Source organism: Eretmochelys imbricata, chromosome 6, assembly GCF_965152235.1.
Source record: "Eretmochelys imbricata isolate rEreImb1 chromosome 6, rEreImb1.hap1, whole genome shotgun sequence".
NCBI classification, from domain to species: Eukaryota; Metazoa; Chordata; order Testudines; family Cheloniidae; genus Eretmochelys; species Eretmochelys imbricata.
This window is the reverse complement of record NC_135577.1, coordinates 130,559,885-130,631,973: the sequence shown is the minus strand read 5'-3', so window position 1 is coordinate 130,631,973 and position 72,089 is coordinate 130,559,885.

Here is a 72,089-nt window from a genome sequence, read left to right as displayed (position 1 = left end):
GAAGCCGGGGGGCGAGGGAGGGGGGAAGGGCGGAGAAGCAGAGCAGGGCGGCGCATTCAGGGGTGGAGACGGAGCAGAGTTGAGATGAGCTAGGGCCGGGTGTGGGGCGGGGAGCTGCTGGTGGGGGCTCTGCACCCACCAAATTCTCCTCGTGGGTGCTCCAGCCCCAGAGCACCCCTGGAGTCGGCGCCTAAGGTGCCACTTTTGATGTGATCAGTGGGGGGAGCGGCCGCTCCCCCTGCTCCTCCCCATCTACGCTACCCCGCCCCTAGGAGCCAGAGGGACCTGCCGGATGCTTCCTGGGAGCCCACCCAGGTAAACAACTCTGGGACTCCCCATCTCGCCCCGGCAGGTCCCTCTGGCTCTTAGGGGGTGGGGTGGGCACCCATTATGGTGGCCCATGAGACCCTCCTGCCCGGTTCTGGGGCAGTCAGGGGACAGGGGAGGGGGATAGATGGGGCAGGGGTCCTGGAGGGGGCATCAAGGAACGTGGGGGGTTGGATGGGGCAGGAGTTCCAGGGGGCGGGGGTGGGCCACGACCCCCTCGTGGGGTGAGGAGGGAACCCATTGTTAAGATTTTGGCAGCTCATCACTGCCAAGAGCCCTTATTCTAATGAAATCAACTCTGTGCAATTAAATCTCCTCAAAGAGCAGCGCCATAACTGGATGGTGCTGAAATAGCAAAATCTTGAAAGCTGTCTGCCCTGCCTGTCCCCCTTCTGCAGAACAGGGTGCAGCCTCAGCCTCATGTGGAAGATGTCCCTGCCTCTTGGGTTCGTTTCTCTTTTTGGTAGCCTGAAAGCAACTGATGAAACTCTTGCTTGTTGTCTTCCATTTGGTTCATGCAGTCATTGCTGCACAAGATCAGTGATTTCCAGAAGGCACTTTTTCTTTGTCCGAGGTCACATACAGGTCTCTGGTCTGGCTAAGCTGCACTCTGGACTACTTTATGACAGCCTTGCCTTTCCCCAGGCTTGGGCTCGGTCTGGGTTACCACGTGCAGCCTGTGCCCCCGAGGAGGCTGGGGATCAGCTGGGCACTAAGGATGTCCTGGCCCTGAAATTGGCACGTGTGTTATGGTGAGATGTAGGTCACCCTGCCTGTGTCTGTTTCCTGCCTGTGTTTAGAATGAGGTTTCTGGGGCAGATATGTGGCTGGAAATTCGAGATTCCCTCTCCTCCTTGAATATTCTGTCATATTCTCCCAAAATTGCTTTTCATTGAAAAGTCTTGCCAGTAATGTCATATCCATGGAAAGTGAACAAACAAGGGTTATGGACTTGAGCTGGAGACAGCCAGAAATGGATAGGGTCAAATGGGCATTAGTTTGTATCTGCCATAGACCACCAGGGAACAGGATCCCTGCAGGGGTGCTGAAACAATTTGTATAGTGGGGGTGCTGAGAGCCATTGAACCGAACTGTAAACCCTGTATATCAGTGGTCTCAACCAGGTGTCCAGAGCCTCTTGGGGGGCTGTGAGCAGGGTTCAGGGGGGCCACCAAGCTGCGCCAGCATTAGACTCACAGGGGCCCAGTGCAGAAAGATGGGGCTGAAACCCAGGGCCCTGAGCCCTGCCACCCGGGCTGAAGCCAAGCCTGAGCAATTTAGCTTCGTGGGATCCCCTGTGGCGTGAGGCCCTGGGCAATTGCCCTGCTTGCTACCCCCTAACCCTGGCCCTGGCTTTTATACGCAGAAAAACAGTTGTCGCACAAGTGGGCCATGGAGTTTCTATAGCATGTTGTGGGGGCCTCAGAAAGAAAAAAGATTGAGAACCCCTGATGTATATGATGGAAACCACTTCAGCATCCCTAGGTCCAGCACCTATGGGTGACTGGCTCCATATGCACTTATCTATAATGTGTGGGGGAAAAACACCTGCATAATCATGGGAGACTTCAGTTTGGGTGTCATATGCTGGAGGGCTCCCGCTGTCAGTACTAAAACATCCTTGAAATTTGTAAACCTTAGAGATGGCAACTTCCTAACTCAAATAGTATTGCAGCCAGCACAGGGGAGTTCTGTATTATATCTCGTCTTGACAGATAAAATGGAACTGATCACAGAACTAAAAATTAATGGTAGCTTAGGTACAAGTGATCATGACTTGATCCCATTTATAATGTGCACGCGGAATAAAGTCAAGTCCAGTAATATGAATACTTGGTGCTTTAAAAGGGCCAATTTCACAAAGCTGAAAAAAATTCTGAGCCAGATTAGCTGGAAGGAAGCTTTTAATCAAAAAAGTATGAACGATAATTGGGAATCATCTAAGAACATGTTATGGATGCCCCAAAAGCCACAATCCCACAATTGAGGATGTAGCTTGTGCGGGTTTAAAAAAACAGTTTAAGAGGGAAGTGAAGGCAGCTGTAAAAGAATTTTAAAAAGACAAATTGAAGAAAGGGAATGTTGATAGTAATGAATATAAATCAGAGGATAGGATTTGTAGAACACTGAGAAGGGGAACAAACAGACACAAGGAGAAATCTATGGCCAGCAGAATTAAGGAGAATAAAAGGTTTAAGTATATTAGGAAGTGTTCAATAAATATTTCTCTTCAGTATTTGGGGAAAAATAGATGATCTAGTCCTATCATGTGATGACAATCTTCCCATTCCACTAGTATCCTTAGAGGATGTTAAACAGCAGCTACTAAAGTTAGACATTTTAAAATGAACAGGTCCAGTTAACTTGCATCCAAGTGTTTTAAAAGAGCTGGTTGAGGAGTTCCCTGGATGATTACTGTTGATTTTCACTAAGTCTTGGAACACTGGGGAAATTCCAGAAGACTGGAAGAAAGGTACTATTGTGCCAATAATTAAAAAGGGTAAACAGGATGACCTGGGTAATTAGAGGCCTGTCCGTCTGACATCGATCCCAGGCAAGATAATGGAATGACTTATAGAAGACTTGATTAATAAAGAATTCAATGAGGGTAATAGAATTCGTGCCAATCAGTATCGGTTTATGGAAACAAATCCTGTCTGATTAAACTTGATATCTTTTTTTTTGGTGCTAGAAGTCTAAATACTAAGATGTGTGAACTTGAGTACCTGGTATTACAGGAGTATATTGAAATAACAGGTGTCACAGAAACTTGGTGGAACAATGATAATCAATATTTAGTGTGTGCAGTCGTCTAGCCAAGTGATGGCATCTTCAGTGGAGTGATGCAGTTCTTCTAGGCCACCACGGAACCTAGTCAGCAGGCATTCACCAACAACGTGTGTCATCGTCTGTGTCGCACCGCAGCAGCTCAAAGAGCTGTCACAAAGGCCCCAGCGATACTGGTTGGCTGCACAGAGACCTTGCCCAGTCTGGAACCTGTTCCACAGGGACCACCGGCGACGGGGCAGGTCAAAACCAGGCGGGAAAACTGTGGGGTCACCGACGAGGGACTGGTTGGGGATTATAACAGAGATCCATTCCTCTCACCAGAGTGTTTCTGCCCTAACATCCTGGCATGGCGAATGAGATCATAATGGATGATGTGATGGCAAACTTGTAGCTGATGGTTTAAAAAGATCATTCTGTAGTGGCAGGCTTGAGTTAGCGCATACTTTCTCCAGTAATCTGCCAGTGGCAACCTCTCGTCTGATATGAGGAGGACAACAGCTAAAGTTAAGAAGCACAATAATCTTCTTGGCAAACTGGCAAGTTTGTCATGGGATGCTCGTGCTGCAACATCAGCTCTTGCCACCTCGTATTCGGTGGCAGAGTGTGTGCCCCAGTTTGGAGTCGATCATCACACACCAAACTGGTGGATACATAGTTTGGTGGATACACAGTTACGTGCCACCATGCATATCATCTTCGGCACCCTGCATCCAACTCCACTCCCGTGGCTTCCAGTTCTGAGCAATATCGCTCCTACTCCTATCAGATGATAATCAATGGGACACAGTGATACTAGGATACAAAATAAATAGGAATGACAGAGTAGGTCATGCTGATGGGAGAGTGGCACTGCATGTGAAAGAAGGTATACAGTCAGATATAGCAAACATTTTAAATGAATGAAACTGCATCATAGTATCATTATGGATGGAAATTCCATGCTTGAACTATAAGAAGGTAGCAGTAGGATACACTACTCATGACCTGACCAGGATGGTGACTGTGAAATGCTCAGGAAGAATAGACAGGCTACAAAAACAGAAAAATGCAATAATAATGGGGGATTTCAACTACCCCCATATTGACTGGGTACATGTCACCTCAGGATGGGATGCAAAGATAAAATGTCTAAACACCATTAATGACTGCTTCTTGGAGTATCTAGTCCTGGAACCCACAAGAAGAGAGGCAGTTCTTGATTTAGTCCTAAGTGGAACACAGGATCTGGTCAAAAAGGTGAATGTAGTTGAACCACGCAATAATAGCAACCATAATATAATTAAATATAACATCCTGGTAGGGAGGAAAATACCAAAGGAATCCACCACAGTGCCATTTAACTTCAAAAAGGGGAACTTCACAAAAAACGAGGATGCTAGCGCTGGTTACATGGAAATTCAAAGAAACGGTCATGAGTGAAATGCCTGCAAACTGCATGGAGACTGTTTAAAAACACCATAATAGAGACTCAAACTAAATGTAACCTCCAAATAATAATATAAAAAAAGAGAACCAAAAAATGCCACTGTGGCTAAACACCAGATTAAAAAAGAGGCAGTTAGAGGCAAAAAGGCATCCTTTAAAAATCAGAAGTAAAATCCTACTGAGGAAAGGAGTCTAAATTCTGGGAAGTCAAGTGTAAAAATATAATTAGGCAGGCCAAGAAAGAATCAGAAGAGCAACTAGCAAAAGACACAAAAACTAACAGCAATTTTTTTTAAGTATGCCAAAAGTAGGAAGCCTGCCAATCACTGATGCCACTCAATGATTGAGGTGCTAAAGGAGCATTCAAGAGCAGACAAGCTGTTGTGGAATAGATAAATGAATTCTTCACTGCAGAGGACATCAGGAAGATTTTCACATCTGAGTCATTGTTTTTAGTTGACAAATCGGAGAAACTGTCCCAGACTGAGGTGTCAGTAGAGGAGGTTTTGGAACAAATTGATAAATTAAACAGTAATAAGTCACCAGGACCAGATGATATTCACCCAAGAGTTCTGAAAGAACTCAGATATGAAATTGCAGAACTTCTAACTAAATCAGCCTCTGTACTAGATGACTGGAGGATAGTTAGTGTAATGTCGATTTTTGAAAAAAGGCTCCAGGAGTGATCCCAGTAATTACAGGCCAGTCAGCCTGACTTCAGTACCAAGCAAATTGATTGAAACTAAGAACAGAATTATCAGACACATAGATGAGCATGATATGTTGGGGAAGAGTCAACATGGTTTTTGTAAAGGGAAATCATGGCTCACCAATCTATCAGAATTCTTTGAGGAGGTCAACAAGCACGTGGACTAAGGTGATCAAGTCAATAGAGTGTACTTGGACTTTCAGAAAAGGTGTTTTTATAGTGGAGAGAGATACACAGTGGCATCCCCCAAAGTTCTGTACTGGGACCAGAGCTTTTCAACATATTCATAAATGATCTGGAAAAAGGGGTAAACAGTGAGCTGGCAAAGTTTCCAGATAATACAAAATTATGCAAGACAGTTAAGTCCAAAGCTGACTGCAAAGAGTTACAAAGGGATCTCACAAAACTGGAAGACTGGGCAGCAAAATGGCAGCTGAAATTCAGTGTTGATGAATAAAAAGTAATGCACAATGGAAAACATCATCCCAACTATATGTACAAAATGATGGGGTCTAAATTAGCTGTCACCACTCAAAGAGATCTTGGAGCCATGGTGGAGAGTTCTCTGAAAACATCTGCTTAATGTGCAGTGGCAATAAACAAAGCTAACATAATGTTCTGAACCGTTAGCATAGATAGGGATAGATAGTAAGACAGTAAATATCACAATGCCACTATACAAATCCATGGTACACCCACACCTTGAATACTGCATGTAGTTCTGGTTGCCCCATTTCAAAAAAAGATGTATTAGAACTGGAAAAGGTACAGAGAAGGGCAACAAAAATGATGAGGGGTATGGAACAGCTCAAGGAGAGAGTAAGAAGATTTGCACAGTTTTGCTTAGAAAAGACACTAGTGAGGAGGGATATGATTGAAGTCTATAAAATCATGACTAGTGTGGAGAAAGTGAATAAGGAAGTGTTATTTATCCCTTCACATAACACAAGAACCGGGGGTCACCTAATGAAATTAATAGGCAGCAGGTTTAAAAATAAAACAAAAGGAAATTCTTCACACAATGCACAGTCAACCTGTGGAGCTCGTAGCCAGGGGATGTTGTGAAGGCCAAAAGTATAATTGGGTTAAAAAAAGAATTAGATAAGTTCATGGAGGATAGGTCCATCAATGGCTATTTGCCAAGATGGTCACGGATGCAACTTCATGCTCTAGGTGTCCCTAAACCTCTGACTTCCAAAAGCTGGGACTGGATGACAGTGGATGGGTCACTTGATAATTGCCGTGTTCTGTTCATTCCCCCTGAGGCATCTGGCATTGGCCACTGTTGGAAGACAGGACACTGGGCTAGATGGACCATTGGTCTGACCCAGTATGGCCGTTCTTATGATGAAATTACAAGATTGGTTGATAAAGGTAATAGTATTGATGTATTAGACCCCTGTAAGGCATTTTAAATCTTGATTAAAAAACTAGACCGATATCAAATTAACATGGCGCACATTAAATGGATTAAAAGCTGGCTAACTGGTAGATCGCCAAATGTAATTGTAAATCAGGAATCATCATCCAATTGGTGTGTTTCTAGTGGGGTCTTGCAAGGATCAGTTCTTGGCCATATACTATTTAAAATTTGTATTAATTTCCTGGAAGAAAACATAAAATCATCACTGATAAAGTTTGTAGATGACACAAAAATTGGGTGAAATAATAAATAATGAAGAGGACAGGGCGTTGATTCAGAATGACCTGGATCGCTTGGTAAACTGGGTGCAAGCAAACAATATGTGTTTTAATATGGCTAAATGTAAAGGTATAAATCTAGGAACAGAGTAAGTAGGCCACAGTTGTAGGATGGTGGATTCTATCCTGGGAAACAGTGACACTGAAAGATGGGGAGGGGGGGGGTTGTGGTGGATAAGCAGCTGAGCATGAGCTCCCAATATGACACTCTGGCCAAAAGAGCTAATGTGATCCTGGGATAGATAAACAGAGGAATCTTGAATACGAGTTGAGAGGTTGTTTTACCTCTATATTGATACTGGTGTGACTGCTGCTGGAATTCTGTGCCCAGTTCTGGTGCCCACAATTCAAGAATGATGTTGATAAAGTGGAGAGGGTTCAGAGAAGAGCCACGAGAATGATTAAAGGATTAAAAAACATGCCTCAGAGTATAGATGGATTCAAGGAGCTCAATCTATTTAGTTTAAGAAAGAGAAGGTTAAGGGGTGACTTGGTTATAATCTATAACTATCAACACTGGGGACAAACATTTAATAATGGACTCTTTAGTCTAGCAGAGAAAGGTCTAACATGTTCCAATAGCTGGAAGTTGAAGCCAGACAAATTCAGACTAGAAATAAGGTGTACATTTCTAACAGTGACGGTAACTAACAATTGGAACAACTTACCAAGGTTGATGGTGGATTCTCCATCACTGACAATTAGAAAAACATCCAAGTTTTGATTTAAAAGAAGATCTGCTCAAGAATTAATTTGGGGATGTTCTCTGGCCTGTGTTACACAGGTAGCCAGACTAGATGGTCAAAATGCTCCCTTTTTGCTGTGGAATCTGTGAATCTGTGAAAGCAAATGAACTGCCTGTTCTCTGTAAAATAGAGAACGAGGCACTGTGTTCTGCTCGTCTATGGGGATTGTTTCGCTCCTAAGGAAAATGAGCACTAACCTGACTTAAAACCGGAGGTGCAAAATCTATATTGGCTGTTTACAGAACAGAGAATAAAAAAAAATCTGTCAAATTAGATATCGAAGACATCCAGGCTGTAGTACAAATAGTGCCTTTTAGCTAACTTTTCAGAAGCCGCAGAAGGCCTTGGATTGGAGAGTGGGTCTGATTTTGAGTTTTCCATTCTTAGCTTGTACCTTGACTAACCCCTCCGTGCTGATTACTTTTACTTGACCAAAGCCAACAGCCTCAAAAGTACCTTGCTTTCAGTTGCTCGTAGTAGATTTGTAAATAGAGTGTGCCTACATTTTTCTGTAGTGAGATAATTTAATTTTTTTTAGTTCTGATGCAAAGTTGCATTTGCAAAATTGTCAGAGTCTGGAGGGAGATGGGTAAAAAACATACTGTGGTTAAAACATTTGGCATGTTGAGAAAACAATGTATCTGATACCAAATTCCCAGATCTCCTGCTAATGATGTCTAAGTGGTAAGAGTTTATAACACCAGCTTTTGCCAGAGGGGATTAAGGTATATCTTTACTGCAAAAAGGGATTTTTTTACCTTGTGAGAGCTATCTGGATGTAAAAACACACCTTTTTCTCAGTGAAGACAAAAGTCTTTTTACCATGACCATGTCTCCTTTCATTATGAAAGCACAGCCCTGGACTCCACTGTCACAGGTAACAGTCCATGTTTCTGACCACAATTAGTTTAAAATAGGTTAATGATTAAATCATTTTATCATTCACTGCTGACCTATAGAGCTGACATTACAGGCTGTGGATAAACATTATTCAGCCATAATGGGCTTTTACAATTCAGTCAGCAACAATTTCAGGTTTATTATGCAAAAACAACATACATTTCTCTTCTTTAATTGGGTCAGTGTGTTTGTAAACTGATTACTTGATAGAACAAGGTTTTCCAGGGTAAACTTCAGCACCTTGCTCACTTTGTCAGACTAGTTTGTTTAGTTTTTGTCCAGTAGAAATTATGCAGATCCTCTTTGTACTCCCAGCCCTGGAAAAATCCCTGGAAAAATCATGGAGCAGGCCTTCAAGGAATCAATTCTGAAGCACTTAGAGGAGAGGAAAGTGATCAGGATCAGTCAGCATGGATTCACCAAGGGCAAGTCATGCCTGACTAATCTAATTGTCTTCTATGACGAGATAACTGGCTCTGTGGATGAGGGGAAAGCGGTGGATGTGTTGTTCCTTGACTTTAGGAAAGCTTTTGACACGGTCTCCCACAGTATTCTTGCCAGCAAGTTAAAGAAGTATGGGCTGGATGAAAGGACAATAAGGTGGATAGAAAGTTGGCTAGATTGTCTGGCTCAATGGGTAGTGATCAATGGCTCCATGTCTAGTTGACAGCCGGTATCACGTGGAGTGCCCCAAGGGTCGGTCCTGGGGCCGGTTTTGTTCAATATCTTCATAAATGATCTGGAGGATGGTGTGGATTGCACCCTCAGCAAGTTTGCAGATGACACTAAACTGGGAGGAGAGGTAGATACGCTGGAGGGTAGGGATAGGATACAGAGGGCCCTAGACAAATTATAAGATTGGACCAAAAGAAATCTGATGAGGTTCAACAAGGACAAGTACAGAGTCCTGCACTTAGGACGGAAGAATCCCATGCACCGCTACAGACTAGAGACCGAATGGCTCAGCAGCAGTTCTGCAGAAAAGGACCTACGGGTTACGGTGGACGAGAAGCTGGATATGAGTCAACAGTATGCCCTTGCTGACAAGAAGGCCAATGGCATTTTGGGATGTATATGTAGGGGCATTGACAGCAGATTGAGGGATGTGATTGTTCCCCTCTATTCAACATTGGTGAGGCCTCATCTGGAGTACTGTGTCCAGTTTTGGGCCCCACACTACAAGAAGGATGTGGAAAAATTGGAGAGAGTCCAGCGAAGGGCAACAAAAATGATTAGGGGACTGGAACACATGACTTCAGAGGAGAGGCTGAGGGAACTGGGATTGTTTAGTCTACGGAAGAGAAGAATGAGGGGGGATTTGATAGCTGCTTTCAACTACCTGAAAGGGGGTTCCAAAGAGGATGGATCTAGACTGTTCTCAGTGGTACCAGATGACAGAACAAGGAGTAATGGTCGCAAGTTGCAGTGGGGGAGGTTTAGGTTGGATATTAGGAAAAACTTTTTCACTAGGAGGGTGGTGAAACACTGGAATGCGTTACCTAGGGAGGTGGTGGAATCTCCTTCCTTAGATATTTTTAAGGTCAGGCTTGACAAAGCCCTGGCTAGGATGATTTAGTTGGGGATTGGTCCTGCTTTGAGCAGGGGGTTGGACTAGATGACCTCCTGAGTTCCCTTCCAACCCTGATATTCTATGATTCTGTGATAGCCGAGTACCCCTCATCATAATGAAAATACAGGGGTGAAATACGAAGTTGTCCATTTGATAGAACTTCATTTGTGATTATCATAGGCAAAATGAACACAGCCTTTGTTATATCCTGGAACAATTCTGAATGACACTGGGCTCATGATGATATAATGTGATTTACTATGAATTACAAAATTGGCTTGAAATATGCCCTGCATAACATATTCTGATGGTGTACGTAGCTAATCATGTTGTCTTTCTCTATAAATCTCTATATTTGTGGAAACCAAACTCTACCTTCCATTTGTGTGAGGTGGTAAAAGTGTGAGGAGGGCATTAAAGGGTATTTAGGGTTAAATTTTCAAATGTGGGCCAAGCACATTAATATGCGGTCTCTTCTTTAAGAAATACTGAGTATCTTCCACTCCCACTGGCTGCTATGATGAAGGTGCCTTGCTTCATTTGTTAGTATTACCACAGCTCCTAGCAGCCCCTGGCATGGTGCAGGACCCCATTCTACTAGGCGTTGTACAAACACAGAACAAAATATTCCTTAGGTCTCCAAGGTTGAATATTTTGGCCCTAATAGTCAATAAGGACTAGACCCAGTGAAAACACTGGGAGTCCTTTCATAGACTTCAATAGTAAGTGGCTCCAACCCTCTGCTTCCTGCAACCCATGCAGTTTGTGGATGTCCCTAAACCTCTCACTGCTAGAAGCTGGGACTGGATGACTGAGGATGGATCATTTGATATTTGTCCCATTCTGTTCATTCCCTCTGAAGCATCTGGCACTTGCCACTGTTGGAAGACAGGATACTGGTCTAGATGGACCATTGGTCTGACCAGTATGGCCGTTCTTATGTTCTAGGCAATGGCTGAAAATCCCAGGGAACCTAATTTTATGCAAAGGTTTTAAAGTAGGTATAATAATAGCTATGTTCTGAGCCGAACTACCAACTTCATGAACACTGTGCGACATTGTTTGCGTCTGTTGTAGAGCGTTAACTGGCTAGTATGACTCCACCTTTCTGCTACCTGCACCCTCTCCTTCCAAGTTTCTGTCTCTCAATTTGCACTCAGTTGTTTGTATTGACAAAAATTGCCAGGAAGCTGAAAACACGTCTTCCAAAGAATTTGAACAAAGTAATTGTCTGGTGGCAGGAAGTAGTAATCTCTCTCTGTGAGTCTTACTTTGCATGACTTTATCAGCTACCCCATAGTCTTCTCAAAGGCTTTGATTTTGAAATTCTTTTAATTTTATATTTGTTGTAAAACTCTCCAGGCGTTACACTGTTTGCTATTAAAATGCTCACTTTCTTTTTCTAAGCTGATTTCTCTACCTTTAACTCCCTAATCTCCCTCCTTCTCTAATGCCATTGTTTAGCTACATAGCCAACTCTTCACCTGGTGTGAGGGTGCTTTGGATTTGCTGATGTGGCTGTCCAGGTAAGGTTCTTGTCTGGCATGTGTTGTGCTGTCCAAAGGAAATCAAGCATGTCACCTCTCTGCCAAAGACTACTGTTAGGATATAGATATTCAGGCCTGTCTGTAAAGGCCTATACTTTAAGAATTTAGGTATATGTTTATCCTTAAGCTAGTTATAGAGGTCTAAAAGAGAGAATCTGTGTAAGGGGCTTCTCTCACTGTGACAGTCTGGGCCCTGTTCTTAGGCGAAGGCCTTTGGCTAAGCAGCAGAGGCACCCATAAGCTGGGAAGTGAACGGTCACCTCCTCACATTCCAAACTAGTCAATATGGGGCTATTAGGAAGGTGATCCGATCTATTCCCTCCAGAGAAAGGGAAGAGCCTAGAAGATGTAAAAGGAAATTTAGTTTGATAGTTTTCTGTCTGGTAAGAACTCACTTATCAATAGACACAGCTGGAAAACCCTTATGTCTTTATAGATGTCGCTGTGAAATCCTTACTTCTGTATTGTTTTGTCATTATAGTTCCCACTTTGTTATTACTTGCATGGTCTCTGTCTGGTTCTGTGATTGTTTCTGTCTGCTGTATAATTAATTTTGCTGGGTGTAAACTAATTAAGGTGGTGGGATATAATTGGTTGGCTAATCATGTTAGGATTGGTTAGTTAAATTTCAGTAGAATGGTTGGTTAAGGTATAGCTAAGAATATTACTATATAAATTAGGAGCAAACAGGAAGTAAGTTGCGATGCGAAAATACGGAAAAAGGAACTTGGATTTAAGCTTGCTGGAAGTTCACCCCAATAAACATCAAATTGTTTGCACCTTTGGACTTTGGGTATTGTTGGTCTCTGTTCATGCGAGACGGACCAGGGAAGTGGGAGAGTGAAGGAATAAGCTCTCTAACAACTACTTGAGAAGTTGTGGTGTCTAGTGGGTAGGACCCTGCTCTGGGACTTGGGAGACCTGGGTTCTCTTCCTGTTTCTGTCACTAACTTGCTCTGTCACCTTGGGTAAGTCACTTCATGCTCTGTGCCTCAGTTTCCCCTCCCAGACAGAGTGGTATGTGTATGTTTAGTACCATGGGTCCCCAATCTCAGCTGGAGCTTGCAGGAGCTACTGTAATACAGACAATAAAGCCCGAGTACAATATGCTCTGGTAACTGATGGAATAGGAATACCAGAGCCTCAGATGCGCATTGCCTTTCCCGCAAGGCAGTACATGGGGATGCTAGCTCATTCCTGCCTCCAGCAGGTGATATTTAATTTGTGGTGGGCTCTGGTTTTACTACTGTGCAGAATGCTTTATAGTGACTCAGAAGTAAGGCTGACTTACAACCACCTATATCTCTAACTCCTTGCTTGTAAGCACCCAGTGGAGTTTATTGGCCAGAGTAGAAAAAAATAACGTGTCTGTCTCAGAGTATGTCCACACAGCAATCAGAGGTGTGGCTGCAGCATGTGTAGACACGTCTCGGCTAGCGCCAATCCAGCTAGCTTGAACCACAATAGCAGTGAAGCCATGGCAGCATGGGCGAGCTGCTCAAGTACATACCCTCTGTCCTGGGGAGGGGAGTGAAGCCTGGGTTGCCACAGCTTCAGGGCTATTGTTATTGGAGTTGGAGTAAAGCTAACTCTGGTTTGTCTACATGTGCTGCACTCATGCCTCTGATTCAGTGTAGACCTATCCGAAATACGCGGAACGCAGCTCTCACCCTGCTGTCTAAGAGCATACACTGGAGACATTATTTCTGTCAAACGATCAAACTGGCATCTTACCCAGCAACAGGAGCTTCTCTGACTGTTTTCCACGAAGATGCTGACCTTGCGCACCAGCTTAGTCGTTTCCAGAAGCCTGTGTAAAGAAGTCTGGTGTTGTGTTCTGACAGCAACTAGGGTTGGTCTCATCTTGATCTCCAGAAGAAGTGAATTCCACAGCCGATGGCGTCTGCTGAGCAAATACTGCACTGGTCTGCACGAGTTTCACTTTTGTGCATGTTGACTGCAGCTGCCACTGTAAGGTGTGGAAAAGCTGCTCTTTGGGACAGCTAGCCCCTTGTCCAGGAAGCGTTCTAAAGGCAAGTGCAAGTCTAGAAATACTGTAGGGAAAGAGCTGAGGAGCAGCTCCAATGAGGTGACATCCCATCAGCCTGCCCCGCATACTAACCTTGAAGTGCCTTAGGGTGCCTCTATGTAACGGCAAAAGACCCCGTTTGTCATTGAACTTGGGACCCCTGGAGCTTAGTGCATGAGCCTCTGAAGCATGAGCTAAAAGCCAACTGGCTCTGAGCTAAGGCTGTAGAGCAGTCTCATTAATTCTCTCTAAGTGGTCTCTGTGCCACTAGATGGGACAGACCACCACACCCAGGAGGTGCGTGGGTTACATCTACACAGCCCAGGGGCAGCTAATCCCAGAGCCTCAGTTGACAGACTCAGGCTCAAGGGGGATGGAGCTAAGAAAGCCGTGTAGACATTTGGGCTGGTGTGTGGGCTCTGAAGCCTAGGGAGAGGGTAGGCCTCAGTACCAGAGTGCCAGCCTGCACCACAATGTCTACACAACTATATTTAATGTCATAGTGTGATCCCAAATCTGTGGACTGGGGCTCTGAGACTTGCTGCTTTCATAGAATCATAGAATCATAGAATATCAGGGTTGGAAGGGACCCCTGAAGGTCATCTAGTCCAACCCCCTGCTCGAAGCAGGACCAATTCCCAGTTAAATCATCCCAGCCAGGGCTTTGTCAAGCCTGACCTTAAAAACTTCCAAGGTAGGAGATTCCACCACCTCCCTAGGCAACGCATTCCAGTGTTTCACCACTCTCTTAGTGAAAAAGTTTTTCCTAATATCCAATCTAAACCTCCCCCACTGTAACTTGAGACCATTACTCCTCGTTCTGTCATCTGCTACCATTGAGAACAGTCTAGAGCCATCCTCTTTGGAACCCCCTTTCAGGTAGTTGAAAGCAGCTATCAAATCCCCCCTCATTCTTCTCTTCTGCAGGCTAAACAATCCCAGCTCCCTCAGCCTCTCCTCATAAGTCATGTGTTCTAGACCCCTAATCATTTTTGTTGCCCTTCGCTGGACTCTCTCCAATTTATCCACATCCTTCTTGTAGTGTGGGGCCCAAAACTGGACACAGTACTCCAGATGAGGCCTCACCAATGTCGAATAGAGGGGGACGATCACGTCCCTCGATCTGCTCGCTATGCCCCTACTTATACATCCCAAAATGCCATTGGCCTTCTTGGCAACAAGGGCACACTGCTGACTCATATCCAGCTTCTCGTCCACTGTCACCCCTAGGTCCTTTTCCGCAGAACTGCTGTCTAGCCATTCGGTCCCTAGTCTGTAGCGGTGCATTGGATTCTTCCGTCCTAAGTGCAGGACCCTGCACTTATCCTTATTGAACCTCATCAGATTTCTTTTGGCCCAATCCTCCAATTTGTCTAGGTCCTTCTGTATCCTATCCCTCCCCTCCAGCGTATCTACTACTCCTCCCAGTTTAGTATCGTCCGCAAATTTGCTGAGAGTGCAATCCACACCATCCTCCAGATCATTTATGAAGATATTGAACAAAACCGGCCCCAGGACCGACCCCTGGGGCACTCCACTTTGGGCTGCCGCTCGCTGTGTAGATGCACCCTAAGCTTTCCGCCTGGCCTTCCCTATGAGCTTTAGTTAGGGTACATTGGAACCATCTAGCCTGCTGGTAATTTGGAAAACAAAATTTTTGCAGGTAAGAAATTGCCAGAAACAGCTGATATCTAGCTCTTATTACAAAACTTCTTTTATTTTTCCAGACTGGATGTGTCAAAGCAACCTGTTGATGTATTAAACTATCATGTCACGCTAGGAACTGATAGATGAGAGGGTAAGCTGCATAAAGCCAGGCACATAAGACGAATGTGCCTAGCTGAAAAATGTGGGTACACTGTTCCAAACTAATGTTCCATTTAAACAATCCATTGTGATGTGTCTGAATTGTGTACCAGATGCTTATTTTAATCAATGAAAGGTCAATGTCCTCTATAAGAAATAAGTGAAGGACCACACTTTCTATCCACGATTCCTTATTCTAGTGGGGTTGCAGTGGATGGGAGTTACAGTGCAGCATTCTATGTCTCTGTTTATTCCTGCATGATGGATCCGTGTCTTCATAGCTTGCACCAGGGACTTCTGTTCTCATAAAATGCACATTGAAGATAGGTATGGACACTTTAAATTACTGGTAACACATTATATTAAGGGTACACTTGTGAACAGTGTATGAAAGGTTAACACATGATTAACAGATATTTTAGTAAGTGATTAGTTAATTCTTAGACTGTTTAATGTCCAGCAATCAATAATTACATATAACTATGCCTTATAATCGACAACATCTTTGAACGATGTGGTTATATTCATGTACAACACATGCAACTCATGCCTGTAACATGCTTATAGCATATATTAATTATGTATTACCCTATATGAACTATAATTATAGCCTTTATATAAAGTGTGGGCATTTAGTGTCTGTCAAATATTGGTCCAGGAAAGATTAACATGATAATTATGACAGAATCCTGCATCCATATAAGAGGATATGTCTATACTCTTGTCTTAGCCCATGCTCCTACAACGTTTTTGCCCAAACCCCTACTGTCCACACACACAAAACCCGCAAGCATTTGCTTCCTTGTGCTTTGCTTGCTTGCATGGCTAGGGGCGTGGGTTAAAACCTGAACCCACCTGCTTTGCAGTGAGGATGCAGACAAGATCATTCAAGTGCTGATAGTCCTCCAGGGCCTTCCCACAATTCTTCTTCACAAGTCTTCCCCCAAAATTCTTATGAGATGTCTCCAGTGAAAGTGTGGCTGGCTGCCACATCCCTTCAAAGACAGCCTACGAGGCTCTCCATCTACAGTTTACATCACTGTCTCATGAGGACCACACAGCTGTATGTTCTTTCTGCTCCCACCCAACTTTACCTGCAGCTTTCTACATGTTGCTCCTTGTCCTGCAGTCTAGTGTCCTACCTTCTCCTTCCCAAAGCCGCAGCAAAGGTCTCTTCCTCTTTCTCCCATAGGGGCATGAAACCAGCACACTCTCGTCTTCACCTAGGAACACAGGAATTGCCAGACTGCACCAGACCCATGGTCCACGTCTACCAGAATCGTTAAAGTAGCCAGGACCATATACTTCAAAGGAAGCTGTGCGCTACCTCATGTTACACAGACGTGGTGTAATCTGCCTTCTACTTTAGGTCTCCTCCTCCTTCCTCATAACAAGGAATTGACTTGAACTGTGAAGCACGGGCCTTAATATCTCTCCTGTTATTTGTGGGCATTAACTATTTTAACTCTCAATATTCTTGTTATCTGTGTCAATGTCTAATCCTTTTTTGACTTGTGGCCTACTGCCATATTTTCCAGCTACTGCATGGTCCTTCCATGCCCACGGCTCAGCACTAGCTCCCTTATTCCTGCCTCCCTAGCCAGAGACATCTCGCCTGCTTTCCTCTCTCCTCTAGCTCCTTTCTCTTCCCCCTCCAGGTGCCTGCCTCTAGGTTCAGCCCTTCAGAGAGCCCACCTGCCTTTCTGTAGCTACCTAGAAAAATCCTGCTCTTCTTAGACGGCTTGTCTCCCTCCGCAGCAGCCGGCTACCTATTCTGCAGGTTCCTTTATTTACCCAGTCAAATATTTGCAATGTGTTGACCCCTCCAGAAGCTGCAGCCAATGTCTCTTTTCCTGTCCTCCAGCAATGGCCTCCCCTTTTGCTCCCTCTTGCTCGCACTCGGCCCCTTTTAGTCCAAGAGCTCTATGCTATAAACCCAGTAAAACCATGTCCACAGCACTGTTCCTTAAAAGCGGAGATACATTGCTGTAGGGGCTGTCCTGCTCTGCTGGTCCTGACAGACTGTCCACATTAATGCCCATGCAAGCCCCCGTGAGGTTTTATGTGTTGGAAGGTGGGTGGGGAGTGTGGGGGAAAAGGAGACACCCTTCTGCTTTATATCTTTCTTCAGCTTCTCTATGGAGCCTTGAAAGGTTTCAAACCCCACAAACCTCCCCGCTCTGCTTAGTCTCAACCAGTTTAATTTATTTGATTAAAACCACATCGGTACCCGAGTCTGAAGCTACTTGTTTTCTTGTGGCAAAACCTTGTGATGATGATGATTGGCAGGTAGCTTATCAGACAGCAGCACAGACTTTCTTGCATTTCACCATCCTCCGCAGAGCTGTTACCTATCTAGCTAGGTACCTGTATGTCCCCGGTAACAGTAGTGTCTGCTTCCCGGTAGTTACGGTTTGAGCCTCACAACTCCCCAGGAGGTAAATAAGCATCATCCCCACTTTATAGGTAGGGAACAGAGACACCAAGAGATGAGGTGAGCAGCCCAAGATCACACAGAAGAGCCAGGAACTGAGCTCAGCTCACTTAGTCCCTACCTAGTGCCTTAGCGAAGAGGAGGGAACTGTTCTGATGCAGACAGAGAAATCCCACCAAGCTTGTGTCTGAAACTGAAGCCAAACCTTGGGGAGGGAAGATTTCTTTGTGGAAGGTTCTGCACTTTGGGGGGTTGATTGGAACCTAACCTGGGGAAGCTTTGAGGGCTGAGAGCTACAACCATTATTAGAGAGAAAATCTCCTGTGTCATGACCTTAATTACCATGTGCCATATAGTGATTATCTTAATGACTAGAGCATTAAAAAATGCTTGGAGCTGAAGGATGGAGTTGTAATGAGATGGCAGCAAACTCTGATACTTTCTGAACTCTGCCAGTGATCTGTCTTCTTAATAAATAAAAGAGAAGAAAAGTTCTGTCAACCATTCTGTGACCAATATGTTAATATTCCAGGCACAGGCAGGGCCTGGTGAGATGTGGTGGATCTGAGATCTGGTGAGAGCAAGCAATGCCAGGATGGATTATTGGGCGCAGTGTGTGTGTGTGTATGTATGTGGTGTTTTTTAGCAGCTCTGCACTGCTGGCTCAATCACATCTACGCTGCTGACAGCATGCAGCAGTGTGACCCATTTCTGCGTGGGCAGCGTAAAAGAGGATTGATTTCTCCATGCCAGCTTATTGCTTAAAGTCTGGGCTTTTCATCTCTCTGGCAATCAGGATAAATTGTCTCTGTAATAACACTGTAGCAAGCTATTCTTTATTGAGGGAGGATGGTAGTGAGTATGCCTTCTGTTTGCATTAATTCTGACACGATTTACTGGTGCTTGCTGATCCATAAATTCCAAAATGGCGGGACCATCAAAGGTCAACACAGCAATAATATTAATGCCTATGGAAAAGGTTGACAGACTTCCAGGAGCAGGGCTGCTGCAGCTGGGGTTAGGGGGAGCTGCAGCATGTGGAATGCTTTTCTCTTAGCTCATGGTTATAAATTAACTATGGTTCACTAGCCCATGAAGCAAGTGGTGGGCCCTCCCACCAAAATCTGTCAGTCAAACCTTAATTAACGGCACATGAGGCGGGCAAGAACGAAGGTGGAGCAATCTCTTTTATACACGTGGGAAGCTTTTCCAGAACACACAATGCTGCTACTGTTAGGGCTTTTTAGAACACAAGCATTGCAGCTGCCGAGAGAATTTCAGGCTGTAACTGCTAAGAGCTGGCCCGCGTGCAGAAAGGAAAGCAAAGGGGTTTGGTGTGGCAAAGTAAAGTGCATTGGAAGAATTATATCTGGAAGTTTGCAGTTCACTTCCAAGCCTTCAAAGAGCTTTACAAACCTGACTGAATGAACCCTCTTGGCTCCGTGTAAGCAGGTAATGACTATCTTCCTTTGTCTCCTGGGGAAATGGAGGCAGAGTGGGTAAGGCCAAGATTTTCAAAAAGGACAGGTGATTCTGAGTGCCACCATTTTGGGTGTCCACTTCAGGATGTCTTAAAGGGGCCTGAATTTCCGAAAGTGCTGACTAGTTCAAAGTGGCTGTACGCACACCACTGGATCACTCCTTTCTCATTATAACACAGATGTCCGCTAACCTTATGTAGCCTTCAGCTCCCAAACCCACAGAGCTTTACCAGGTTAGCTAAAACAACAGATCAGCAGCTGGAACTGAAGACTGATATTCCATATTCCATTAGAAATAACTGCCTGAACTGTGTCTGACTCTTGTAAGTGTTGCTAGTCCAACATTTTCATGAGCACCAAATCCACCTACAAGTATATTGCATTGCTCATTCAATTAGAATGGGACAGTATATTCACAGTCTGTACAAATTTGATGCTAATGATTAAAACATACAGGCAACCAAAGCATATTTTGGTTGTCTGAAATAGTTACAAACTGTGATACACTGATATAATTCTGTTGATGAATTTTGCCACCAAAATTCAAAGATGGAATCTTTTTTGTATTGTCTTTCCAAATGTACATCATGGCAACAAATGACTTTTGCTCACTTAGAATTGGAAACACTTTTATTTACATTTCCTAGCCAGAAAAGTCATATTGCTGTTGATTTAATGCCATAGTAAAACGGCAGAGTATGTCAAATCAGTACAGGGAGGCTGAAAATGGTATTAGGGTGAAAAATATATCCAGTTGCATGGAGTAGCACAGTAAAGATGCCTAATACTGAATGCTGATCCAGTGGTTGTCTCCTTGGTGTTCTCTGCTGGCTAGATCGTCGGACTCAGTGGGTAGTGATCAATACCTCGATGTGTAGTTGGCAGCCAGTATCAAGCGGAGTGCCCTAGGGGTTGGTCCTGGCGCCGGTTTTGTTCATCTTCATTAATGATCTGGATGATGGGATGAATTGCACTCTCAACAAGTTCACGGATTACACTAAGCTGGGGGGAGAGGTAGATACACTGGAGGGTAGGGATAGGGTCCAGAGTGACCTAGACAAATTGGAGGATTGGGCCAAAAGAAATCTGATGAAGTTCAGCAGAGTCAAGTGCAGAGTCCTGCATTTAGGATGGAAGAATCCCAGGCACCGCTACAGGCTGGGCACCGACTGGCTAAGTGGCAGTTCTGCAGAAAAGGACCTGGGGATGACAGTGGACGAGAAGCTGGATATGAGTCAACAGTGTGCCCTTATTCCCAAGAAGGCCAATGGCACACTGGGCTGCATTAGTTGGAGCATTGTCAGCAGATCAAGGGACGTGATCATTCCCCTCTATTCGGCTCTGGTGAGGCCACATCTGGAGTACTGCATCCAGTTTTGGGCCCCACACTACAAGAAGAATGTGGACAAATTGGAGAGAGTCCATTTGAGGTCAAAGAAAATAATTAGGGGTCTGGGGCACATGAGTTATGAGGAGAGGCTGAGGGAACTGGCCTTATTTAGACTGCAGAAGAGAAGAGTGAGGGGGGATTTGATAGCACCCTTCAACTACCTGAAGGGGGGTTCCAAAGAGGCTGGAGCTCGGCTGTTCTCAGTGGTGGCAGATGACAGAACAAGGAGTAATGGTCTCAAGTTGCAGTGGGGGAGATCTAGGTTGGTATCATAAATATAAAGTGAAGGGTAATCACCTTTCTGCATACAGAACTATAAAATCCTTCCTGGCCAGAGGCAAAACCCTTTCACCTGTAAAGGGTTAAGAAGCTAAGATAACCTCACTGGCACCTGACCAAAATGACCAATGAGGAGGTAAGTTACGTTCAAAGCTGGAGGGGGGCGGGAACAAAGGGTCTGTCTGTTTGTGTGATGCTTTTGCCGGGACCAGGTCAGAAATGCTCTTCAGAACTTCTGTTAAGTTAGTAAGTACTCTAGCTAGAAATGTGTTAGATTTCCTTTTGTTAAATGGCTGGTAAAATAGGTTGTGCTGAATGGGATGTATATTCCTGTTTTTGTGTCTTTTTGTAACTTAAGGTTTTGCCTAGAGGGATTCTCTGTGTTTTGAATCTGATTACCCCGTAAGGTATTTACCATCCTGATTTTACAGAGGTGATTCTTTTTCTTTTTCTTTAATTAAAATTCTTCTTTTAAGAACCTGATTGCTTTTTCATTGTTCTTAAGATCCAAGGGTTTGGGTCTGTGTTCACCTATGCAAATTGGTGAGGATTTTTATCAAGCCTTCCCCAGGAAAGGGGGTGTAGGGCTTGGGGGGATATTTTGGGGGGAAGATGTCTCCAAGTGGGCTCTTTCCCTGTTCTTTGTTTAACACGCTTGGTGGTAGCAGCATAGGGTTCAAGGACAAGGCAAAGTTTGTACCTTGGGGAAGTTTTTAACCTAAGCTGCTAAGAATAAGCTTAGGGGGTCTTTCATGCACGTCCCCACATCTGTACCCTGGAGTTCAGAGTGGGGAAGGAACCTTGACATTTGGATATTAGGAAAAACTTTTTCACTATGAGGCTGGTGAAGCACCGGAATGGGTTACCTAGGGAGGTGGTGGAATCTCCATCCTTAGAGGTTTTTAAGGCCTGGCTTGACAAAGCCATGGCTGGGATGATTTAGTTGGGGTTGGTCCTGCTTTGAGCAGGACTAGATGACCTCCTGAGGTCTCTTCCAACCCTAATCTTCTATGATTCATACAAAGGAGCTGGGTTACTCTTTAATTTGAGTATGCAGGGTGGGTTCAGTTCCCACGTCTGGGATTTTGTGCTTCAGTTAGAAGTGGCCAGGAACCATTGTGGGAAGGACGCCTTGCAGAAGTTTGGCAACACTTTTGGTTGATGTGGTGGAAGCACCTCAGATATGTAAAAGTAAGTTTGATCTCAGGAGCAGTATCTAGTGTTCCTTTCGGTAAAGGATGTAGCCTCTGAGTAGAATATAAACTCGGAGGTAGATAAAGTAGGGGATGTTCCAAAAAACCCCCAAAACAGACTGAAATGTAGCTAAAACAGTTTCCTTCCATTTGTTATAAACATGGACTCATGCCGTTTTTATAGCATTATATAAATACTTTCAAGTCAAGGCGCAGCAAATATTTACTAAGTTCTGATGACCTTCCTGTACTGTAATAAATAAATTACAGCATGAGCTCTGATAGAAGAAAGCGGAAAGAAGTAAGCATTTTGAGAGGGTCACTTAGTTGGGCACCTAAAGCTGATGATTGGTATCTAGAGGCTTTTAAAAATCACACTAGGCACCTATATGAATCTTTGAGAGCTGAAATACCATTGAAAACAGGCCCTTAGAACTTTACTATGTGGTCAGTAGCCGGTCATCTGTCCCAGAGACTTTCCTGCAAATGCATGGTCTAAAGCTCCGTTCCTTCTGAGTAAGTGTCAGAGCTTCTAGACCAGGTTCTCAAACTGTGGGTCACCACCCCATTTTAATGGGGTCGCCAAAGCTGGTGTTGGCCCTGGGCCCCAGCAAGTCTGAAGCCCAAGCCCCATTCCCCAGGGCTGAAGCCCATGCCCAAGCCCCACTGTCCAGGGCTAAGGTTACATGCCTCTTGCCCAGGGCAAAAGCCCTGGGGCTTCATATTTGGCCCCCTTCCTATGGCGGCAGGGCTCAGGCAGGCTTGGTCTTTTGGTCCCCCCTCCTGGGGTCATGTAGTAATTTTTGTTGTCGGAAGGGGTAACTGTGCAATGACGTTTGAGAACCGCTGTTCTTGATTGAAGCAGGCAGGAGATTGAGAGGTATGTATTAAGGACCTTAAAAAATATAAATCTAAACTAGTTTTCCTTTCTGTTCCACACTGAGCTCTCTCATCCCCTGATCCCATTTACTCACCACTGCAGTCCTATCTTTTTCTCCTTTAAATTCTGCTTTGCAAAATGTCTTATTTCCTATAACCAGTCCTTTGTATGATGGAATAAGCTACTTGTGTTTGATGTGTCCTCATTAAATACAGGGATGAAAGTAGGTTTATCTTTCAGTGATCCAGCCAGACTATTTCCCTTTCTGGCCCAGGAATAATAAACCTTAGGTATGTTAATATAGAGGAACTAGATGTCAATGAAAACCATTATTCACTTCATGCTGTTGGTAGGTCTGCTTTAAAAGAGAGTCAGTTCATTATTCAAAGCCACATTTTAACCAAGTGGATTTCAGTGAGGTTAAACTAGTCTGTCACAGAGAAATTTGGAAATGAAAATCGCAGGCTGCGTATGCACCAAGTACAAATGTCTTATCTACTGAAGCACTCAATGTCTATGCTGTAATTATAGTGAATCAAATATGGGCAGCTTTGCAAGATATGGGCCAAAAATTGCATTTAGTTTTATTCAAGAGTGGTTTACAGCATAAATTATGACTAGCAAGGACTGTGGCTTCCTATGAAAAAAGGCTCCAGCAGTCTTGTAAAACAGCTTTAATTCTTATTCTAGTTCTCAACTCAGTGTAAGCTACTGCAGTTGCATCTTATGTTAATTTTTTCCAAAACTGGACGGCCATCAAATAAATGATGCAGATTTTGGAATAATTTGTTCAGCTACTGTGACTTTTAGGTTTCCAGTTTTGTTCACTGAACAAATTCTTAATTATCTCAGGGCAATTGAAATGCTCTACAAATCTTTATGCCGTCAAAGTTATTTCTGTGAATAATGTACAAACTAATCTCCTGAGAGGCTATCTATATTTGAAAAATTTACTAATGGGTTGTCTTTTTCCCTTGCACATATGCTGACTTATAATTTACAGCAGCCTTTCAGTAGCGGTGCCTAATCCCTGAGCATCACAGCGAACAACATCACTCTGTGGAATGCAAGGCCTGGGCCCAGCAAATGTCTGGCTACGAAACTTCTGCTCCTTCATCTCCCTGTCCCCTTCCTCTCATTTCCCTCTCCATTGCTGTTATCTATGGATCTGTTAGCTGAGTATAAACCAGGTTTGCTCTGCCCATTAATACAACACTGTTCCCAAAATTAAACATTAAACATCCTACAGTATTTTCACTCCTGAATGGAGCCTCCAGAGAGGGTATTAGAAGATGATTTGTTAAGGGACCAAAACAACGGCTTGTTCCTGGGAGACTCTCAATATTTTTCCATGTTCTATTTTTTTCATTTGCCAGCAGCTGTCAAAATATTTTCATAAATATATTTCAACAAACCTAAGAGTGAAAAACAATCTAATTTCCCCTAATTAATGTAGCTCAGAAGGGCTATTATCCACTTAAACTCTTCCGACTAAGCCGTAAATGCTGCTGGAAGATAAATATTCTTATGAATATTTTTATTCTATGTTAGTGACTTTCAGCATTTTGCAAGGAGACTGAAAGAGTGGCTGCCGTTTCAAGCACTTGCCAGCCAGTGCCACACTGTGGTGTCTGAGATGGGACAGTAATTGAATGTAACTGTAAGCAGTGTCAGGATGAGCTCCACCCTGACATCTGGTGGTGAGGTGTGGCAAGTTGTGGAAAAGAACTTCAGGGGCCGATCTCATTTGCATAGGCACACCCACCCCCCTAGAATGAGGCCATAGCTGCCCAAATGGTCACTTTGGCTGCTGTGGGATCCCCAGTGTCTCTGTTATTGGGGCAGGAAGAATAAATTGTTATTACCCTGATTATGGGAACTCTGCTTGGAACTGTACTTGGCCTTTTGTTATGATGGAGGGACTCACCATCAACTAAGTAGCACTCGCTAGGCAAGGGTCATGGATTTTAAAACTCTGTGACTGGAGAGAGGCTGGGGACAAGTATTAATACTTGGTGGCATGGGCCCCTTGGTGAGTGCCTTACATGCTAATTGCACTTCCTCCTCTCTCCACTGTGGAATATCAGAGCTAATTTTGATTCCATTAGGAGTCTACTTACAGGCTGCTGAGCTCACTTCGGGCTAATGGTGCACCAGCACTGAGGCTCCCCTACTGCAAGCTGAATTCACCAAAGAGCTGAACTGACTAAGAGCTGAAATCACTGAGTGTTGTGTTAAGTAGTGGGGGAGCCTGAAGATATATTGTGGAGCAGTTTGTGGGACGGCTGGAGTGCCTTGTGGACAGGCTGGTGGAGCAGTTCGTAGGATGGTGGGAGCTGCTTGTGGGACACGGAGCAGTTTGTGGACCGGCTGGTGGAGCAGTTCGTGGGACGGCGGGAGCTGCTTGTGGGCCGCGGAGCGGAGCTGAGTGAAGGAATTCGTGGGGCGGCTGGCGGAGCGGAGCGGAGCGAAGCGAAGGCCTATGGAGCTGTGGGGCGGTCAGCTTCAGATCATGTAAGGTGCCTCTTACCCCCGTCCCATCTCCACCCAGGTTGGGAGGTAAAGCTCTGCAGATAAACTTTCGAACTCTGGGGCTGCCCTGACCAGGGACAGAGACTTTTGGGTCATTGGACTTTTGGGACTTTGGGTGATTTGGGGTTGCTGGACTCAAGAACCAAAGGGAAAGGGGCATGCCCCAATTTGCTTGGGGTGGGTTTTTTGCTCATGGGTTGTGTTAGGAACCTGTTGGTGGTGTTTCCCCAACATAATGCCACATTGTTTCTCTCTGTTATTAAAAGGCTTTTTGCTACACTCAGACTATGTGCTTGCGAGAGGGGAAGTATTGCCTCTTGGAGGCGCCCAGCGGGGGTGGTATATATTTATCCCAGGTCACTGGGTGGGGGCTCGAGCCGGTTTTGCATTGTGTTATTGGAATGGATCCCCTGGATATTGAACCCGGCCCTTGTTGCTGCCAACTCTGACGGGCAGAAGGGTTACATAACAATAAACATAATCTGCAATAAATTCTAAATCCTGCAATCCATCTCCATGTAACAAAAAATAGCCTACCAAAGAAATACCATGTCACCTACTACACGCATACCCTGCATGTTCTTCTTCTCCAAAGGCTTGGGAAAACACATGAGCTGTGTCGCAAGACACCAAAAGAAACAGATTCAGGGTAATTTGGATCAAAGGTTTCGCGGGAATTCCCTCTCCCTTTCAAATGAAGAGCCATAGCTGGTTGCCACTATGGTACTATGCCATACACAGTGAAGTGGTCTCTTAGTCAGGCAGATGCAATGTCATAATTGTCCCCTTTGTTTCCTTGTCTGTCACATTTGTCCAGCTGTGTCTCTTGTCTTGTACTTTGATCATAAACTCTGTGTGGGGCAGGGACCATCCTTGCTATGTTCATACAATGCCTAGCACAATGGAAACCTGGCAATAGAGATAATAACGTTAGAATGTTATTGGTCGTAGCCCACCCCTTTAGACTTCACTCTGCCAGCCAGGGCTGATCCCAGAGCACTGGGCCGGGGGGGGGGGGGGGCTTGCTCTTTGGAAGATACTCTCTTCACAGATATGCTGCTGTGTTGAGTTGTCCAGGTGGACTGCAGGGGTAGCAGATCCCATTGCACTAATCAAATCTGGAAGTGACACAGCATGGATGGTGTCGGAAGAGCCACATCAGGGAAGAACAATCACAGCCTGCTGGACCACGATGACGCAGACGTCTCCGCGCATGGTAAGGTTGTGCAGTCTCCATGAGAAACATTGAGACTAAAGGAAATTGTTGTCTGCAATGAGTTATCTTTGAAAACTCATGGCAATTGGGGGAGGTCCCGGATGACTGGAAAAAGGCAAATGTAGTGCCCATCTTTAAAAAAAGGGGAAAAGGAGGATCCGGGGAACTACAGGCCAGTGAGCCTCACCTCAGTCCCTTGAAAAATCATGGAGCAGGTCCTCAAGGAATCAATATTGAAGCACTTAGAGGAGAGGAAAGTGATCAGAACAGTCAGCATGGATTCACCAAGGGCAAGTCATGCCTGACTAACCTAATTGCCTTCTATGATGAGATAACTGGGGATTGGTCCTGCTTTGAGCAGGGGGTTGGACTAGATGACCTCCTGAGGTCCCTTCCAACCCTGATATTCTATGATTCTATGATAACTGGCTCTGTGGATGAGGGGAAAGCAGTGGACGTGTTATTCCTTGACTTTAGCAAAGTTTTTGACATGGTCTCCCACAGTATTCTTGCCAGCAAGTTAAAGAGGTATGGGCTGGATGAATGGACAATAAGGTGGATAGAAAGCTGCCTAGATTGTCTGGCTCAACAGGTAGTGATCAATGGCTCCATGTCTAGTTGGCAGCCGGTATCAAGCGAAGTGCCCCAAGGGTCAGTCCTGGGGCTGGTTTTGTTCAATACCTTAATTAATGATCTGGAGGATGGCGTGGATTGCACCTTCAGCAAGTTTTCAGATGATAGATGGTAGATATGCTGGAGGGTAAGGATAGGATACAGAGGGACCTAAACAAATTATAAGATTGGGCCAAAAGAAATCTGATGAGGTTCAACAAGGACAAGTGCAGAGTCCTGCACTTAGGACAGAAGAATCCCATGCACTGCTACAGATTAGGGACCGAGTGGCTAGGCAGCAGTTCTGCAGAAAAGGACCTAGAGGTTCCAGTGGATGAGAAGCTGGAGATGAGACAACAGTGTGCCCTTGTTGCCAAGAAGGCTAACAGCATTTTGGGCTGTATAAGTAGGAGCATTGCCAGCAGATTGAGGGATGTGATCATTCCCCTCTATTCAGCATTGGTGAGGCCTCATCTGGAGTACTGTGTCCAGTTTTTAGCCCCACACTACAAGAAGGATGTGGAAAAATTGGAAAGAGTCCAGCGGAGGGCAACAAAAATGATTAGGGGACTGGAACACATGACTTATGAGGAGAGGCTGAGGGAACTGGGATTGTTTAGTCTGCAGAAGAGAAGAGTGAGGGGGGATTTGATAGCTGCTTTCAACGACCTGAAAGGGGGGTTCCAAAGAGGATGGAGCTAGGCTGTTCTCAGTGGTAGCAGAACAAGGAATAATGGTCTCAAGTTGCAGTGGGGGAGGTTTAGGTTGGATATTAAGAAAAACTTTTTCATTAGGAGGGTGGTGAAACACTGGAATGCGTTACCTAGGGAGGTGGTGGAATCTCCTTCCTTTGAGGTTTTTAAGGACAGGCTTGACAAAGCCCTGGCTGGGATGATTTAGTTGGGGATTGGTCCTGCTTTGAACAGGGGGTTGGACTAGATGACCTCCTAAGGTCCCTTCCAACCCTGATATTCTATGATTCTAAGGACTGCCAGGTTGGGTCCTTTGTAACATCGGGAAATGTGGATCCCCTGCTTCCTCCACTCCATCCATTACTTAATTAATTTTAGTGAGCAAATACAATGGAAAAGGTCGGTAATGACAAGAAAACAGCCAACCAGCCACAAAATACGTCCACCTATAAAAACCACCGAAGGTACAAGTCTGTGAACTAGGAAGCACATTTCTGAGAGCGCACCAGTTTCTTTCTAAGGTTATGGCTGCACTGCACTCAGCGGGTGTTCCTGCAGCTCAAGTAGACTTACCCGGTGTAGCTTCAATCTATCTAGCTTGAGTCCCAGAGCAGTGAAACTGTGGATGGTACAAGCTGCTCTGAAGCAGGAGCTGCCATCGGTTCCCTGCTCTGGGACCCAAGCTAGTCCAGGGCTGTGTATGTGAGCAGCAATCCCAGCCCGGGATTGCTGTAGAGACACATCCCCTTAGTCTTGCTGCGATTCAAGAGCCTGTGCCTCTTCGAGTGGCAGAACGGGTTAGCTCTGCCTTGAAGTCGTTGGACTCGAATATAAACAGCAATGCTATTTAGCAGGGAAGTGAAGCGGTCTGGCAGCCCAGCCACTGATACAGCAAAGAAAGCCCAGCAGGAATGCCATTTAATGAAGCCTGCCAGATTACAGTGCTAAGCAGGTAATGAGTGTGATTTAAAGCTATAATATTCCCCCCTTCCTGTCACAATTTTTGTCAGGAGAAATGATTAATTTTGTGGCATTTTCTTTTCCATTACAGGCTCTGATGAGAATGGGAGCGTGTGAGCTGCCTATTACACTCGGTGAAAGGTGGCAGTTTGTCGTGATATTTTCTTCCCCCCTCCGCTACTTGACAGTGTTGTTGTTTGGCAGACACACACTAGCCTCTTCTTTTACACTCTCTAGCTTGTACTTGACTCTAATCTAATCTAGCCTGGATTCAGCACAATAGTGTCCGAGGGCCGAATGGCAGAGAGCAAGAACGTTGAATACCGAGAGGAAAGATAAATGCAGCAAGTTAACATAAATCATAATATCCATTGGTCGGCCTTTAAAAAAAAAAGAGTGTAGCAAGACAGGCTAATTTCACAGTCTAGATCTGTTCTAAAGGCTGGGTTTCAAATGGGACATAGTCCTGATGTAGATTCGTCCGTTGTGTTTTTTGCACTTCTTGGAATTGGATGATCACTGGTTTTTAATATGGATGCAAATGTACCAATGCCTGCAGAGAAGGCTCTTCCAGCAATGCCTCTAGCTTCACGGAACACCAATAACGTCAGGGCAAGCTGCTGTTTGCAAACAGGGTATGGGGCAATGCACCAAATCCTAGCATGCATTTGGAGTAACAGTGCTTGTGTTCTCACTAGACCAGCGGATTATTACAAATAGATGGGGGGTTCTACAGCAGCGGCATCCATATAAACGTGTATCACTGGTTTTTCAGAAGGAACCAGCAGTATTTTAAATAGAGTTTGTCAAAATGTGTTGAGATTTTGATAACTTTTTTGAAGAAGTTTTTGACATTTCTTGTGGCAACCTATTGTTCTGTTCCTGACCAGTTTATAGAATCTCTGGAAAAAATTGAACCAATCATACTTTTGATTAAATTAGATAGAAACACTAGGCAGTTTACCTCTAACCTAACTCTCACCTTGCTAATTTTGCCTTAGGGAAAAAAGAGACCACAAAGCAATATTTTGAGGTGTAATGGGCACTACACTAAAGTGTGTTGATAGCCGATTGTCTGTGGATCAGAAACATGCAGAGAAATTGGTCATTCACACTGAAGATTTGGTGTACTCTTGTGATTGCTGTGTGCTTTCCTCCCTTTCTTAGTGCATTTTGTCATTTACATGTCTTACTTTATTGTTTTCATGTCCATCATTATCAAGAAAGATGGGCATTAAATTCTTTATCAAGATGCGATTTCACAAGTATGCTCATCTGCCATTAAAGGCAAACATTTGTTTGCTCTGGATTCTTCATCTAGTTCTTGGGAATTCCAGGATCAAGCAAACTACTGCTTTATCCTTTCTGCTCTGTGCCTCATTTGTTTGTGTTGTAGGGAGTTGAGCACCCAAAGCAGATCAAATGAGGTTAACAGGTATTATCTGCATGCGTCAAACCGCACGACCACAAACCCCAAGCAGGGGTAAATGTCTGTTAACTCAGGGTGCACATCACAGCGTACCCTTGGCTGCACTTTGGAGTCAGCACTGGAGCAGCTACACCAATTGCCGAGCACTGACTGCTGAGCTGGAGTTGTTCCAGGCCTGTGTTTAGAAAAATCGACACAGTCTTCAGATTCTGGAACCTTCCAGTTCAGGAAACTTATGGCTCTTGATGGTCCCAGCCCTGGATACTTTATACTCTACATATGCAAATGAATGGATGCTCAGCTGGTGAATGCAATTGGCTGCCGAACAACACTCTTTCAGCTTCTCTCTCGGGTCATGCTTTTACTTTTACCCTCAAGTTGTATAGAAAATTCTTGTTATGCAGCTAATTATTAAAAAGAATATGAAACTGTAATAATTGTAAACTGGCTGCATTGTGACTTCAATAAGATTGCACGACCTATATGTTCACTACATCAAAGCAATCCAGTCCTGCAGCTCCATAAAAGGATAGGGTGGAAAATGCATCTTTTACCGGGTTCCTTGGCTTTGATGGTAACTCAGTTGCAAAACTATTCTGAGCCACTGACTAACTTAGTTCTCTTGTCTTCATTGTCTCGTTATTTCGCACTGGCCTTTAGGATAGTAATGATTTATTACTGCTGTGTCGTCTCTTCCCCACCCCTTGTACCAAACTAGTTCAGAAAGCAGGGATGGCAATATTTTTGAATGGCTTCCTTTGTTTATTTCTGGAATGGGACCTGTTAATTTTAATGTTTTATCAGGGGGAGGTGAGGGAGAATAAAACCTCATTGTGTGGTGGAAATGTTCTGACCCTTTAGCACTTCATGTGGCACTGGGATTGAGAACGAACGTTCATCACCAAAAATGGAGTGTGCTGACACTTCCCCCCCCCATGACACCATGAAGCCAGGCCAGCATATTTTCCACGCAGCAAATAGGACCACTTGCAACGTAGACCTTTTGGGAGGGACAGGGAAGACGTACACTTCCCTCCACCCCTTCCCACAGCTTTGTTTTAAAAAATCTTTGTGTCAAAAGTGTAACCCTCATGCTGGGCCATGCCTCTCCTTAACATGACGTCCTTTACAGCCATGCTCAGTAAAGTAGGTGCCGTTACATTCAATATGAGCTACATGTCTGCAGACCCAGAAGGGGCTCGGTAAAATTCTTTCTCTTGCTTAGCCTCTTAGCTCTAAAGAACATTTCTCTGAGCATGTGCAGATCTGGATTCTCTCCTGCGTTGCGCTTTGCTGTCATTTCCGAAGGCTGTCATTCTGGCGTGGTAGTGAGTTCACACTCATTCTGCACAGGTGCACGGAACAACACAACGAGCAATCTGGAGAATCAAAAGTCCTCAGTGGTGTTGTTTAAAGAAAAAGCAAAGTATCTTCATCTGAGCCCTATTCTGAAGAGCTCACAATCACATAGCTCGCACATCGATGCCTATTTTGTAGAAATTGGAGCACCTATGAGCATTGGGTAAATAACTGGTAGAGCTCTTACCTTTCCTAATTAAAGCAATTGGTGAAATGAAAGTAGAGAGGAGTGTTAGCCCTTACTCAGAATTCTCTCATAGTGATTAAGGCAGATCAATGGGGCTCAGCATCATGTTAGCTGAGGGCTATCCACTGAAGAAAAAGTTACTTTTATCCCACATTTACCTCACTTTGTCGCTGTGGATTTGGGAAGCAATTAGCAAAGTGCACATGCAGAAAGAATCAGCAAACACACAGTGTCTATTACCTACCTGGTGGACTTGCCAATGAATCAATGAGCAAAGTTACTTGGGTCTTAACAACCAAATAAAAGTAACACTCAACTCCTGCTGATCAATCAGTGCTTTTCTAAAACACCCCTCACTATGGGATCGCCATCACTTATGGCACATAAGGAGGAGTAAACAAGTGACTTCTAGCTTTGATATGGTGATGGGACTATGTCACAACTTAGCCTTTAGTTTTAGTTACATTATTTTGATTTATGAATTCTTGAAAAAGGCAGGGACCAGTGAAAATCAAACATAGCCATCTCACTGAATTACCTTATTCTTAAGCAGTATTTGCAATTGCTGGAAAAGTGGCTTGTGCATATTGCTAGCAATGTGCCAACCTCAAAAAATTTGAGACAACACCCAAAAGGTCCAGGGTGACATCCTGACTCCACTGACATGAGTAGGAGTTTTGCCATTGATTTGATGGAGCCAGGATTCCACCCTGGGTGTTTATCTGAACCTCATGACGTGAGCCTGCAAAATCAAGCAGGAAATCAGCAGGAACAGACTTTCTGGTAAAGTTGCTGGTGCTTCTACTAAGACATGGAAGTCTGTGTGAAAGGGGAGGAAGACTATGCACAGAATAATGACTGTCACTCGTACCACTGGAAATCAGTTTCCATATGTAGGGTTCAGGAGACATGCCAGGGCAAATTGGTGTCTACGTTCCCTCCTCCTGTTGGCCAAGGTGGCACAACAATATTCTGAGGATCACAGGGGTAGCTGTGTTAGTCTGGATCCACAACAATATTCTGTTGCTCATTCCGCTTTCTTCGTAGCGGCGTGCCAAGCTTGCCGGTCATGGGTTGTATCCTCACAGGTCATTAAGCGCAGCTCAGCAGATTGTATGTACTGCTTAATGCAATCCTTGTAGAGGAGTTTGGGATGGCCGACATTCCTACTGCCTTTTCAAGTTCACTGTACAGAATTCTCTAAGGCAATCAATTGTTACCCATACATATAATATAGCCAACCTATGCCATTTGCCTCCGCGCTAGCATGGCTGCCAGCCTTAGGAATTTATTGTTGGTGATTTTGTCAGACCATTTGATTCCCATTATGCTGCATAGGCGGCATTTTTTCAGACAGTTAAGTTTTTAAAAGGGGCAGGTCTCTAACGAGTATAGAAGATGAGGGGAACACAACAGCTCTGTAAACTTGGCATTTTGTGGACACTTGGACCGCCCATCTTGTCCATAGTCTTTTTGTAGATGACTTAAAGCTGAAGCAGCTGACTTTAAGCTTGCTGAAAGTTCTTTGTCAATGTGGGCATTGTCGGAAACTGTGCCACCCAGGTAACAGAAAGACTTGATGTTGTTTAATTGGCAGCCGTTCAATTTTATTTCTGGTGGTGATGGAAGGATGAGTTTCTGGCTGATGGTTGGTACGTGATTTCTGTTTTCTTTACATTAATGCAGAGGCCAAAAAGGAATACAACATGGGCAAAGGAATTCAGCAAATGTTGCAGCTCAATCTTGGAAAGGGCGACGAATGCTGAGTCGTCAGCATACAGTAGATCCTTTATTTCACTTTGCTGGGATTTGCTTTTGGCCTTGAATCGGCAGAGGTTTAGATGTCTACTACTGAATTTTGTTGTTAGAGTGACACCCCTGGTGGCAGTACATGCAGCTACTTCTAGCACTCCAGCCAGGAAGAAAGTAAATAATGTAGGGCAAGCACACAGTCCTCTTTAACCCCATGGACTTCAGAAAAGGAATCAGGTGAGTCAGCAGCCCTGATACACAGGCTTGCATGTTGTCATGGAAGTACCGTATAAGGTTGATCAGTTTGTCTGGGCAGCCAAACTTTGCAAGAAGGCTCCAGAGAGCAGAACATCTGACCAAGTCGAATGCATTATTAAGGTCGACAAAGGCAATGTACAGGGGCATTTGCTGTTCAGCAGCTTTCTCCTGTAACAGGTATAGGGTAAATATCACGTTGGCCATGCTGCACGAAGAATGAAAACCACACTTGGATTCAGGGAGTACATCATTTGCAATAACCTGAAGTCTTTTCAGCAACAGCTTACCCAGGGTCTTACCAGCTATGGAGAGGAGCAAAATGCCATGACAATTGCTGCAGTCGTATCTGTCCCCTTTGCACCTGTAGATAGTTACAATTTTGGCATTTTTGAAATCCTGGGGTAAGAACATAAGAACAGCCATACTGGGTCAGACCAAAGGTCCATCTAGCTCAGTATCCTGTCTTCTGACAGTGGCCAATGCCAGGTGCTCCAGAGGGAATGAACAGAGCAGGTAATCATCAAGTGATTCATTCTGTCACCCATTCCCAGCTTCTGGCAAATAGAGGCTAGGGACACCAGGCTAATAGCCATTGATGGACTTATCTTGTTCTTTTTTGACCTCTGTTATATTTTTGACCTTCACAACTTCCTCTGGCAAAGAGTTCCACAGGTTGACTGTGTGTTGTGTGAAGAAATACTTCCTTTTGTTTGTTTTAAACCTGCTACCTATTAATTTCATTGGGTGTCCCCTAGTTCTTGTGTTATGAGGAGTAAATAACACTTCCATATTTACTTTCTCGTTTTTCCAGAAGAAAGTAAATAGGTCTAGCAAAGCTTTGTGAAGTGCAGGACCACCGTGTTTCAGCACTTCAGCTGGGTTTTCATCAGCTCCAGCTCCCTTTCTGTTTGCCATTTCTGTAAGTGCATTCTTAGTGTCCTCCAAAGTTGGTGGATCTTCGAGTTCAAATTGATCTAGTCTTTGCTTGATTGAGTCTACTATTTGATCATTTGTGCTCGACTCACGATTGAGGAGAGTTGCAAAATGTTCTTTCCATCTTTCTAGTACCATACTGTGCTCAGTCAGGAGGGTTGTGCCTTCAGTGGACAGGATTGAACAGATATTGACTCTTCGTGGTCCGTAAATGGACTTTAACTCCTGTAAAGAAAACAAGTGTTTTCAACTGTTATTAATATCAACAAGAGCATGTCGTTCTGTTGCTTTATTTCTCCACCAAGTGTCCTCCATCTCCTGCAGCTTTTTCTGCACTTCAGGTTTTGATTTCCTGAAGACTTCTGCAGTCACGAGAGAGGAGGGGTGCAGAATACCCAGAACTATTTCTCAGTCTTAGAGGTTTGATTTGAATAGAGATGGACTTGGGAGGCCAAATTAATATCCAGATTCTAAGCATCCCCAACCTGGGAGATGTTTGTATCTAGGCTTTGAGTTTGGTGCACTTGTGACTTTGAATTTTTTATGCTGAGGTTAGGAGGGGACAAAGGTTCTTATTTCATTTTACTGGGAAACAAGCCCAAACTATCCTTACGTTTATATTTCAGCAGTTTTGCTGCCAGCCTCCTAATGGCCAGAAGGAAAGTCTGTGGCTGCTTTGGGAGTTCACATACTTCAGGAACAGAGCTGAAGAAGAAAACTCCTGTAAATGCAGGTGGAATAGTTGGTTAGTAACTGGTCTTTGCTGGCGACGGAAGTTCTTGTACCTAAAAGGAACAATCTGCATTTTTTCAAGTGATCATTAACCTATTTTTACTGTAACTGTTTTTTTTAATGCTGTAGCTCCTTTAGTTTTTTTTTAAGGACTTGAGCAACTGGAAGAAAATGTAATTTCCTGCTTGAGTCCAACCACTCTTGAATTCAGCCCCATCTCTTCCGACATTGTGTATGAAAGTCATTATTTTCTAGAAAGGGATTCCTGTTTGGTTAATCCACTGTAATTAACATGGATCTAAGTGTAATTTAGATAATGTAGGACTGACCCTCTTTATTAATGAAGTTCTTCATCAGCGTACTGGCTTGTATTTCAGTGTAGATTCTATAAATAAATAAGGTGTACCTTCAAAGGTCAATCAGCTCTTATGGATTTCTCCCGTCTTACTCCATTGATATCCTCAGTGCAGCTGCTTGTCTTCCAGTTGCCAACAGACCGCTGCCCAGTTTTAATTAACCAGTTACCCAGACCATATTTTTCATGAGTTCATTGGATTTTGAGTTGCTAAAGCTGAAGTACAGAGGTGAGAACATCCATACACTTATAAGTGTTTTTTAAAAAAATCAGAATTAGAAATTAAAGTTATATTACATACAGAAAAAATGTTAAATGGACATGGAGGTTGCAAAGTCAAGCACTCAAAAGTTAGGAAATGTCAGAGTTAAGGTTCCTTGTACAATCTTAATTTGCCCCCCCCCCCCGTTCCTATACATTATGAGATAGCCTTTAATTATATGATGAAATATTGTTTTTTCCACACCCACAGGGGCCCCTGCATCATTCAGTGCACAGGATGGATGGAACTCACTTAATGAGCAGCTATTCCATATTTAGTTTTCTCCGCAGTGTACAACCCTGGTCTGAAGACAAAATTATTAATTTCTCCTGGGCTTTTCTTTGGTGCTCACATCTATAGTATCTATGTGCTTCACAAAGATTAATTAATTTATCTGCATGGTGCGATCACAGTCAGAGCTGTGAGTGGATGGAGCATGCTCAGTCGCTGTGTGAGGATGGTGCATGCAGTCTGGTCGGCACTAAGAGCATGCTCAGTGAAGCTGGACTCTTCAGGGAACTGAGCTGGTAAAATCTAAAGTCTCTACTGAGCATGTGCAAATGGCAATTTTTCAAAGGCTTATAACGGGGGTCGGCAACCTTTGGAACGCAGCCCATCAGGGTAATCCACCGGCAGACTGTGAGACATTTGTTTACATTGACCATCCGCAGGCACGGCCCAGTTTTCGCTGTTTCGCTGCGGGACGCAGGGACGTGCTGGCTGCCACTTCCCGCAGCTCCCATTGGCCGGGAATGGTGAACTGCAGCCACTGGGAGCTGCAGGGGGCCGTGCCTGTGGACGGTCAATGTAAACAAAGTGTCTTGTGGTCTGCCAGTGGATTACCCTGATGGGCCGCGTGCCGAAGGCTGCCGACCCCTGGCTTATAACTTGGCTAAATTTGAGCATTTCATGTGGATGGCAAAAGGCACTTCTCTGACACAAAGTCCACCCCTGCTAAATTTCAAGTCCCTGCTCCAAAGCCCAGTGGCACCAGAGCTGTTCAAAATAAGTTGCCAGAATTTTTTAACATGTGCAAAATAATGGATTTTCCCCTAGCTTCCTTCTCAAGAGTTTAACTGTTTTGGCTAAAGTTTTCCCCAAAAAATTCAGCCTGAGGCAGACAACTAGCATGGAAAATTACAGTCCAAATTACTAAAATTTGGCAAAGTTAAAAGCAACTGAAAACAGGGGCTTATAATTGGAAGCATTGGGCAACCTTAATCATAGGCTGTGCTACCAGCCCTGCCAAGGATAAGAAATGACAGAAAGTAAATCTGAAATGGGAATGTAACAGTGTTTGCAAAGTTTTTAAATGAATGATTTTAACATAGGATATTAAAATGTATCCAGAAGTCTTCTTCTGGCATATGGCTTTCAACAGCACAAACAATGAATTAGATGTTGGGTAAGTGGTGTAGCCACTCTATCATGGCAGCACCATCTGGAGTCATCAAGTGCATCCATCTATCGCCAAGATGATGAAGAGGGCAATCCGTAACCAGATGGCATACTGTTTTTTCTTGAGCTCCACAGAGCAGGATGGGGAGTTAAAGAAGCTCCACCGGTAAAGATGTTTGTTAAACCTCCTGTGACCACAACATATCATGTTTTAATGAAGGAGAATCTTTTGGCTCATTCTGAGGGGCATGTGAGATCTGATCTGGTGGGACAGATCTGAGTTGTCTGCCAAGAAATGCTCCATTGATCCAAAATATAGTTCTGCACCACCTTCTTGCTGCTGTTCTTTAGAAAGGTTGCGATGGATTGTCTGAAACACACAACTATTTCAAAAAAGGCGTGTCTTGACTTTCACTGGCATTTTTGATGTAGCTTTGAGATGAAAGTGTGAAGGAAACTGTCTTGATAGTTGGCTGCAGGCAGTAATGTGGCCGGTATGTGTCTCTCATGCCTAATCACTAGTGGAGCAAGGCCAGCCAGGTTTGGGAGTTTGGAGCAGTCCAGGTCGCACCAATAATGATATTGAAGGGCAGAGTTGTTTGTTGAGTCCAACTTGCCAGAGTGACAAATGGAGCCCCATGCTGCTGCAGTGTATTTGACAGGTGCAGTCATTAGGGTATTGGTAGATGTCCATAAGGAAGCAATACTAGAGCCCCATGAATTTCCAGCAAGCCTGCAGAGGAATGCCACTCTTGACTGAATTTTGGTGCGTGTCTTCATGATGTGTTGTCAAAACGACAGAGAGGGGTCAAGTTTTATCTCCAAATAAATAGGGTACAGTTCAAAAATGACTGGCTGATTGTTCAGAAGGACCTGCAGCTATCAACGAACTAACTGGTTGGTTAGCTGGAAACAAGATGACACTGTCTTTACTGTTAAGTTTAAGTAGTCACTGCGAAAAATACTTAGCCTAGGTATCAACGTCAAATGACAGGTCAAACTTCAGCTCCTCAAAGCTCCTTCTGGCAGAAGATATCCAGCAGTAATAAATCACAAATCAAAGTTTTACCATGAACTTATTCTAATTCTCTACTTCTCTGAAGAGGAGATTTTATAGACCTTTGAACCTACAAAAACCCATGTACCCTTCTTACAGCTCCTTGTCAGTGTGCTGATTAAGAGTTAAGGGACTGTTCATCCAAAAGTAATTTTAAGTGTAGAAATTTAAACAGTTACTCAGTTACATAAATATCAATCTATCAAGCCTCTCTCTCATACCCACTCACACACACTAACGACAGGTATGCACTTAATGCTTCAAAATGACTCCTGGGTTTTCTTGAATCTCACTAGCAAAAGTAATCCTAATCTTGGTTTGCTATAAGATCTTGTGTTACTTTAACCAATACTGAAACACTGTCAAACTCTGTTATTTATAATTTATGCATTCATCAAGTCAAAGTTTTTTTTCCTTGACAGTTGACTGTCACCACAAATCAGGTTTTATGTGAAATACCTGTAAGCTTTAGCTACTCTCTGCATGCATGCTTTTTCACAGCGTATAGCCATAGTTTCTGGTTAAGACTTCTATGCTAAACTAGTGTATTGAATTTTCCAGTCTCTTGTAAAAACTTATGACTTTGTACCTGTCTGTGCTGGGCCATTTAAGAGCAGATGTCATGAGCCCAGGCATAACTGGGGAGTTTGGGCCTTTAAGAGCGGAGAACCATGGGAAATGTAGCTTCCAGGAGGTGCTGTTGTTATACCAATAAAATAAAAACCAGCAGTATCTTATTAAAGAGGAAAAGACAAAATACCACATTTATTGTGAATACAGAAAGAATCACAGTAAGCAGTTAGTTATAGCTATAACATTCCATTCAATCTCATATTTATTCACACATTCATTCATACAAACACACACACACAGGTTCTGCAAGGTTGTTATCATAGTTACCAGCCTTAGAGTTGCTCATGCCAAGCCACTGGCCAGGTGGCCTGGACATGAGGAGGGAGCAGGGCCTTGTCAGATGCTCATCTGATGCTCCTGGAAGTTGGTTTGCAGAATCAGACCCCAAAGTTCTCACTTTCTAGAGTCTATTTTTATAGGAATTTCTTCCTATGTCAGTCTATGGGAATTGCTTCATCATGCTGTTGCTGAATCAATCAGCAGATAGCATATTCCTGACGGCTCCGTGCTGCTAGATGTTATCTTGTTCTTTCGGTTCTCCCATTCTTGAGGCTGTTGGGTGGATTCCAGTCTGCCCTCCGGGGGTCCTCTGGTTATTTCCACTTGACGCCTTCTTCAGCCGATGGACATTGGATTCTTAGGCTGGCACCTCCCCGATCATTCAGTTCTTATCCACACCAAGCATCCATCCACATACATCCTCTAGCTCTATTTTAATCACAATTGTTAATACAACAAAAGGGCGGGGAGTCTCTGGGTGCTGTTTCTGTTGTTACAGAGTATTGCTTTGTCTCTCTCTCTGTGCAAATTGCTTTGAGAACAGACTCTGTCTTAGAATGTACTAACACAATTAGCACATTGCAAGTTTCACACATAGAGGGAGAGAAACAGTACCAAAAACCAAGAGACCTCTTAATTAGTAATACCCTGGAATTTAAACTATGGGGAATCAAACTCATTTGTGATTTTAATACAGAACTTCTTTAATATGATCCAACACTGTTGAGGTCATATTGACTGAGGGAATCATGTACTAGCAGGTCTGAAGAAGACACCTGTGGCATAGTGAGAGAGGGAGGGGAGTGAAGATATGAGCTAGGGTGGGACTTGTTGTGGTAGGAGGCAGGAGGGCTGGTGGAAGAGAGCTGTGAGGAAGCGGGAACGGGATGGAGAAAGACCCTAAGGAGGGGTACTTCGAGAAGCTTGGACAGGATGGTTGAGAGAGGTGTTGAAGGGGGTTGACACTGGTGCTTGCTTCGGGTCCAGGCTGGGAGTTGTAGCAAGGATGGGAGAAAATCCCAGTTCCCTGGTCCTGTGCCAACTGGGCAAATGGACTGCTGAGCCCAGGAGGGAGTCGGATGAGCAATTGTAGCCCAGGACAGATGAAGAGACAGTGGGCACCTGTGAGGGCTCACCCTGAGTGAACAGAGGAAGAGCTACAGAGTCTGAGGACGGCTGGAAGATTGTATTTGTTCTGGTAAGCGAGGAAGGGATGGACTTCATGTGACGTAGTTGGAGGGGGGGGGGAAATCACGTCAACTTGCTAATGAGACAGAGGCACATTTTTTCCTGAGAAGTATTTAACTTGGAAGAGTGAAGGCACCATTTGGATAAAAGGAAACACGTATCGGAAAGCCTTTGTGAACTAGACCTCTCACACCAATAAAGAGCCCAGCAGGGGGACGAAAATAAAGAAAATGTTGCTGGGACATCCACTTCTCTGGCGCCAAGGAATTCTGACTTAGACAGACAAATGAACCGGTGAAGGTCTAAACCAATGTGGTTCTACATCAGTATTTTAGACGTGCTCGTGCTTTTTAAAAAGAAGGCTGCAACAAAAGTATTCGGCGATCTATTTAAAACCCACATCAGGTGGACAGAGAAAGCTCAAAGGCATGCTTCCGTTTCAGGTTGGTTGGGGTATAATCTAATCTTGATGACGTGCCATGACTTGCACATACACAACACATCCCATATTGATTTGGAGAACTTGCCCATTCGTTAGCTGAAACTTTCCACCTAGGCAGTCTTGTGAAATCCCAGATGGACTCTTATGCCAGCCTGAAATCGAGTGTCTGACTACATTCGGCTGCAGCAGTATCAAGTTTGTGATGGACAAGGCCATTACAAAGGGCCTGACGTATTCTTCCAAAGCCGTTTTTAGGCATTTCCTGTAAGTGATGGAAGGTTGAACTGATCATGTGAAATTCTCTGATGTAGCTTATTCACCATCCTGCTATTCAGGACAGTTGCTTCTTACAAAGCAAATGAAATATTGCTAAACTGCACTATGTAATACATGATCCCAACACACTTTATATTTGAAATGCCTCTGCTATTCTTCAATATTTCAACCGTTGAAGCAACAGATACACTGCTTGCAGCTAAAGGACAACCTTCTTTAAATTGTTATTTGGAGCACATTCCTGTATTGGCTGGAGTTTGAACTATCAATCTTTCAATAGACTGCTGCAGGCAAAATATTTCCAATACACATTTTCTGAAAACTACAAACAAAATAAGCACCATTTGAGTCTGCAAGAATCAAGCTCAGTGTGTTTTAATCTGTCACACTAGTTTTACACAGAGTCATAGAACCATAGGGCTAGAAGGGACTGTAAGGGTCATCAAGTCTACAGGGATAATTCCATTACACGTGTAGACAGGTGTAATTCCAATGTGTCAAATTGGCTTTTCCTCAGTCTCACTCAGGACTGAGATGGGAATCGATCCTGTTGTGTCTATGTCATGCCTTTAATTGCTAGCCTATTAATTTTGAGAAATGGACAGATGCTGGATGGTAGTATAAGTTGCTTCTGGGACCCAGGTTCAAATTCCAATCATAAGTCACAATTATCAATGAACTATGGTTTTTTTCCTCATCTGTGCACATAATGAAACAACTGAGGTTTCAAGAAACCACTTGGAATGGGATAGCAAGGTCATTGGGAGGTAGGATTGAGATGTATGGAAACAGCTGTGTGTGAGCTGAGGGGGAAAATCCAATCCATGATATGCTTGTTCATTCCTTTAAAGGAAACTTTCTGTACATTTCACTGCTCCTTTTCATGGCTACAGAAATGCATTGAAACCAGGAAAAAGCAATAGTCCAAAGGAACATTTTAAAAACAGCTGGAATGGTATGAATTTGAGGAGCTGAATAATCTCTAGGTTTTGCCCTTTTAACAATCCCCCCTGAAACATCAGCCGTTTTATGTATGAAGACCGGTAGATAGGAGCCCCATTTTGGAAGAGAGATAATTGCAGGAGACTTTCACAGCTCTTGCTAGGCATGTGCTGTGTTTTTTCCCTGGGTTATTTTGCTTAGTGTTTACTGCACACATAGCACTTCTCTAAGGAGAGTGGGGCTAAAGCTTGTAGGCTTTTCGATAGCATTCATCACCACAGTAGAGACCACTTCACAACTAGAGTGAGTGCCATTGTATTTGGGATTCATTATTCTCCTAATTTTCCACATGGGCCTATCCTCCAGGAACTTATCTAGTTCTTTTTTGAACTTTGTTATAATTTTGGCCTTCAAAACATCCCCTACCAAGGAATTCCACAGGATGACTGTGCATTGTGTGAAGTAGTACTTCCTTTTGTTTGTTTTAAACGTGCTGCTTATTAATTTCATTGGGTGACCCCTGGTCCTTGTGTTATGTGAAGGAGTAAGTAACGTTTCCTTATTCACTTTCTCCACACCAGTCCAGATTCTATAGGCCTCTATCATAGCCTCACCCCCTTAATTGTCTCTCTTTTCTAAGATGACAAGTCCCAGTCTATTTAATCTTCCCTCATATGGAAGCCGTTCCAGACCCCTCATCATTCTTGTTGCCCTTCTCTGACCCTTTTCCAATTCCAGTATGTCTTTTTTGAGATGGGGTGACCAGATCTGCACACCAGATGTACCAAATCTGCCCAAGCACACAGGCAGGATCATCTGTGGGGCTTTCTACATTCAAATGCCATCACTGGATTTAAGGTTGCAAAATTACTTTGGCATTGACTATCCCCACTTCACATGAAGCTCTCTGTGTTTAATTTACCATATGTTTACAATTCCAAATGTTTAAATATTTAACTTGAGTGACATTTGGCTGCCTGTAGTGTTAGAATTCCAGCAGTAAACCAGTGAATTAAATATAAAACAAACAAAAGCCCTTCTCGAAAAGCTGATCCAGGGAATGAGAAAGTTCATACGCAAAACATCTCTACTCTCCAGGCACTGGAGGCCTTCCTTCAAGGCAGAGGGCTATAAATATTCCCACTTCCTTTCTATATTTTAATAATTTCCCACTCTGCTTCTTGTTTATTTACCGGGTTCTTCTCCGAGACGGTGCCCTCGCAGCTTTCCCAGGGTTCGATCTCTGTTTAATTCGCTGTACATCATGCTGGGGAGCTACAGGGGCTTGGCAGGAACACTTCTCTGAAAACAGGTTGAAAGGGGTTCAGTAAAGGTAAATGCCAGACATGCTGTGACTTATAAAAATTCCCTTTTAAGATGCTCTCTCCACTGCTGTGCAAACTTGGAGGTCGGTGAACAAGGAGGCCCGGGCTCCTTGCAACTTGTGGCTGATACTAAGACTCTCTGTTTCAAGGCCATGAATTGTTTATAAGGTGGGCTCGTCTGGATTGCGTTTGACAAAACAACTGGAAAATTGATCCTGTCCCCACAACTTACGCTCCTGCTGGAAGAAAGGTTTCCCGCAAAGTGACTCTTGTTTGCTTCAGTAGCGACAGTGCACAGTTTTAGAACAAAGAAATGGCAGGTTAACAGGTGCGGGAGCTACCTGGCTTTCAGCTCTCGATTGTCAGCACTGACGGCAGTGGGGGTGGGGTTTTAAGATTGACAGTGGGTGGCATCCTCACCAGGGGTGCAGGAACAGGGGGGTCATGGACCCATCACTTTTTACTGGCCGTAAGGGTGAATGATGGAGGGGGAGGGGGCAGAGCAGGTGGGGACTCACGGGGAAAGGGCGGCAGGGGGGAGCAGGGCCCTGGTTCAGGTACCAGTGACCCCCACCACTTTTAGGAAGCTTCTGTCACTCCTGATCCTCACTGCTCTCCAAACAAAGTGATCCTTGCCTAAAGTCAAAATAGTCTCTCCTTTGGTCTAGCTGATTGAGGAAGAAGGTCTTTGTAAGCCCAGGGGTAACATTTTCAAAGGAATCTAAATGACTTCAGGGCCTAAGTGTTGATGTCACTTTTGAAAATGGGACTTGGGCTCCTGAAGAATTTAGAAGGTCTTGAAAAATTCACCCCCATTGGCCCTGGGTCACCCCCGTGGTTACTTTACTGTCAGTGTAAAGCAGGGTGTCGGCCTGATTTTATGGAGGACTGAAAGATGGCAGGGGAAATAAGGTTGCGTGGGTGCTTTGCTACAGTGTACCTGATAAATTCAGATTGAATGGGAAGAAAAGGTAAGGTTTAGCATTCTGTTAGTGTGCTCCAAATCTGCCACTCTGACTACTTCATCCTCATATGAATGACATGGATACTTGAGTCTGTCTGCAGCACAGGGCTCGGGCCAGTGAAGAAAGTCTCAGGGAAGGGGATTGAAATGCTTTTAAAAATAAACACAATCATATTTAAGATCTCAAGCGGAGATGGGCTAGATGTGCAGATTGGAAAGGAAAACCTCCAGCGGGGAATCCTGATCCCTCTTCCCCTGAGATAACTGGCTCCCCCAGAGCGGCACTGAATGGAAGCAGGCACCACGGGGCCAACTTTCAGAAGCAGTGCACGTCCCCGACTCCCACTGATCTCAATGGGCACCCGCAGGATCCAGACCCCCTGAAACTCAGGCTGGATAAGGGTAGTCATGGGAGCCTCTCCAGTTTGTGGAGCTTACCTTCTGCCAGCTCAGTCTAGGACCTCTACAAGAGGGAGCTCCCTGATGGCTCCAGCATATTCAGTCCATCCCTCCCCCTGTTTTACAAAAGATTTCAGGTGTTTCCTCAAGGACAGTTGTAAACAGGGATGATAATGATGATGATCATTACAGCAGTGCCTAGCAAGCCCTAGCTAGCAGCAGAGCTCAGTGTGCTAGGTGCTGTCCCAAAAAGTAATAGAGAGGCTAGTCCTTGCCCCAGAGACTTACCAAGTGAGGTGGCAGACTGGCTGCATTAGGTGGATGAAAGGCAAATTGCAGGGAGGTGAGCTGGGAGGACGAGGCTGCAATAAAGTGAGCAGAGTTTAGTGGAAAGGCAGAAGTCTCAGCTCACCGTGTGCCTACTCAGATCCAGATGGGAGGGATTTGTCCATCACGATGGTGAGCTAGGCCTGCAGCACGGGTTTGCTGCAACTCCTGGACAACTTCAGGTATTCGTGATGGTGTCATCTGCTGTAGAGGAAGCATTGAAACCCTGCAGGGCTAATTTTATGTCCTTTCTGGCATAAGGTCTTTGGCCTGCACAGCGTGTTTGTCACTTGTGTCTCTACGTTGCAGTGAGCTCATGAGAATCCATCGCCAACAGCTCTGTAACAAACTAATATTTGAATAAACCTCAGGTCACCTTGTTTAAATGTGTGTCCCGACTCTGTTCTGTGGCTCACACTGCATTTACACTGCAGTGAGGGGTTCTGTTCTAGCTTTATTGCTATAACCTTTCACATGTGTCTTTCTCCCCCTGGACTATTTCCTCTCTCTCGCCTGCTAAGGTGTTCACAAGCTTCGGCTGGCGTGATCAGACCTGTCATTTCCCAGTGTTTACCAAGGGTCGTTTCAGTGCTTTCGGTACTCAGGCGTTTCAGAGATGCTGCTGCCGCTGATTCAAGTGACCTGGATTATTTACGCCTCTTATTTACGCCTATTCTGTCCTCAGCCAACAGCTCATCTAAAAGCTCCAATTGTCAGTGAAGGCAGATTGCAGCTGGAATGGAACGTTATTTCCTATAGATAAACTGGGTAAAAGACAGCGCTTTTAAAAAAATTCTATTAAATACCCCCTCTACCCCCAGTCCACCAATCCAACTCAATGTCTCCTCAACACACTCAGTTGTCACCTTGTTTCCTCTGTATCTTACGACACTGAAGGTCCTGTCTCAGTTGAGGAGATGCACCAATATCCAAGTCCTCCACATCAAACGATGTGAAGAATAGCTACGCTCCATGATAAGTTGTTGTAACCACTTCTGATCTGCACTCATTTGTGGTTTCTTTGTCACGCCCTCCTCCTACCTGGATGGTCACACAAAATTCCTTCTCAAGCTGCTGAATAGCAGAGATGCAGGCAATGGAATTGGTGATATCGGAGACACAGATCCTAATCCCCAGTGAGTTCTGTGCACAACTTCCACCATCCTCTCAGCTGTGCTGTTCTTGGAGTGCAACATCATTGGGTCAGTTTCTGTATGTTTCTATGATTTTAGGCAGTATTTCAAGGGTCATGTTCCTTCTAGGGTCAACTTTTTGAGAATTAGTTCTCCACACTACATGACCAGGCACAAAAAAGCCTGTAAGCATTATGGCTGATTGCCACATTTTTTCAGCAAAAATATTTTCATCCATTGTAAATGCCTCCTTCTCAGAGTTCTCTCTGTTATGGTAGTTCCTTTCCCCTCCCAGCTTCCTTCTTTTCTTGGTGGGAAAGTGATCTAATTCTTTTATTTTTTGTACGTTAAATTCAGAGGTGTTTCATAGGACTTGCCATATCCCATGAAACTACTGGACAAGCTAGCCAGCCTCATGCTATGGACAGTAGTTGGCTCATTCAGATGGAAGGCCAGTCCTTTACAACATGCATGAAGCTAAATGCTTTGCATGGAGTATGTTGGTGGAGGAGAAGGGCAGATGTAAGGAATAATTAAAATTCATTTCTGGTCCCTGCAGATCAGCTTGGGCTCTGAAGCATGAGATTAGATGTCTCCGTGCTGTGTCTCTCTCTCTTTTTCTTTATTGTACACCAGCACTGCTGGTAACCAACATTGAAACAGAAGCAGATTTTTTGACATTAGTCATGGTGACATCATAATCATCAGCATGAGTTGCTTTGATAAAGCAGTTCTGTCATCCATTCCCCATTGTTACCAACAAAGGAGCCTGCAATTTAATGGCAGAGTACTATGTAATGTGTTCCTAGCAGGATACCTTTACACTTGCATTGACCCCATGTCCTACACAAAAGGGTAGTAAAATGGAATCTCTATTCCCTGTCCGTGAAATTGGAATTTGAGTGCATTGTTACTAAAAAGCGAGTATGCAGATGTATATTTCGGACACTTTCCCTAGAATACTGTTACCTCTTTTTGACTTGAACAGTTAGCCAATATTCAGCACCTTCCATGTTTTTTTGGTTAGGAGGAGAAATTGATGACAGAATTAGTTAAATCCAAAACTGACTGGAAAGAGTTACCGGGGGATCTCACAAAACTGGACAATGAAACGGCAGATGAAATTCAGCATTGATAAGTGTAAAGTAATGCATAGGGTGACCAGACGTACCGATGAAATTGTTTGTCCCACGTCCTGACCGATGTTCTCCAGGTTTTTTTTTTTTTTTTGCTTGGGGTGGCAAAAAACCCTAGAGCCAGCCCTGGTGAGGGGGTGAGCCTGTGGCTGCCTGCCATGTGTCCCGATATTTTGTTCTTGTCATATGGTCACCCTAGTAATGCACATTGTGAAAAAATAATCCCAGCTATACCTATGTAGTGATGGGGTCTAAATTAGCTGTTACATCTCAAGAAAGAGATCTTGGAGTCATAGATAGTTCTCTGAAAACTTCAGCTCAATGAACAGCAATGGTCAAAAAGGCTACCAGAATGTTAGGAACTGTTAGAAAAGGGTTAGCAAATCCTGTGCTGCGTTCAGTTCTGGTCACCCCTTCTCGAAACAGATATCGTGGAACTAGAAAAGGTTCAGAGAAGGGCAGCAAAGATGACCAAGGGTGTGGACCCAGCTTTCATGTGAAGAGAGACTAAAAACATTAGAGTTATTCAGCTTAAAAAAGAGATGATAGAGGTCTATAAGATCATGAATGATGTGGAAAAAGTAAATAGAGAAGTGTTATCTACCCTTTCTCACAATGCAAAAACCAGGAGTCACCTAATGAAATTAATAGGTTTAATACAAGCAAGAAGAAGTACTTTTTCACACAACACACTGTCATCCTGTGGAATTCATTGCCATGGGATGCTGAGATGGTCAAAAGTATAACTGGGTTCAAAACAGAAGTAGATACGTTCATGGAGGATATGTTCATGGAGGATCCATTAGCCAGGATGGCCACAGGGATGCAACCTCATGCTTGAGGTGACCCTAAATCTCTGTCTGCCAGAAGCCAGGAAGGAAAGGATATCTCCAAAGTAAGGAAGGATATGTCCCCCTGATGCTCTGGTACTGGCCGCATTGGAGACAGGCTACTGGGCTAGATGGAACATTGGTCTGACCACTCTTACGTTCTTCAGTTTGATGCAATCCTGTTTATTTACAAAGAATATTCAAAGTCCAGTTTCTCTGCACACACAAGGAATCAAACAGGAGGAAGTTTCCGTGTTCTTAGTTCCAAGCCTCTTTCAGTCAGCACTCAGCCCCAAAAGCTCTCTGCCTAGAGTTTTTCTCAGGGCCACATTCCCAGTGTTTGTTCTGCTCTGTCTTTGGCTTTCTGCTCCTTGTCTGCTGCTTTGCACAGGCACCATGCTCCAATCTAATCAGTCCCCTACCCCTGCCTTTATCAGACCACAGTGGAATCCCCTTGGGCTGCATGGCTAAACTCCTATTCCAACCTCGTGTAATGGGATAGGAGAATGCTTGCTGAAGCAAGATTATGTACAACTCTATGTTCAACTCCCATTCTTCCTTCACCTCCACTTATCTCTTTGCTTAAGCACAGGCTAGAACGCTGTCTTTTCAGAAAGCATTACACAGAGTTAAACGTCAGGGCTATTGTATGTAGAAGAATGTAAGTGGGTGTTACCAGCTGTCATTCAGCTTCACAGAAAGAGCACCAGACGGTTTCTTAGGCTGTAACTACACGAGAGTGGTGCAGCCGCACCAATGCAGCTGCGTCGCTGTAACGCTTGTGGTGGGGATGCTCTAAGTCACCTGGAGCGAGCTCGCCTGTCAGCTTATTCACTCTTGCCTCCACAAGAGGAGGTAGCTGTGCCAGCAGGAGGAACTCTCCTGATGACATAGCGCTGTCCACACGGGCGCTTAGGTCGGTGTAATTTACGTTGCTCAGGAGTGTGGATTATTCACACCCCTGAGTGACGTTAGGTATACCAAAGTAAACAAACAATTAATGCACATAAAACATTGTAAATGGTATAAAATATGTGACTAGTTGTTGGAGTTCTCCCGAGACCTCTTCCACTTGGTTTCCCAAGAACTCAGTCTGAGTCCAGTCTTGTCACTCAGGTTTCTTTATTTGGCACTGTAACAAAGTGGGAATATGAGTCCTGTTTGTGCCTCAGTTTTCCCCATATGCTGAAATGTAACCTAGGGGACTGTTTGCTCCCAGGGAAGGCTGAGACACGTAAGTGTGGGTGTTGCCCAGCTGTCTTGGCCTTAGTCCCCATACCAATGGAGAATCCATGAGGACAATGATTTATCCAATCACCGGGACATTGATACTTAGAAACCAACACATGGATTGCTCCACCTCTCTGCAAGAAGCTGAGCACCATTTCCCCAGCTGCAGATCAAAGGACTGGTGAGGGGTGAAGTGGGGGACAAGAGTTGGCTGCTGGAAGGAATCAGGGCTGGAGTCTGATGAAGGAGATCAGGTGGAGAGACAGACAGAGCTTGAACCAAGGGGTTCACTACAGCTTGGCTGGGCTCTGGGCTGACCAGAATGGACTGTGCTTTAACCTTCATTTCTCTAGACTATCCTATGCTGTGTCTCAGTTAATGAATTAACCCAACTGTTGTGACAGCGCTGTTTGTTTGAGCGTCACTGCAAATGCTGGGCAAGGTGTATTAATCCCTGAAGAGTGGACAAGTCTCCACCGGTGTCTGTTGCAGTTGGACTTGCTGAATGGAGCTCACCGTGGGAAGCAGGAGTGCTGCAGGCCTAGAGATCCAGTCTAAGGAGGTGGTGAAGCCGTGTGGCTTGCACTGGAAGAAGAGCAAGATCTCAAGGAGGTCTGTCACACTTAAGGGGTTCCCCCTGGGGCTACAGTACCAATCCTGAGGATCCGTGACAGTAGGGTGACCAGACAGCAAATGTGAAAAATCAGGACAGGGGGTGGGGGGTAATAGGAGCCGATATAAGAGAGACACTCAAAAATCAGGACTGTCCCTATAAAATTGGGACATCTGGTCACCCTATGTGACAACGCTCACAGTAAAGCTATGCTGAGTTGCTCAGAGTCAAGCATAGGGGGTGGGCACAGGACGTGCCACACATCCAAAGTTACACAGCAAAACTTCACTGTCTAGACATTTGTACTAACACGCATAACACCTGCATTCTGAACAATGCATTGCATTACATGCTTTCGAATTGGCTTGGTTACTCTGCAGGAAGCAATCCCCGCAGGGCAGGCTCTGTGCACACACGGTGAATGCATGCCCTACTCTTTACTTCAGCCTCACCTTGTCTTGTCCATCGTAAATAGTACAAATCTAATATCTCAGCTAGTGTAGATGGCCTGGCTCTGCTAATCCATTCACCTTCCCAGTCATGTCCCCTAAAAAATGAGGAAAGTTACTTACGTCAAGATCTTAATAGGACTATAACAGGGTTTAAAAGGTTTCAGAGTAACAGCCGTGTTAGTCTGTATTCGCAGAAAGAAAAGGAGTACTTGTGGCACCTTAGAGACTAACCAATTTATTTGAGCATGAGCTTTCATGAAGTGAGCTGTAGCTCATGAAAGCTCATGCTCAAATAATTGGTTAGTCTCTAAGGTGCCACAAGTACTCCTTTTCTTTTTGAGGGTTTAAAAGAGAACTGGATAAATTCATGGAGGTTAAGTCCATTAATGGCTATTAGCCAGGATGGGTAAGGAATGGTGTCCCTAGCCTCTTTTGTCAGAGGGTGGAGCTGGATGGCAGGAGAGAGATCACTGATCATTACCTGTTGGGTTTGTTCCCTCTGGGGCACCTGGCATTGGCCACTGCTGGAAGACGGGATACTGGGCTGGATGGACCTTTGGTCTGACCCAATCTGGCCATTCTTATATTCTTATGCCCAGGCCTACGTCAATATTTAAACTAAAGTTATTATGTAGTTATAGATATTTAAATATAAAGTTTCAACACGGCATTTACACTTCTGTGCTTTAGCACACACATCTGAAGACATTCGCCTCCAATCTCCTCTCAGAGATGATTTCTCAGTCTTTAGAGTGTGATCATATTACAGAGTATGTGTCACCTGGACTCTTCAGAGCTTAAGAAGAATGGCAACATCACGGTTGTTTCAAACACTTCAGAACCCTGGCAGCAGACAGACACTCTGGCGTCTCCAGCGCCAGCAGCTTTCCAACTGACTGGTTCTCAGTTGCTGGTGAAACAGAAATCTGTAGCGTCTATCCAAAATGGCACAGGTCAGTATAGAAAAGAGCCTTTCCACGCATCTTTATAAGACCAGGCTTTCACCCGAGGGCACTAACTTCTCCTCCTAAATCAGGCTCAAGTTCACAAGTCCCTACCTCACTCAGTTCTGCACCTGTTTTTCTTTAACTCAGACAGAATCCCAGTTGGGAGCAGTTAGCTGAGAGTGCTGTGTGAGTTCCACGGGCTCTGAAGCCTCTAGGAGTAGCAGATGCTCCCTGACCGCTCTCCCTCTCGGTCCTTGGAGCACACCAAAGTGGACCGAACATTCCCATGTAAGTAAAGCTGGAACTGCACTGACAGGTATCCAAAGTGGCACAGGGATTGGGGCCCAGCCCTCCGAGCAGAGACATCTCTTGGGCCTGCGTGAGTCGGCATCTGAGCCTGCAGAGCTGTCTTTAATTCTTCTACTTATACCCTTCCCCACTGGTGCTCTGGCTGGCTCAGCTCTCAGAGGGTGACCTGCCAGACAGACTGCCCACAACTGCCCAGGGCGGCTTCAGAAACTGCTGCTGAGTACGTCCAGTAACTGCAACCCCCTATGCCGGATGTTTCTGGACCTGGCTAGCTCTTGCCCTGCCCTGCACTGCACATGTGCAGATTCATGGAGTATTCAAACAAAAATCCACGTCTCCTCCCCATTCTTTCTCTCCTGTCCTTTGGGCCAAAGTCAAATGCTGCAGTCTAAAGGCGGCAGGTTACACTTCCAGCTATCTAGTCCATAAAGGAGCTCAATTGCTGTTTTCACTTATCCTGAATGTAGGGTGGCTGTTAAACTCTCCAGCTTCAATGAGGTTTAACCCAACCCCTAACAATATTTTGCCACTGACACAATCACTGTGCCAAAGAGGGGAGCCAAAAGTGAATCTGTGAGTACCCCCTGGCTTCTTTTCAGACTTTGTCTGGAAAATATAAATCCATATTAAACCAGTGTAAAATGTTCATGTAACTCGCTGTAAATTGCTACAAAACATGTGACTCACAATATTTCACTGTGCTGCGAATTTTGTTTTAGAACAACCACGTTGGTGGCTAACAAGAATCGACATGGAATGGCAATCAACTGAGACCAGAGACCCCAGGCTGCCAGGGAGTGTTAATCTGCCTGTCCTGTGATGGGCTGCTCCCCATGCAAACTGGACGATGTAAAATGATTACTTGGAATAATTTGGTTTCAGAGTAGCAGCCATGTTAGTCTGTATCTGCAAAAAGAAAAGGAGGACTTTTAAATAATAATTTGATTATTGTATGTTCACCAATTGGGAATTCTAGTCCTAATTTTCGTATTGTCTTTATGTCCCCTGAGAACCATTTCTGTGCTCAGAGTGGGTCAGTGTGTGCTGGAAAAGGCAGCCTCCTCTCGAACTGTTGCTGTCACCATCTGGTGCTAAAAGAAAAGAGTACATGTTCTTCGTCACTTCCGAAAGTGGCAGCATGATGGTGCTGTGATGTGTGCGGGGGTGTTTCTACCAGGGTGCTGCTGAGAAATGGAGGTTGATAGGGCATTCAGAGAGGTGCGCGACTGCGGATTTCAGCATTACCCACAGTTGAGTTGCCACTTGAAACTTGAATCTGTTTGTCACAGTCGTCACCTGGGAGGCAGCGGTGTAAATCGGCTGCAGCTGGAGAAGTCCTTGAATCTGTCATGGAACAAGGTTGGTTTCTATTTTGAAAAAGGGACCCATCCAACAGCTCTTGGTGCCTACGCAGCCTGTTTGCCACACAAATGGAAACTGACCCAGTGTCACCTAGGCATCCCAAATCAACCGTATGTAAGCCCCTCCCTTGTCAACTCAATAAACCTGATCCTTGCAAAAAGCCTCTTTCCAGGCTCGGGCTTTGCAATCTACCTTGATAGTCAAAAAAAAAAGTCTGAAGGCTGGGGGAGGTACGTGTAAATGTCACAGCCAGGCGATTTCCTCTGTGGATGCTGTAGCTCAAGACTCCTGACCCCCGCGCCAAGTGTATGTAAGGGTTCTTAACTCCAGCTGCTGGGATATAGCCCTGGGAGACTTGGGGTCTCTGAGATACACAGGACCCAAATCCTAAAAGGCTTCATAGATGAGAATAGAAACGGTGAATTGCATCCTGAAAAGACTCAGAAACTGCAGTTTCTGGAGCACTGGTATCTATCTCATGCCTCGCTGCTAGAGTATGTGGTCAATCACATTCTACAGCAGAACAGGAGAGCACCTATGCTGGCCCAGTCTTATGCTGATAAAAGGTAGAGTTACCTCACCTAGAAAAGCTCTATATGGTCTAGCAGGGAACAATAATCTTTCTGTAGAAAAAATTATTTGCTTTTAGAATTCTAGTCTAGAGAATTGTAACCTGGCTGCAGAATCCAATAGGTTAGTTGTGAATTCATAGAATCATAGAATATCAGGGTTGGAAGGGGCCTCAGGAGGTCATCTAGTCCAACCCCCTGCTCAAAGCAGGACCAATCCCCAGTTAAATCATCCCAGCCAGGGCTTTGTCAAGCCTGACCTTAAAAACTTCTAAGGAAGGAGATTCTACCACCTCCCTAGGTAACGCATTCCAGTGTTTCACCACCCTCTTAGTGAAAAAGTTTTTCCTAATATCCAACCTAAACCTCCCCCACTGCAACTTGAGACCATTACTCCTTGTCCTGTCCTCTTCTACCACTGAGAACAGCTGAGCTCCATCCTCTTTGGAACCCCCTTTCAGGTAGTTGAAAGCAGCTATCAAATCCCCCCTCATTCTTCTCTTCTGCAGACTAAATAATCCCAGTTCCCTCAGCCTCTCCTCAGAAGTCATGTGTTCCAGACCCCTAATCATTTTTGTTGCCCTTCGCTGGACTCTCTCCAATTTATCCACATCCTTCTTGTAGTGCGGGGCCCAAAACTGGACACAGTACTCCAGATGAGGCCTCACCAATGTGGAATAGAGGGGAACGATCACGTCCCTCGATCTGCTGGCTATACCCCTACTTATACATCCCAAAATGCCATTGGCCTTCTTGGCAACAAGGGCACACTGTTGACTCATATCCAGCGTCTCGTCCACTGTCACCCCTAGGTCCTTTTCCGCAGAACTGCTGCCTAGCCATTCGGTCCCTAGTCTGTAACGGTGCATTGGGTTCTTCCGTCCTAAGTGCAGGACCCTGCACTTATCCTTGTTGACCTCATCAGATATCTTTTGGCCCAATCCTCCAATTTGTCTAGGTCCCTCTGTATCCTATCCCTGCCCTCCAGCGTATCTACCACTCCTCCTAGTTTAACATCATCCGCAAATTTGCTGAGAGTGCAATCCACACCATCCTCCAGATCATTTATGAAGATATTGAACAAAACTGGCCCCAGGACCGACCCTTGGGGCACTCCACTTGATACCGGCTGCCAACTAGACATGGAGCCATTGATCACTACCTGTTGAGCCCGACAATCTAGCCAACTTTCTACTAGCAATTCCCTAGCAAGTTCACCTTTGTGTGTTACATTTTAGTTTAATTCCTATTAGTTTAATCACCATTAAATTCGATAGGATTTTTCCACCAGGGTCAATGGTACAGCTGCACTGACATTCACACAGCCCTGCTACACATGTTTAGCTTTCCCCTCTGCTGCACTCCTTTTACAGCATAAATGTAGCTGCAGTCATGGCACTTGCTTTGTACGGCCCTCTGGATTTGTGTTCTTTTTCCTTAACAACAGAGAGAACAGGGAACTGTCAGGTGCCTGCACAGCGTTGGAGATTGTTCTGTTTGAGATGGATTGGGCTGAACAGCTTCCTCCATCTAAACCCTCCGTGGAGAGGGTCACTTGAAACACAGGGTATTTCACAAAAAGAAAAGGAGTACTTGTGGCACCTTAAGAGACTGTCAAGGTTCCTTCCCCATCTGAATTCTAGGGTACAGACGTGGGGACCTGCATGAAAGACCCCCTAAGCTTATTCTTACCAGCTTAGGTTAAAAGCTGCCACCACCAAAGTGTTACACAAAGAATAACAGGGGAAGTGCCCACTTGGAAATGTCTCCCCCCCCAAAAAAATATCCCCCCAAGCACTACACCCCCTTTCCTGGGGAAGGCTTGTTACAAATCCTCACCAATTTGCATAGGTGAACACAGACCCAAACCCTTGGATCTTAAGAACAATGAAAAAACAATCAGGTTCTTAAAAAAAGAATTTTAATAGAAGAAAAAGTAAAAGAATCACCTCTGTAAAATCAGGATGGTAAATACCTTACAGGGTAATCAGATTCAAAACATAGAGAATCCCTCTAGGCAAAACCTTAAGTTACAGAAAGACACAAAAACAGGAATATACATTCCATTCAGCACAACCTATTTTACCAGCCATTTAACAAAAGGAAATCTAGCTATATTATATACATATTTCTAGCTATATTACTTACTAACTTAACAGAAAGAAAAGGAGGACTTGTGGCACCTGAGAGACTAACAAATTTATTTGAGCATAAGCTTTCGTGAGCTACAGCTCACTTCATCGGATGCATTCAGTGGAAAATACAGTGGGGAGATTTACATACACAGAGAACATGAAACAATGGGTGTTACCATGCACACTGTAAGGAGAGTGATCAGGTAAGGTGAGCTATTACCAGCAGGAGAGCCGGGGGGGGGGGGCGGGAACCTTTTGTAATGATAATCAAGGTGGGCCATTTCCAGCAGTTGACAAGAATGTCTGAGGAACAGCAGGGGGGTGGGGGAGGGTTAGCGTTGTTCTAACCCTCCTCAGGCCCTACGCTCCCAGCGCTCCCAGCTATCTTTGAGACACCACTGACTTACTGAGGAAACTACAATCCATCGGTGATCTTCCTGAAAACACCATCTTGGCCACTATGGATGTAGAAGCCCTCTACACCAACATTCCACGCAAAGATGGACTACAAGCCGTCAAGAACACTATCCCCGATAATGTCACGGCTAACCTGGTGGCTGAACTTTGTGACTTTGTCCTCACCCGTAACTATTTCACATTTGGGGACAATGTATACCTTCAAATCAGCGGCACTGCTATGGGTGCCCGCATGGCCCCACAGTATGCCAACATTTTTAAGGCTGACTTAGAACAACACTTCCTCAGCTCTCATCCCCTAATGCCCCTACTCTACTTGCGCTACATTGATGACATCTTCGTCATCTGGACCCATGGAAAAGAATCCCTTGAGGAATTCCACCACGATTTCAACAATTTCCGTCCCACCATCAACCTCAGCCTGGACCAGTCACCACAAGAGATCCATTTCCTGGACACTACAGTCCTAATAAGCGATGGTCACATAAACACCACTCTATACCGGAAACCTACTGACCGCTATGCCTACCTACATGCCTCCAGCTTTCATCCAGACCACACCACATGATCCATTGTCTACAGCCAAGCTCTACAATACAATCGCATTTGCTCCAACCCCTCAGACAGAGACAAACACCTTCAAGATCTCTATCAAGCATTCTTACAACTACAATACCCACCTGCTGAAGTGACGAAACAGATTGACAGAGCCAGAAGAGTACCCAGAAGTTACCTACTACAGGACAGGCCCAACAAAGAAAATAACAGAAGGCCACTAGCCATCACCTTCAGCCCCCAACTAAAACTTCTCCAATGCATCAACAAGGATCTACAACTTATCCTGAAGGATGACCCACCACTCTCACAGATCTTGGGAAACAGGCCAGTCCTTGCTTACAGACAGCCCCACAACCTGAAGCAAATACTCACCAGCAACCACACACCACACAACAGAACCAATAACCCACGAACCTATCCTTGCAACAAAGCCTGTTGCCAACTGTGCCCACATATCTATTCAGGGGACACCATCATGGGGCCTAATCACATCAGCCACACTATCAGAGGCGTTCACCTGCATGTCTACTAATGTGAGATATGCCATCATGTGCCAGCAATGCCCCTCTGCCAAGTATATTGGCCAAACTGGACAGTCTCTACGTAAAAGAATAAATGGTCACAAATCAAGAATTATAACATTCAAAAACCAGTAGGAGAACACTTCAATCTCTCTGGTCACTCGATCACAGACCTAAAAGTGGCAATTCTTCAACAAAAAAACTTCAAAAACAGAGTCCAAGGAGAGACTGCTGAATTGGAATTAATTTGCAAACTGGATACAATTAACATAGGCTTGAATAAAGACTGGGAGTGGATGGGTCATTACACAAAGTAAAACTATTTCCCCATGTTTACCCCCCCACCCCCGCTGTTCCTCAGATTTCTTGTCAACTGCTGGAAATGGCCCACCTTGATTATCACTACAAAAGGTTTCCCCCCCGGCCCCGCTCTCCTGCTGGAAATAGCTCACCTTACCTGATCGCTCTGGTTACAGTGTATATGGTAACGCCCATTGTTTCATGTTCTCTATGTATATAAATCTCCCCACTGTATTTTCCACTGAATGCATCCGATGAGGTGAGCTGTAGCTCACGAAAGCTTATGCTCAAATAAATTGGTTAATCTCTAAGGTGCCACAAGTACTCCTTTTCTTTTTGCGGATACAGACTAACACGGCTGCTGCTCTGAAACCTGTCATTATGCAGGGTATTTCAGTGGCCAATTCTTCCACATGCCATCCCCAAAACACCCCATCTCATATGGTCCGAGTGAGCTGTTCAGTAATGTACTTTGAACCCAGCCAATGAAATGGAATGGACAGGTCTCATTCAGAAGCTGCAGCCCTCCTTTATATTGACCAGGTTGAAACCGGGTTGAAGCTGTTTGTCCAGCCCTGGATCACCATTGCCATGAGCCCTAGCCACAAAAACAGCTCTGCTCGAGGTGATGGATAATGACAATGCTACAGCACTTGCCTCTGTTTCTCAGAATGATTTACAAACTTGACTTAAAATTCAGATGATAATCAATTCAGATTAATATAAAACACCTGTGAGGTGAGGGATTACAGTGCCCACCACTGAAACGAAGCCACCCTAGCAGAGATGGATTAATATTTATTGGGGCCCTGGGCACAAAGAACATTTGGCCCCCCACTCCGTGGGGGGTCCAGGGGCACTGGAACTGGGAAGCGGGGCTATGCCCATCCACTTTTTAACATGGGCGTAGTAGCTTCAGAGTGGAATGGAGCAGCAGCGGCAGGGAGCTGATAAGGTGATCAGCTCCCCTGCCATGAAGCGCAGCCCCTGCTAGCTACGCCAGCCCCTTCCCAGTGGGGGACTGAGGTGGGCCTTCGCTGCCCCTTGTCATGGGGCCCCATCTCCTGTTCCTCCTCTTCCCCTGAGGCCCTGCCCAGGCTGCAAACCAGAACTGGGCCATGGTAAGAGCTACCCAGGAGCTACCCACCTCACAGGAGCCCATGCTGCTGTGAGGTGCCCCAGAACCTCCACCTGCCCTGGGTGGCAAACCCTGGGGGGGCGGGGACGTGGGCTGGGGGCTGCTCTTGGGCACCCCAGCCCCCGCCCAGGGCAGGTGGAAGGTCCGGGGATTCCCACAGCAGACTGGGTGGCTCTTACCATGGCCTGGCTCTGGCTTCCAGTCTGACCAGGGGGCAGGGCTTCGGGGGAGAGGGGGAGAAGAGGCGGAGCAGGGGGTGGGGCCACAGTTCCAGTGCGGGTGGCCCCCTACTTCCCCCACAGGTGCCAGTGCTCCTGTGGGGGCTCCTAAATTGGCTGGGGCATGTGGGCAGGGGCCCCATGGGCCCCTGCATTAACCCACCCCTGCCCCCTGGGGCAGAATGCTGCAGCCGTTTAACCGCACGCAACAGCAGCATTGGCGTTGGAGGGTACGAGGATCCGGTCTTGAGGCGAGCCATCGGGGTTGAGGTGCTGTGAAGAGATTGTAATCCCCTGCATGGGGGTCTTCCATCCAGGCTCTGATCCAACACAATGTTTGACGGGCTTGAGCCAGCGAATGGCAGCTGTTAGTCACAGAAAGAGGCCTCAGCAGTGGAGGGGTTTTGTTTTCTTTTTTTTTGGCTGGCATCCCAATTACCATGCTCGGACAGAAGAGTTGGAGCCCAGTTACAATCGAAAGCCAGTGGAATTTGGGGGCCTGACTCCTTCAGGCTCTTCTGAAAATCGCACCCTGGAGCCTACTGAGGGTCTATGTTGTGAAAAGGATCTAACCAGCTGTGTGTGTTACATTAGCAGCAGAAAGAAAAGGAGGACTTGTGGCACCTTAGAGACTAACCAATTTATTTGAGCATGAGCTTTCGTGAGCTACAGCTCACTTCATCGGATGCATACCGTGGAAACTGCTGCAGACATTATATACACACAGAGATCATGAAACAATACCTCCTCCCGCCCCATTGTCCTGCTGGTAATAGCTTATCTAAAGTGATCATCAAGTTGGGCCATTTCCAGCACAAATCCAGGTTTTCTCACCCTCCACCCCCCCCCCCCCACAAACTCACTCTCCTGCTGGTAATAGCCCATCCAAAGTGACAACTCTCTTCACAATGTGTATGATAATCAAGGTGGGCCATTTCCTGCACAAATCCAGGTTCCCTCACCCCCCTCCAAAAACCACACACACAGCTGTTACTCTGAAACCTGTCATTAGCAGCAGATGTTTTGGAATCTGATGTGGTGAAGAAGAGGCCTGGAAAATACCATTTAACTTGTTCTCTCAGCAAGACTGTGACTGTCAGAATAAACCCCGGCACCCACAGCTGTTCCAGGAATTACAAATAGCCCTTTGGAATGATGCACATCTCTTGCAGCTACTATCATTTCTGGTTAAGAGGGAGGGAGGCTGGAGTTCAGCTGGAGATATTTCTAGCTTGCACATCAGTGTTGCAGCTTGATAATAGTTGAGGTTCCCATGCATTTTCATTCTGTTGATCTGTTGCTATCGGCACCAGTTTGATTGTCATGTCTGACAACAGATGAACAAACTAGACAGCTTCCTTCTGAATTTTAAAGGAAATGACAGACATCATCCTATGGGAAAACTGAGACTCTAGCACCAAAAGAGGAACTAAGCAAACTGCCTTACATTCCTCCCTGGAGATCTTTCTTTTCTCTTTAGCTTACAACAGTTGTCTTGTTTGCTGGTTGTGTAGAGGTGATATCAGGGATTTCCTAAGCAAACAACTGAACCAGCAGTGCCATAACTGCCCATTGATGTTTAACCAAGCATTTAACGAACACTAGATTAGAATCACTGAGCAAAAATAATATAAAATAATCAACTAGAAGAAAGAGCTACCAGTTATAAATGTGGCTTGTGTTTAACGGCACCATTATTGACTCATTGTAACACGAAGCTATTAGTGTCTCCTTATAGCCACTAGGGTCCAGATCCTCATAGGTACTTAGCTGTGGCTTTGCTCTGTGTTGCAATGCCTAACCCCTTGGCTGCCTGGTCAGCCCCAATTTAGCCACCCAGGCTCCCCAAGCCAGCAAGCTGAGTGGGGAAATAGAAAATGCTGAGGAGATGGGTGGAGAGAGGGGCTTTGGTGGTAAGCAGCTGATCTGGTGTGATCAGCTGATCTGATGGGCCAGAGACAGGTGATTCCCTCCACTTGGGATTCTCAGTGGCGAACCCTCTCCTGGAGACAGCACCTTAGCCAGGTCCGCTGCTTCGGTAGCCCATGCTGTAGCAGCCAAAGTCTTTCTCTCTCTCCCTCCACATCTCCTGGTCACACTCGGTATCGCTCCCCTGCTCACCCTGTTTCCCTGTGCCGCCAGCTGTCTTTTGGGCAGGTGCTGTACTGCCCCCAGTGCCTGTCGGTTAGGTAGAGATGGTGAATCTCTAATAAGATGAAGGTGCAAATACCATGTTTGCTCGGGGTTTTCATCATATCTTTAAAGTTCAAAAGGTTAGACAAAGCCCTTTTTCATCATCTGCTAGATATTTTTTTTCAGAATCTAAAGCTCACAGCCTGATTTCAGAATGCTCTGTTTCTAACCAGAGGAAGCACAAGAACATAAGATTGGCCATACTGGGTTAGACCAAAGGTCCATCCAGCCCAGTATCCTGTCTTCCAACTGTGGCCAGTGCCAGGAGCCCCAGAAGGAATAAACAGAACAGGTCATCATCAAGTGATCCGTCCTGTCACCCATTACCAGCTTCTGGCAAACAGAGGCTAGGGACACCATCCCTGCCCATCCTAACTAATACCCCTTGATGGACCTGCTGTGTGTTTCCCTCCCTTTTTCTTTTTTGTAATAAAGACTGAGGCGTGGTGAACACTACAGAGTTAGGTCGACGGACAGCCGCTTACATGCACAAGCTATATAATTACTGTGGTGTCTGTATGTCGACGTACCTTGGGTTGACCTAATTTTGTAGTGCAGGCTTGCCCGAAGATTACCTGCTCATTTTCTACAGTAGTTATGTTCACCATAACTTTACTGCCTTGTGAAATGCACAGGAAATGACTCCTGTGAACTAGACACTTTATAAGTCAATGGTGCTACGCTACTTTGCACTAGCTGAGAATCAGGCCCTTTGGAGCCTTGTTGAAGCTCGATTTGTAAGTTTGTGTGCTGCAGAATTCTGCCAATCGGCTTGGAAAATCTCAGTGGAATTTGCTGAAGCGTTGTGTAGATTGATTGTGTCTGTGCAGTGCAAAGCAGAATGGTGCAGTGGAAAGTGTTTGACCTGAAATGTAAGACAAGATGAGTGTTGATTCACTGCTAAGTACCTTAGAACTTTCCTGCTCCAAATAGCACTGGGAGGAATTATTTTCATTTATTTGGATTTCTGACTCCACTGTGCTAGAAGCTGTACGCTCCCAGATCAAAAAAGACAGTCCCTGCCCCAAAGAGCTGATAATCTAAGTATGCAACGAGAGACAACAGATGGATATAGCCAGATGTGGGAGTACAAGGAACCAATGAAACAATATGATAGCATGACAGGCTGTGGTCTTAGCACACCAGTGGTCTAACCACTGTCAAGATTTTTATAGGAATGACAGCAAAGGAGAGATTTAAGGAGTGATGTGAAGGATAATGAGGTAGTTTTGTGAGTGTTTACAGGGAGCTTCTCCCAAGAATGAGGGGCAGCATGGGAGAAAGCATGATGGAGCTTGTTTGAAAATTTAGCAAGTGGGCTGTGGAGGCTGGTATGGGTCAACTGGAGGCAGGAGACATCTTGATAGTGAATGTGAAATGACAGGTAGTTGGGGATAGGCCCTGAAGGGCCTTGAAAGTGGACAAGTAGTGTATGGCTGATGTGATCTAGAAGGGGGAGTCAGTGGAGGGATGCAAAGAGGGGTGACATGGTCAAAGCCACAGGGTGGGAAAATGATCTTTGCCCAGGTTATGGGCGTAAGTGACAGGCAGGATGCTTATGGTGTGCACCGTGATTGAGAAAGGAGGTAGCTGGGAATGCTTGGTGGTGGTGGGGAGATCAGGAGCTCTGTTTTTGCCATGTGCACCTTCCAGCAGACAAGAAGTCTCCCATGCTGATGGACTGGCAATCACAGAAAGGCCAAGTGACAGGGTGTGGCAGATGGGGCTGATGGGCGATGCTGAAGGAGACCGGGTGATGGTCAGAGATGGGGGCTCAGCAACAGAGAGATCAGAGAGAGCAGTGCTTTGTGCAGACCAAGTCAAGTGAACGTCCCTTTTGGAGAGTGGGGGAGTTGAACCAGGACTGCAGGTGAAAGGCAGAAGTGGGGGGCGAAGAAACGTGCAGATAGGCATTGGATGACTCATCGGCATGGAAGTCCCCAAGGATGGGTGTGGGGGACAGTGAGGACCAGGAGACAGGAGCTGAGGAAGGCTGATGGGGAGCCAGGTGGACAGTAGGTAACAGCAGTATGGAGGGCAGAGGAGAGCAGAGTTGGGGAAAGATTGGGAAGGAGGAGGAGTGGGGAGGAGGAGCCAGCAGAGCTGGTGGGACCAGCAGAGGGGTGAGGATAATGAGGATGGAGAAGGGAGATGGAAGGAGGGGGAGGATGGATGCTATGATGCAGAAGTGGGGCGCGATGAGAGAGAGGGGCAGATCAACAAGCTTACAAAAAAAAAGTAGAGTTTGAAAAATGCTACGAAGGGAACGTTCACAGAAGAATCCCCTCTAAGCCGCTCCGGGGCTGTCCCACCCCGTAAGCGAGGGGAGAATTGCAATATCAGCTGTGCCTAGGCAGACCAGCCCTGCCTGTCCAGAGTCCCACTGATGTCAGCCCAAGGCATTTATCAAACTGGGGAAACATATGCAGGGTAGGTACTGCAGTAGAGCCCAGCACCCCCTTGGGGGACGACTCCTTTCACAGCTTTCTAATGGTACCTCATATTTCAAGACCTGAAAGGCAGAAAGTGGGAGTATCACACGGTAGGTGAGCACGTAACACCGCATTTTTTGAAATCCTTCCAGCAGCTCCCGACCTAATCTTCCCGCCCTGAAAGAAGCTTTTGTCAACACCTGCCCATACTGCATGAGGCTAGTGCCGTGTCTAAAGACCTAATCGATGTCGAATTGCATTGCCTGTAACGAATGATTTAGCTACGGTCGGTCCTGCTTTGAGCAGGGGGTTGGGCTAGATGACCTCCTGAGGTCCCTGCCCACCCTGACAGTCTGTGATTCTGTGAATGGGCTGCAACACTTTCTGCTACATACGCCTGATGTGCACAGACCAGTGCTTTGGGCATCTCCTTTTGGGAGCTCAACTTGATGCACAATAAAGGGACCTGGTTTTCAGAGGGCAGGTCCTTAGGACCTTCCATGGAGCTTAGGGGTCTTTGCATCAGACTGTGTGACTGTGAAGTAGAAGCCCTGCTAGATGCTGCAGGAATATGAATAGTCATTTTAACAAGGAATTAAAAAAAAATATCAGGAGAACCATGACAAAGTTTATATCACTTCTTTGGGTTGGAGATGGTGTATAGTTTGTGCTTCTCTGTGCTTTCCCTTCTTTTTCAAAGATTTCTTTAAGTCTCTGAATTAATTGCATCCGTGTGTCAGTTACGCATGTGAGAGAAATCATATTTATCTGGCTGCCTTACATAGCATTGCTTAATTAGAAACCCCATTCCTTTCTCAAAGCCAGCGGATTCCCTCCTGTCTTTGGGCTGTGTGTTTTGTTGCTGCTGTCAGCAGAGACATATCTCTAATTTGATCTAAGTAAGACTTTTTATGAGAGCTGACATCTTGCTATGGGACTTGAAATGACTTTTTCCAGGTTCTTTCTTAATTCTGACAGTTAGGAGGTAATTACTAAACACAATTTTTGTCGTACATCATTCCAGTGAAGGGGAATATTAGAAAGCTGGGCAGGAACCTGATATTTTTAAGGTGACAATCAAATTTATAGTGAGTAATGTTAAAACAGTAGATTAAAATATAGCATAACACTGAGTTGATCTCTCATTGTGGTGATGTTCCTACTAGTCGTAAAGCTGACTGAGCAACATCCATGTTAGAGTGAGGAAATGATTCAATGATTTAAACAGAACTTGGTTTGTTCATATGCAATGGTTTATTTTTCCTGTGTATGGATGAGGACTAGCTTAGTTTGTAGAGTCACCCACCTGGATGTAAACCTTATTTGCATTCCAGATAGCTGAAGTGTTTAGTGGTTAGAATAGGTGTTTTGGAGTCAGATCTTCTGCATTACTGGTCCATTTTTCTTATCGACTTGCTGCAAGGCCTTGGGTTAGTTGCTAAAAATATTTTTGCCTTGGTTTTTCCACCTGTAAAATGGATATAATTTTTTTTGCCCTGTGGAAATAACAGAATGTTTCTAACGTGCTTTGAGATCCACCAATGAAAGGCAGATAGAAGTAAAAAAAAAAAAAAAAGAAAAGACGTAATACACATTCTAAGATCAAGTAACCACGGGCTGAAGCATCTGTCCAGTTATCGAAGCTATCTTCTTGTATAGGAAAACCAGTCCTTTAGCTTTTGTGCACATTGATTTGCTTCACTGAAAGAAAATAAAAAACATACACTACAAAACCTCTTTAAACTGCTTGATTTTTCTTACTGTGCACAAACACACACACACACACACACACAGAACAGTCGGGGCACATTTTAGAAAACTGCATTTCAGTGTTTTACAACACTTTTAGTGTCCACAAAGCAGCTCTTCCTTACATTTAGGTTGTTCCCCCTGCCTGATTCATCTCAGAACAATGTCAGTATGTAGTGTTGATGCCAACAGAAGTCACTGTCAGGAAAGCGTTTGTATTAATGAACAACACTAGGAAAAAAAATTGATAAACCAACACTTCTGCTCACATTGGCACTCTTCCCAGTCACGTGAACTGCTCAGAGTTCTCCACACACCAAATAAGAGCAGAGGCATTCTCCGTCAGTATGCACCTGTTTAGGCGTAAAAAAAGAATTCATAAGTGCTGTATATGGCAGTTTAAAGGGGTTTGTAGCGTAAGCTCTTTGTGTTTGCTTCAATGAGACAAAACCAGTGTGAGGCTGGGCTAAAAGGCTGCTCAAAATCAATACAAAATGTTTCAAGATTATTGGAACAAAACCGTTAGATTGAATTGAACCAAATTCTTTTTGGCTTTTGGGTTTGCAAAAGTTTGAGATAGTGACACTTTGTCCTAGTTCAGGATGGGGAAATTTTTTGCTATCTCAAACTTTCCACAGGACGAGAAAATTATTTCCCAGCCAGCTTTACCCAGGGCCACAGCCTCCCTACCCACTTGGCACTGTAGAAGTGCTCTTTGCACAGACATCAATTTTCTTCACACCTCAAGAGGGGAATTCGTCACCTAAAACAGATCCACTCATGTCAAAAGTCTTCGCACAGCAGATATCAGTGCTGGTCAAGTCGTCATTGGCTCTTCCCAGTCCTCATCAGTGCATGAAGCTGAGTGAAAAAAGTTCTAAGAATAACTTCGAACTGGATACAGGTTATGGAGTGGGGCAGCTCTAATCCTAGGTCTGCTGAATGGTGTCTGATCTATAGATTATGTATCAATTATATTGATTACTTAAGAATTCCCAGTTATCACTTGGAGGGTTGGTGGGTTCTTGTCCCAAGATCAGGCCCAGTATTACTGAAATTATTATATAGTTGGGAACCCCAATGTGCACATCTGCAACATTCACACTGTAGGAACTCTTCTATATTTACAAATAGTTTATTAATGTGTTTAGCACAGTCACAAACACTCCAGCTCAGTAAGGTAGAGATACTACAGAATGTACATCTGCACATCCATATACTGTGGCAAGGTACCTTCTCGGTTTCACCAGCCTCAGCTGTTTTTAGCCTTGGTGAGACGGGCTTGGGTAAAACAGTCATAGAATCATAGAATATCAGGGTTGGAAGGGACCTCAGGAGGTCATCTAGTCCAACCCCCTGCTCAAAGCGGGACCAATCCCCAACTAAATCATCCCAGCCAGGGCTTTGTCAAGCCTGACCTTAAAAATGTCAAAGGAAGGAGATTCCACCACCTCCCTAGGTAACGCATTCCTGTGCTTCACCACCCTCCTAGTGAAATAGTGTTTCCTAATATCCAACCTAAACCTCCCGTACTGCAACTTGGGACCATTACTCCTCGTTCTGTCATCTGCTACCACTGAGAACAGTCTAGAGCCATCCTCTTTGGAACCCCCTTTCAGGTAATTGAAAGCAGCTATCAAATCCCCCCTCATTCTTGTCTTCCGCAGACTAAACAATCCCAGTTCCCTCAGCCTCTCCTCATAAGTCACGTGTTCCAGTCCCCTAATCATTTTTGTTACCCTCCGCTGGATGCTTTCCAATTTTTTCACATCCTTCTTGTAGTGTGGGGCCCAAAACTGGACACGGTACTCCAGATGAGGCCTCACCAATGTCAAATAGAGGGGAACGATCACGTCCCTCGATCTGCTGGCAATGCCCCTACATATACATCCCAAAATGCCATTGGCCTTCTTGGCAACAAGGGCACACTGTTGACTCATATCCAGCGTCTCGTCCACTGTCACCCCTAGGTCCTTTTCCGCAGAACTGCTGCCGAGCCACTCGGTCCCTCGTCTTTAGTGGTGCATTGGATTCTTCCGTCCTAAGTGCAGGACTCTGCACTTCTCCTTGTTGAACCTCATCAGATTTCTTTTGGCCCAATCCTCCAATTTATCTAGGTCCCTCTGTATCCTATCCCTACCCTCCAGCATATCTACCACTCCTCCCAGTTTAGTGTCCTCTGCAAACTTGCTGAGGGTGCAATCCACACCATCTTCCAGATCATTAATGAAGATATTGAACAAAACCAGCCCCAAGACTGACCCTTGGGGCACTCTGCTTGATACCAGCTGCCAACTACACATGGAGCCATTGATCACTACCCGTTGAGCCTGACAATCTAGCCAGCTTTCTATCCACCTTACAGTCCATTCATCCATCCCATATGTCTTTAACTTGCTGGCAAGAATACTGTGGGAGACCATATCAAAAGCTTTGCTAAAGTCAAGAAACAACATGTCCACTGCTTTCCCCTCATCCACAGAGACAGTTATCTCATCTTAGAAGGCAATTAGATTAGTCAGGCATGACTTGCCCTTGGTGAATCCATGCTGACTGTTCCTGATCACGTTCTTCTCCTCTAAGTGCTTCAGAATTGATTCCTTGAGGATGCACAGGATGCATCATTCCTTCTAGGATGCACAGGAGCAGTCCGTTCCATCTCTCAGCCAGTCTTTTGGGCTTGTTTTTCTTCCCTTAGGGGAGGGAATGCAGCCTCCACTCCGGGTGAGGCTTGCTGTCTTGCTGCTCCTAGCCTACTGGCAGCTTGACTCCTCTCTCTCTCTCTCTCTCTCTCGTTTCCCCCCACTTCTCCCAATAGGGGAGGGTTTAAAAGGGTCTCAGGCAGCCCATAGTGTTCTGTAGAGGTACAGCCTCTGGGTACCGGGTGACATAATCTAGCAGAAATGTGCTGATGGCCCCGGGCTGATTTCTCCAGTGGCCCTACTAGGTCCATAGCTGTTTGCTCAATCAGACTTCAATAATTGGCGGAGGTACCAAAGGGACCCTTAAGTGTGGTCGGGGGCCATGTAATTGGTATTCCGGACAGGAGGCACAATATTGTCGGACCGCCGCATAAATTCTGTGCCAAAAAAAACCTCTTCAGAATTCGACTGAGGGTTTTATCTACCCCTAGATGCCCCTTGAGCAGATGGCTGTGGGCTAGATCCATCACGCCCCTCTGATGCTTCTGTGGTACTAAGAGCTGTTCCATGACTTGCTCTTGGACCCGGACTACTCTGTATAGCAGATCCCTCTTTATCATATAATATAGCCCTAGGCTCTTGGCTCTCCCTTCCAAAGGGACCCCATTCACCTCAGTTACTACTTTGTGAATATTGCTATATATTGGATCATTGGCCTGATCCTGCCCAAAATTCTCCTGTGAAGGTCCAATTTGCCCAAACTCAGCTAATGTAGATCTGCATGATATTGTCCAAAGTAGACTTTATAAAGGATTCTACTCTTTGTTCTTACCATGTTCTAGGGAAACTTTGTTTGGGTCTACATGGGTTTTGTATGTTTCAAAATAAGGAAATCTGGTGGATCATTCTCCAAAACCAATCCAGACATTAGCATAGTCTCACATCTGCTTGATAGCTCATTCCACTTACAGGCCACCTTCAACCATTCTTTAGTTGTGTTTTTTTTTAGCTGCTTTGACTCCAAAAAGGCAAATGATTTGGCAGTTCATAGCTACAGAGAAGTTCTCTCCTGTTGCTTGGTTTTGATCCACCCATTACAATCTAATGGGTTTTTTTTGGCAAAATGTTTAAAACAGCATTTTCCCAAATTTGTCACTGGCATACTTCAATACATGTAAATGAATATTAACATTAGTTTGCTTAAAGATTAAACCTGTTTTGAATCCGATTGCAATTTGGAAGGTTACTGTAATACAAACAGAACTGAGAATTCCATTAATAAAATATGAAGAACATGCATGTTGTTATAATACAAAAATGTGCAATTATGTCTTGATCGCAGCTCAGGGATTACATGTTTTTAATGAAGTGCACATTGTCAGAGTGGGAAGCAATAAAAATGAAAAAAGTTACAGAACTGAAAATTTAATATATATGATAATACACATAAATCTATTAGAGAAAGTAAAGCAGAATTAATTACATTTCCGAACCCAGAGGGTGAATAAAAATGGTAAAGAATTAAAAAATAAAAAATTCTTACTGTAATTAGAGTTTAGCACACTAAAATTAGAGGAAGTGTTTTCTTTTCTGATAACTTGTGAAATCTTTTCTAAGCGCAAAGCAAGATGGAGTAGGGAGTCTTAATTATGCATTTGAACCGTAACTCAAGAAACCTATACACAACTTAGAAGTGAAGATTAAATATCCTATTATGTGTATGTATATATGTGTGCATGCATTTATTTTGCATCTGAAAAGTTGTGCAATTAAAAATTTATGTGTGTGTTACACACACACACACCTCTTTTTAATTTCAGAACTTTTCAGAGGCAAAGTAAATAAAATCCAAGGAAATACAGAGAGACCGAACAATTTAGTCTGTATTTATTTAGATATATAACTAATAGACAAACGACTGTGCGAGAGCTCTCGGTGACCTGGCAATTAATCTTGCAACAGCATAATACACCCAGCAGTATTAAAAAACCCCAAACAGCCGACAAAGAACAAATTAACTCACTAAAACAAATATTACATATTATTATTTATGTTTTAGTTCCTTTTAGTACCTGCTCACCAACTTCTGGAGACTGAAACATGGAAAGTCACTTTGAGTGGGAAGCCCAGTGGTATTTCACCCTGAAATCCTTCATTTCCCTCCGAATGAGGGCAGAGAATCTTGGCAAACGGCAAAAGATTGTGCTTGAATGGAGTGGGGAGTTGATGGTCACACCCCTCATTGTCCTTAGAATCATTCAGTGTAACCGTCCTCAGGTCTCCTGGACGTGATCCTGCTTCAGAAGGAAGCAGTATTTAATGTGCTCTGGATCTGTTAGTCTCTCTTCCAGTTCTCTAACACTGAACTCCATAAAACTTCTACATTTGCCTTGTCTCCTCTTCCCTGCAATCCTTTGAATTTTCTCTTCAGTCTCTTTTATTTTCTTTCCCAGTTCCAAGCCTTCATTGCTGTATGCACCAAGGCACGACCACACCTCTGTGGCTGCTGGCTAAATCCTAGCGTATATCCTTCTTTTAAGTCTTTGAATGAGACCATCATGTCTGAATTAAGGATTTAAGCTCTGTCCCTACCTGTTTGCAGTCAGCCTTAGGTTTTAGGGTTGGGATTGGTTGCTACTGAATGTACTACATCCACTATTCCTTTTTGCCTCAGAGTAAAGTATGAGTGAATGGTAGCTGTCTGCTTCAAATGACTAAGTGAATAATAACCAGTCTCCTGGTGGTGGACTTGCCTTATAGTGAACTCTTCTGGGCCATTTCTCTGGAACTCCTTTAAAACGTCACCCATTGTGGAGTGTGGCATCAGATGCATCTTCTCTGGGTATAAATATAGAAGGTGGGGGAAGACAGGAAGAAGAAGGGGCACAGGGACTGTCGTCAGTGGGGAGGAGAGACGAGAAAGGCATTTACCATGGGATGTTTGATGTTTAATGTGGCTGTTATTTCTGGATAGGGTCCTTCGCTTCCCTGCAGTAAAGACACCAAATGTGCAGATAGTATCAGCGAAATCTCCAGTTCATCAACCAAAGGGCACCAAAGAGCTTCTAGATCAGAGGTTCTCAAACTGTGGTCTGTAGACCACCAGTGGTCCATGAGCTCCATTCAGGTCGCCTGCGGATAGCTCCCTCTAAGGTGCACGCCCGGGCGACTGCACACAAGAGAATGAAGGGCCACCCACCTAATTAGTGGAGCCGCGCAGGCGTGGCTCCACTAATTCGGTGCCTGGACCCTGGAGAAGACGCACATGTAAGGTGAGGTGGTGGCCTTGGGAGGAATAGGGGGTAGGTGGGAGGGGGCAGTGGGGTGAGAAGAAGGGGTGGGGGGAATTTGGGACGTGCAGGGCTGTGGCAGCCAGGGAAAGAGGCCCTCTTTCCCAGCGTCAGCTCTGTGGCTGCTGTGGTGGAGGAGAGATCCCCGCACCTTCCCAGCCCCAGCTCGGGGGCTGCTGTGGTGGAGGAGAGACCCCCC